General features: G+C 43.6%; 3 protein-coding genes across 3 annotated transcripts; 1 reads left to right on the plus strand and 2 right to left on the minus strand.

Moving 5' to 3' along the window:
- Nucleotides 1-4,658: 4,658 nt before the first annotated feature.
- Nucleotides 4,659-39,952, minus strand: LOC138966529 (protein FAM91A1-like). Its single transcript, XM_070338793.1, has 21 exons — nucleotides 39,774-39,952; nucleotides 39,410-39,494; nucleotides 31,416-31,625; nucleotides 29,002-29,069; nucleotides 28,433-28,549; nucleotides 24,224-24,314; nucleotides 23,644-23,706; nucleotides 23,151-23,257; nucleotides 22,509-22,547; nucleotides 21,792-21,910; nucleotides 20,663-20,802; nucleotides 20,450-20,538; nucleotides 19,820-19,906; nucleotides 18,831-19,036; nucleotides 17,323-17,410; nucleotides 15,446-15,556; nucleotides 7,671-7,784; nucleotides 7,338-7,404; nucleotides 6,326-6,806; nucleotides 5,781-5,850; nucleotides 4,659-4,872 (listed from the first exon to the last, which is right to left on the minus strand). Exons 1-21 carry the CDS (start codon nucleotides 39,843-39,845, stop codon nucleotides 4,744-4,746), a joined length of 2,553 nt encoding a protein of 850 aa, XP_070194894.1. The 5' UTR covers nucleotides 39,846-39,952; the 3' UTR covers nucleotides 4,659-4,743.
- Nucleotides 39,953-40,052: 100 nt separating this feature from the next.
- Nucleotides 40,053-59,802, plus strand: LOC138966530 (trichohyalin-like). The gene is made up of 13 exons (XM_070338794.1): nucleotides 40,053-40,189; nucleotides 40,456-40,652; nucleotides 41,475-41,644; nucleotides 42,331-42,512; nucleotides 43,163-43,260; nucleotides 43,542-43,590; nucleotides 44,644-44,696; nucleotides 46,697-46,789; nucleotides 53,794-53,905; nucleotides 55,585-55,752; nucleotides 56,369-56,649; nucleotides 57,688-57,873; nucleotides 58,389-59,802. The coding sequence occupies exons 2-13, from the start codon at nucleotides 40,506-40,508 to the stop codon at nucleotides 58,452-58,454; spliced, it is 1,605 nt and encodes a 534-aa protein (XP_070194895.1). The 5' UTR covers nucleotides 40,053-40,189; nucleotides 40,456-40,505; the 3' UTR covers nucleotides 58,455-59,802.
- Nucleotides 46,974-51,380, minus strand: LOC138965933 (uncharacterized). The gene is made up of 2 exons (XM_070338014.1): nucleotides 47,594-51,380; nucleotides 46,974-47,325 (listed from the first exon to the last, which is right to left on the minus strand). Exon 1 carries the CDS (start codon nucleotides 51,378-51,380, stop codon nucleotides 48,201-48,203), a length of 3,180 nt encoding a protein of 1,059 aa, XP_070194115.1. The 3' UTR covers nucleotides 46,974-47,325; nucleotides 47,594-48,200.
- Nucleotides 59,803-65,859: the final 6,057 nt, after the last annotated feature.

Consider the following 65,859-nt stretch of genomic DNA (forward strand, 5'->3'; position numbering starts at 1 on the left):
GCAACTATATATAGTAACCTTCTTAAGAAATGAATTCATCAACAAAATCCAACTCTGAACAAGAAGCAGTCAGGAATAATTTGTGTGTGTGTGTGTCTGAGCGAAGGGATGGTCTTATCCCATGTTGAAGCCTGGCCAGACCCGAGAAGGTGAGCTGAACAGCTGTTTTATGGGAATTAGGACTCAGTTCCTTTAAGTTTTTATACAAACATGCGACTATTATAGTCATTGTTTTAATGTAAACATATACATCTTAATTTTCAAGTGATTGAATTTGTACATTTTACTCCAGTTTGAGGGACAGAATGGCAGACTTCCATGACAAGCACCCCCCAATCCACTGATTGGTCTTATTTAGGCTATCCTGAGCCATACAAATTGGTGATTAAGAATCATAACCTTTGTTGAACAAAACTGACGTGAAAGTGGCAAGTATTGGACAACCGGTTTGTATATTTGTATGTTGTATCAGGCATATTTTGGTTGAAACACTAATCTGTATGTACAGTATGTAATCAGAAATGAGGTAATACCATAGAAACGTAATTGTGAACTATGCATTGAACACAAATGTTTCCAATTGTAGGAGCATGAAAAGGGCAGAAAGAGCAACATTCAGTGCATTAGCAATGCCAAAGAATAAAAATTGCAGTTGCTGTTTGCTTGAAAATGCTATACACAGGAATACCCTTATCTTCTCTGGCAGTATATCCCAAACTGGAGCAAAGTGTATAAATCAACCATTTCATCCGAATCAACAATGACGTAAGTATACTCTCCTTGGAGAAACTAATTATGATCACAGGATAATCAACAAACAATCGAGAGAAAAAAATATCAATACAGTGATACCTGTGATGTAACAGCACCTTGGATGAGGAGACAACACTGAATTAATCCATATACAGTCGAACCTGCCCCAGCGACCACCTTTCAATAACAACCACCTTCTCATTACAACCATCGATGAAGATTTTGTTGCTAATTAATTCATCTTTCCATAGCGACCACCTGTCTTTAGCGACCACTTTTGGTTGGTCCTTTGGATGGTCATTTTGGACAGGTTCGACTGTACCATCTGTTTTTTCATGAAAGGACACCTGAACTGATCGAAGGAATACTTTTAGCTAGTCCAAAGCCCATCCTTTGCCAACAGGTACTTGTACCACTGTACTTACATATCATCATTGTACTGATAACAAAGTCAACATGAAAAAAAGATGGAATTCATGACTTTGTTTAACAACACAGAGAACATTATCAATGAGAGAGAAAAATATGGAAATGCTACACTAGCATCTCAGAATCACAAAAACTCTTATAAGTTAATAGGAGAGACCAAGGGATGGAGCAACAAAACAGAGACGAGGAGGGGGGGTGGGGGGGGGGGTGGGGGGGTGAGAGTTGGAATATATAAGATCTCTCTGCTCAAATTTTAAAACAATGTACACAACATATTAACTTCCATGTCAGTTTATACCCTTCCTCATTGCTACATACATTCAAATGGGCTTCACAGCTTTCATGCAGCAAAATTTGTCTTGGAAATTAAATCTTTAAAAAGAAGAAGTTTAGCAAGAAACAAACAAAAAATGGCAACCACCAATTAAAAAGTATCCTCCTAAAAACAATTTCCCAATATTTGTGTTGGACACTTTTGTGATCTGTTGCTGTATGCTCTAGCTGATAGATAATTTCTCTATGTTCCAGGCTCTGCCACATTTCTTCATGCAAATTTTCAGTAAAATATGCTCCATGCAAGTACACTTTAACATACAAATACAGTGAAATTTATTGCACAAAAATATACGAAGGCATCATACAAATAACAATAATATCCATTTTAGTAATTATACACTGAATTACAAACAACTGCAGTGGTTGTGTCAACATTTTTTGTCTAATATTTCACTAAGTATTGGGTTTTTTTAAAACTCTATGGATGAATGTTTATGAGTGTTGCTTGCAAGAAAATCAAAATTGTAGAGCTCAGTGCAAATCATTCATCTCACTGGGGTAATCAAATCTTTTCTGTATGTATTGTTATTGAATTTTAAAATGTTATAAGCCATGGAATGCAGTTAAAAATAATAACAAAGCAATACAAATGGGTGGAAAGTTGTGCAGAACATAAAGCCATGCATTAATTGGTCCACTATAAATTTGACATCACTAAAAGGATGTGTAGTTTCAAACTACTCTCTCTCTCTCTCACTCTCTCCCTCCCTCTCTCTCTCTCTATCTGCACACAAAGATTAACCACAGACTTAATGCACTAACAAACCCCATTCAGATGGTTTTTGTTTGTTTTGTTAATTCATAACATTTAAACAGGGTTTTTTTCTGACATAACAAGGGCAATGAAATTATATTACTAAATCATGTTTATAGTTAAACACTGCCTCATTGAATCCTTCCGAAAAAGAATGAAATATGTGCCACTTTACTGTTTGTCGTCTTCACTCAAACTGCCTGTGTTTTCATTTCCTGTATCTGATTGTTTATTTTATTTTTCAAAATTCTAATGAGTGGTATAGTAAAGTTTGTGCAAAAGAAGAAATAAACTCACACATATTTAATACTATACTTCATTTCAAAGAGGACCAACAATTATGCTCTCTTTCATATGACCAGAGTTTGCTGTATGCTGGTACATGTAAATCATACTTATGCTGACTTTCAATTGTTTTTTTTACTTTACAACTTCTGATATTTTATGCAGTTGTCATAATAGACAATGGTTTCGGAAATAACTCTGTTGAAAAGTTGTGCCATACTTTTTGGGTGCGAACAGGAAACACGGGGTCGACCAGTCAAAACGTACCACGATCGCAGCGAATAACTGACTCTGATATGTCCGCTCGATATGATGGCTTCTTTTTCTCGAAAATCTGCACATCGGAGCCATGATTCACTGGCGATGTCCTGTGTTTATCGCTAAGAAAGCATGTCAATTCTCCCGTAACCTCAATCTCAAGCGAAACTCACGTTACCTCAGGCAAAACACGTTGTCTCTAATACATTCATGTATTTGATACATCCTACAAATAGCAGAGTTTGAGCCAAAATCTAGCACCATCATCTGAGTCACTGAGAGTCATGCTGAGAGGAGAGAAAGTTAAGAGACAAAACCTTCAAGGTTTCCTCTACAGGTTCAGTGGAAGCCGATACTACATGGTATCCCTGGCAATTCAAGAGTCAATGTAACAAAATATAGTGTACCTTACATGTACCTTCCTCTTTGTTTGTCCTGTACTGATCTAACAGTCCATTTAACACAGTGAGGCTGACTGCCTTGACAAGTGATGGACTAAAAACCTACTAAGCATCTTTTCTTTCTTTATTTGGTGTTCAACGTCGTTTTCAACCGTTCAAGGTTATATCGCGATGGAGGGAAGGGGGGTGATGGGATAGAGCCACTTGTCAATTGTTTCTTGTTCACAAAAGCACTAATCAAAAATTTGCTCCAGGGGCTTGCAACGTAGTACAATATATGAACTTACTGGGAGAATGCAAGTTTCCAGTACAAAGGACTTAACATTTCTTACATACTGCTTGACTAAAATCTTTACAAAAATTGACTATATTCTATACAAGAAACACTTAACAAGGGTAAAAGGAGAAACAGAATCCGTTAGTCGCCTCTTATGACATGCTGGGGAGCATCGGGTAAATTCTTCCCCCTAACCCGCGGGGGGTACCTATCTTGACCAGAACGATGATTGTAACATTGTACAGAAAAGTCTGGACATGATCTGCATCAATTTCCAAGAAACTTTGGAACTTGAAGCAGTTAACAAATAAAAGAAATAATAATATGATGTAAAATAATGTGAGAATTTGTTTGTACATTCAGAGCCTGAGTGTATTAATTTGTGTTGAAGATAATTGACCAGAACCAAGTCACAACAATTGAAAAAAATGAATTAACCACGAAAGAAACAAATCACTAAGGGGATGTATAATTTCACCACCACCTCCTCTCTCTCTCTCTCTTGGCTCTCTCTCTCTCACACACACAAACTGAAGGAAAATGCCTTACACAATATTAATCTGATTCATATTGTAATGCACATGCTATCTGCTTTTGTCTCATGGAAGATCATCATTAGGGGTCGGGTCATAACTGATATTCAGGAATATTTGTAAATCATGGTGAATTTTACATTCGGACAACCACAAACAGAATTCCCAAAGAACACAATATTCCAGCCATTTTTCATCTCATTTGGAATTAGCTACAAACATGTGGACTTGCAAAGTAAAAAGGAGGGTGTCATGCAAAGAATGCAATGGTGACTAGGGTTTATACCTATAATATGAACAGAGTAGCTGAACAGGTTTTTGTCTAACAAATGGTGTGAAAGGCAAGATTCCCCCCAAGCAATGATGTCTGCAAATCCCAAACAGCAACAAGTTAAGTCTATGTATTCCCTTTCCAAAATACACATGGGAGAGTATGCATGTACGCATATAGTTAATGCACGACCATAACTTCCCACAAGCACACACACACACACACACACACACACACACACACACACACATGCACACACACACACACACATCCACCTGAACTTTTCTGCTCAACAAAGATTTGGCCAAACCGAGCACATCAATCCTCTTAACCCACCACCCCCCCCCCTCCCCCACCCCACCCCATCCCCCATAACTTGGATTTATGAACAAATGAACAACAGATGAGACCATAAATAAATAAACAAGGTTATGAAATGGGTACAATTAGAGGCCAGTCCACTTTTGCAATTTTCCATTGCTGAAGAGAACGTTGACTGTTGGGTAGAGAGTGCAGTGTTCTTCTTTGCTCTGAGGTAGTCCGTGCGTTTCAACCTCTGTCACCGTGGATGCCACCTAATAAAAGATGTTCATATAAAGAATTTGTTATAAATCAATAGGAATGAATGACGATCTAATAAAAGGTACCGCATTTTCGGGACATTGTTAGCTTTTGAATGTCAGTGAGACTGAGCTATCTGGTGACACATTTCATGGGGGAGCTGTCACAATAGTCTATTTTCTCTCACACATACATTTTGCAAGCAATGACATACACCTACTGTTAAAAAACATTCATAGCAAGACACACACAAAGACACAGACAGACAGACAAACAGACCGACACACACACAAAGAAATATAACGATATCTCTCCAATACATTTTGCAAGCAATGACATACACTTACTGTTGAAAAACATTCATAGCAAGACACACACAAAGACACAGAGAGACAGCCAGAGAGAGACACACACACACACACACACACACACACACACACACACACACACACACACACACACACACACACACACACACACTCCCAAAGTTACACACACACCTGACCACTACTTGTACACTTTAGAATTTCATGACGCCAATCTAACAACAAACAGTCCATCAAAACTGTCAAAACCACTACAGATGATGACATACACCACACTTAATAGATGTTTTCTGGAAATAACTCTGTCAGGATTTACAAACGGAAGGGAGTTGCGCCCCGCTAACAAAACCTCATACAAACAGCCTTAACAGTAAACATGGTCAAACAGGAAACACATGGTCGACCATAACATACACATCGTAGTCAGTTATTTGCTTTAATCGTGGCTTGAACAGGTGGATCGTGGCTTTAACAGGTCGACCGTGTGTTTCCTGTTCAATGTACGAGGTTTTGTTAGCGGGGCGCAACTCTTCTACAACGCTTGCAAATCCTGACAGAATTATTTCCAAAAATCGTCTATTATTCGAATACCATACCTGCCACTCCATGATGAAATCCAGCAGTTTGAGAGACAGGATGCGACTGGAATGGAGTAGTTCTTGCAAGCTGTGGGGAGAAAAAAATACACTGGTTCACAAATGAGACCCCTAAATTCACTTTTCTTATCTATTCTTCTTCATCCACACTCATCCACAAGCCAACATTACCAACCCTACAAGAAAATAACAAACTTTATCAAACCTCTCTATCTCCCAAAAAGCAGCGTATGGCTGCCTAAATTATGGGTTAAAAACGGTCATACAGGTACACATAAAATCCCACTCATGCAAAAACGTGGCAGTTTCAGCCCATGAACGCAGAAGGAGAAGAATCAAAACCTCTTCTTTGGCTTGTTCTCAAATTCCCGCATATTATTAAACATAAAAAATAAATAAGAATTTAATGAAGAAATTTAGGCAAAAGCAATCAATTGTACAGAAACAAGCAATCAACTGTATGGAAACTATTGGCTGATGTTAGCGGTAAATTCAAAACACACAAACTGTCTCAACCTCTCTCACAAAAGGTCTGGCCCTCTCACCTTTCTTCTTTGAAAAGCCCCAAGGAGACTACCTTCTTGCACACATCTTTGTTCAGCTGAGGGTCGAAAAGAGGAATGCCAAAAAACAAGTCCAGCAAAAACCAGTGATCTTCATTCTGAAAATCACCTCCACCCCTGCGCTTGTTTTTCAAATCCAGCGACATTTTCTCAGGCTTCTGGCCCTGTGATTCGCCATCCAGAGCGTCTAGTTCTGACGCCAGCATTTCAGCCGACACCTTATCCGTGATTCCGTTGGCTGGGCTGCCAGACACATCCTCCATGGAGGTGGTCTCGGACACTGTAACTGACACCTGTGTTAACAATGGCTGAGGTGCGGGAGCGAAATCGCTGTCGTCTTCTATGACTGGGGTTTGGTGAGGGTTGAGAAGAGTGACAAAGCCACAGGAGTTCTTCATGTCCACTTCTTCAGCCAAACGCTGGATGGCCTTGTGACACTGCCAGTGACCTTGGCTGAATGAGGCTGAAACAAAAATGAAAGACTGTGTATTGAACAGAACATGAAAATGCAGCGCATTTCCAATAAACTATCACAGGAATTAGATTTGTCTGCCAATCCGGTGATTTCCAGCTTTTTAAATGCTCCAAAATTAATTTGTAAGATCCCCAGATTGCACAATTTTTAATCATTTTTTATTTTATATCTCGGAGGCGGCAGGTGGTGGTGGTGGGTGTTGGGGTGGGGGGCATGCGTTCAGTTTTTTACATGGTCGTGATCTCATGTCTATATCACTTCCAACTCCCTATAACCCTCATAGCTGTTTTGCCCATTGAAAATGCTGTACACAAAGTGTTCAGAATTAAACAAAATCTTCTAAAATTGAAGAAGAACAAACCTGCTAAGAAACTTTGAATGCTTTCTTCACATACAAACTTCTAAAAGTCTCTACCATATAGTATTAGAATGAAAAGAAGAAGAAATACAGCTTGTCAACTGTCCAATATGAGAACTCTGTTTTCCTGTTAGCACAGACTGGAAAAAGACGCTATTTACCATTCTCCACTTTCTCCATGGGAAAGGACACATGAACTGTGGTTCCCTCTGTAAAATGACCATGAGCCTGAAAAAGGTAAAAGTGTGTTTCTTTATTTTACAGATGAATACCAGTTAAACACACACAAGAAAACACACACACACACACACACACACACACACACAAACACACACAGTCACAAACACATGCATTCACATACACATACAGTGACACACACCCTCCCACATACATAAACACACCCACACACACACACACACACACACACACACACACACACACACACACACACACACACACACACACACACACATTATTTACAAAACCTGACTGACCTGGACAAAGACAGCAGAGTGGGCCAATGCATCGTTCAGAGTCAGCAAGATGTTGGATGAAGCAATCACGCCAGGGTCATGACCCCAGGTTGTTACCAACAAACGCTCATACTTCTGTAACAATAGTACACATTTCATGTATCACTACCTGCTTTTTAACACTGGTCTAAGACACGGTAAAACATCAATTATAGAATGTAAATCAGGTTCCCCACAGCGTAAATCGAAAATTTTAAAAGTAAATTTTCATTTGATTAATATACTTACCCGAATCACATAAAGCATTGACGTAGTCTGAGATGCTAAGGTTTGAAAAGGCTACCCGTCTTAAACAATTTTAAAGGGAAGCAACCCCACCACAAAAAAGGTTTAGGTAGCCATGGTAATGAGCACAACCCAGGGGAGTTACCTCCCATTGGTGTGTACTACGTCACTACCGCTCCTAAACACATGGTCAATATCATACGGCTTTTAAGAAAACTAAAAAACCATAAGCGGGGTCGGCGGGAGGACATAAACTATGTGATTCGGGTAAGTATATTAATCAAATGAAAATTTACTTTTAAAATTTTCGATTAAATTACATATTCTTACTCCGAATCACATAAAGCAGATAGCTTCAACAAGGCGGTGGGAAAGAAAATCTAACTCACTCTCAAATCCTTGCCAGGATTTGGCCCCCTGCGACTAAGGCAGGGAGGGCTCTAGAACCGTCCTGCCGGACAGCTGCGATGTCTCTGAGATAATAGTTTATGAAGACATCATCAGAGCGCCAGTACGCTGTGCGCAACACCTCCTCCAGCCTCCTCGACCGTAACACGGCCAAAGAGGAGGCCCAAGCCCTGGTTTCGTGGGCTCGGGCCGAGCCAAGGGGAAAAACAGGCTGCGTTTCCCCCCTTGTCCAAACGGCTCCACTCGTAAGCTTGTCGAATGAGAGCAGACACCCACCAAGCCATAGTCGTCTTAGCAATGTCTTTTTGTCTCACCGTATTAAGGGAGATAAATAAGAGCTTTTGAGATATTGATCTAAGTGGCTGTGAACGAGCAAGGTAAATGCCAAGGGCTCGGACAGGACAATTAACCGAGTCTGGATCTCCGGGAGCCAGGATGTTGGTTAACGGTTTAATATGAACCAGCGGGGATGCTTGTTCCGGAGGCTGATTCTTCGCCAGAAAATCTGGACGAAACCTCAAGGAAACTGAGCCATCAGGCTCATGAGAGATGTCCTCCGGACTTCCGGAGAGGGCATGTATCTCACTACCTCTGCGAGCAGATGCCAACAACAAGAGAAACAGCGCTTTGCGTGTCAAGTTGGGAAAATCTGCCGAACGCAGAAATTCGAGTACCAAGAAGAGGTCCCATTTGGGCATGGGAGTGCAAGACCTAATCTCCTTAAGGGCCATACCCTTAATAACGCCCGAAATGACGCCACTGACATCAATAGAACGTGTCCTATCTGCCGTAAGGTCACGGAGATAGCAGATCGCCTTACCCTCAGAGAGGAAGCAGAAGCTCCCTGAGAAGACAGGTAAGAGAGATGGTTTGCAATGTGCATAGAGCGTGGAGCCAACGCGTTCAAACCATGGGCCTGACACCAGGTTGCCCAGGCCTTCCAATGTGATGCATACACCGACGAAGTGGACGCCCTGTGAGAGCGTTGCACCAAGTCAAGTGTCTGTTCTGACGCTCCAGAACGCCTCAGCGAGGACCGTACAACCTCCACACGTGAAGTTTCAGCAGCTGGGGCTCTTCGTGTGGAACGCCGGTACGAGGCTGCACCAGTTCCCCTCTAACGAGTGAGAGAGGAATGGGAGGGCCGTGAGCTAGTCTCAGCAGGTCCGCAAACCATGCCTGAGAGGGCCAAAGGGGGGCGACCAGCAGCAGTGATGGCCCCTCCAGGTCCGCCTTCCGGATTACTCGGCCGAGTAATTGGAAGGGAGGAAAGGCGTAAGCCTCCAGCCCCGTCCAAGGAATGTCCAATGCGTTCGTCTGCCAAGCCTCCGGATCCGGAAACGGCGAGACGAAGATCGGAAGCCTCTTTGAGAATCTGGTGGCAAAGGGGTCCACCAGAGGCTTCGGGACGAGGGCCCAAAGACGAAGCAGTGCCCCGTGAGTGATCGTCCACTCTGATTGAAGCACTCTGTCGGAGCGACTGAGCGCGTCCGCCAGAGTGTTCAAGCTCCCCGGAAGGTACCTGGCTGTGAGAGTGATCTGATGTTGCCAACACCAAACCAGAATCTCGCAGGTCCTGCTCGAGAGAGACGGGGACCGAGACCCTCCCTGCTTGTTCAAGTAAGCTGCCACAGTCGTGTTGTCTGTAAAAAGACGAACATGCCTGGCCTGAAGGGAGGGCCAAAACTCCGCCAGAGCCACAGCCTCTAGCTCCAGCAAGTTGATGTGCCACAGGCTCTGTTCTGCCGACCACAGACCCGACGCTGTCTGTCGGTCCGTGTGTGCCCCCCCACCCCAGCAAGGACGCATCTGTGTCCGTGTCTGGGGGAGACAAGGCGATTGGCACACCCCTGCAGACCCAATCCGTGCCAACCACGGAAGGGTCGCTGACTGAAACCATCCCTGGAGAGGGACGAGGGCGTTCCAGTCCACACAGGGAGAGTCCACGTACGGTTTCAGCGCAAACTGAAAAGGCCGCTTGTGAACTCTGCCCAGGGGAACCAAGAGAGCCATAGACTCCATCTGCCCCAAGATGGAGGCCAGCATCCGGAGGGAAGCCCGCAGGAGAGGCAAAGTGGAGCGAATAAGAGCTTGAAGCTTGTCCACCCGCCTTCGGGAGGGTTGGAGAGTCCAAAAAACCGTGTTGAAAGACATCCCTAAGTAGGTGAATGTCTGAGACGGAATCAGCTCCGACTTTGATCGGTTGATCGAAAAGCCCAACATGTTGGTTACTCGAAGAACCGACTGGGTATGACGCGAGCAGCCTGTCTGGCTTTGGTTCAGAATGAGCCAATCGTCCAGATACACCCGCAGTCGAATACCCTGCGACCTCACCAGTGCGCATAACTGTCTCACCACCATGGTAAAAACCCACGGTGCTAGAGACAGCCCAAAGGGGAGAGCGCGGAACTGGTAAATCTGATCGCCCCACCAGAAACGGAGCCATTTCCGGTCGGACGGATGCATAAGGATGTGAAAATATGCATCAGATCGATCGAGGTCGCCCAGTCTCCTGGGCGGAGGGAGTCTCTGACCGAGGCTGGCGTCTCCATCTTGAATCGTATCATTCTAAAGAAGGTATTGAGATGCGATAAATCCAGGACGGGACGCCACGCTCCTGAGGCCTTGGGAACGGCGAAAAGCCGCCCGTAGAACCCGAGGGAGCTGTGGTCTAAGACCCTCTCCACCGCGCCCTTCTGCAACAGAGAGGCAATTTCCGCCTGAAGACCGGACCTTGCCTCCTGCAAGGAGGGGGGCTTGAAGACCGGCGACCGCCGGGACAGAGGTGGCTTCTCTCCCTGCCAAAGCAGGCGGAAGCCCGATCTCACAACGCCCACAATCCATTGCAGGGGTCGACACTAACTTATTTGGCCGTGTGGCCCCAGAGATGGAAATTGCTGGGGCGGAAAACAACAATCTGGGGCCCACTCTCAGTATTCACGTGCGGCAATGCATTGTCTGTTTTTCTTCATCCAGGGAAATTCTTTCAACCATTTGACATTGAAATTACGACAGCGCTTCACGCTTTTGGCTGCATCGGTCTCCTTTTTTCGTTTCTCTCCACCCTGTTCTTCATCTTCATTTCCAAGTCTTTTTCAGGGATGTGTCGCCACATTTTGCGTTTGGCATTTGAAAGCGATACTTATCTCTCACGCTAAAAAGCGCAAGCTGGGAGTTATTTCCCTTGCGGCATTGTCCTTCGACGATTTCAGTGGGTTTTTTTCTTCTTGACTGCGGCATTGATCGTAACGCAAATTTCAGTGACGACTTTGACTGGCGATTTTTAGTGATTGGCTCTGGCATTAGAATTTTCGGTTTGTCATTGTTGGAATTTATCCTGGGGCGGAGTGGGCCCCAAGCTTCGGCAATGTTTTGGGGCGGAACACAAAACTTTAGGGCGTTCCGCCCCCCGCCCCCGCTAGTGTCGAACCCTGCATTGGCTGTGTACAGAGACCATCCAATGAGAAAGTGCCCGGGAGGGGCCCCCTGCCATCACCAAAGTGGAGGGCGGAGGGGGGGTGAGATCGGGAGCACTTCATTGGGGGTGGGGCTTGCTGCTAGAGCCGCCTCGCCCCCTGCCCGACGCCGATCTTTTTCTCGAACCACGAGAAAAAGATCGCGACTGCCTCTTGTCTGCCGGCTTGGGTTGGCCAGAGGCCTGAGCTGGCTTTGGCTGAGAGGGCTAGCTCTGCTTCAAGCCCTGTAGAGAAAAGTCAGAGAACTGCTGATCTCTGTTTGACTGGATCTCCGTTCTTCTAACATCAAAGACCAGATGGCCGAACAGAGACCCCTCTACCACGGGCGAAGCTCTCAAAGTGTCTCGCGTAGACTGCTCAGTAAACTGAGAGTGCGCGAGGAACAAGTCCCTCCGACACATGACGGTATGAGCGTATTGCAGGGAGGACAACCGCATCTGCTCCTCATTCACCCTAGCAAGGGCGGAGAGAAGCGTGGAAACGTCATCAGCATCCTGATCTGCACTAAGTGTGAAAGGATCCAGTGACTCAGTGAGAGAACGGGAGAGAGCTCTGATGATCGTCTCGGAGATGGAGGCAAGTTCCAAAAGCTGACGACCAATATCCTCTGAAGCGACCAGGGTGTGGTCTGGCAACACAACACCCGAGTCCTTCTTGAATGGCTTAGCAAGCAGAGGAAGCAGTTCCTGTGTCTCCGGCAACGATGCACGTGGAAGCGCAAAGGAGGCCAACAAGTTCCGGCCAGGCTTCGGCAAGGTAAACTTCTTGTGACAAGAAGGAACGAAGGTCGAAGCCTGTGTAGCCGAAGCCAGCCAAGGCTGGGCCTGTTCCGGAATTGGACCGTGAGGTACGAGTAGCGGAACAAGAACGTTGGGGCAACCACTTCCGGCAGGGGATGGTCGAGCCAACACCTGCGAAAGATGGTACGCCACCGAAGGAGACTCTGCGAAACGGAAGCAGGAATCACCCTCCTTCGCGTAACGAAAATACGACATCGCCGACGGAGCGGCGAAAACAGAAGCGGCCGAAGCCGATGCCCCCTCCGGGAAATACCTGGAAGTCACCTCCGCCGCAGCTTCGAGGGCAACCCGAAACTGTGACGGAAATCCAGAACATGTCTGTTCACTGACTACAGACTGTGTCTCAGAATAGTCAAGTGAAGTACACGGACCGAAGTCACAGATGCTGGTGGCAGGCTGGTGAACTGGATAGCCGGAAACCGGAAACCCATCCGACCGGAACCCGTCCTGACTCATCCCCTGACTGGCAGTTTGTTTGTTTGTTTGCTTAACGCCCAGCCGACCACGAAGGGCCATATCAGGGCGGTGCTGCTTTGACATATAACGTGCGCCACACACAAGACAGAAGTCGCAGCACAGGCTTCATGTCTCACCCAGTCACATTATTCTGACACCGGACCAACCAGTCCTAGCACTAACCCCATAATGCCAGACGCTAGGCGGAGCAGCCACTAGATTGCCAATTTTAAAGTCTTAGGTATGACCCGGCCGGGGTTCGAACCCACGACCTCCCGATCACGGGGCGGACGCCTTACCACTAGGCCAACCGTGCCGGTCCTGACTGGCAGGAAAGAAAGAGTAAGAGGAGGGAACATCCGGAGCCACCGGAACTGAATAGGCTGTCGACACAACACCGGGCGGGTGGAGTGAAGACTGCCCCGGCCGGGGCTGAAAGCCTGAATGCCCATAGGGCGGACGCTGTTCCTCACTCACTGACATCCGAGTAGGCGCGGCAGGAAGAGGAACAGCGTATCCGGGCGGAGCCGGAAAAGCAACAGACGAAGCCGCACAATGCGGAAGCGAAGGTTGCGTTGACTGGGGCCGGAAGCCCGAATGCCCGAAGGCCAGTCCACGGTCAACTCCAGTCAAGACCGCTGCGGGTACATGAGATGGAGGACCTTCGCTTCCGGGAAAACCCGAAACACCCGTGCACGCAATGTGAATTGGGGGAGTCAGAACAGAAGATTGCCGGTTGTGATCCTGCACCAAAGAACTGTGTCCCAAAAGGGAGCGTCCGGTAGCCTCACGAGGGCCGGTGGACCAGTTCAACTTACCGTCCATGCCCCCCAAGGAGGCAGAAGACGAAGCGGAAGGACCCACATCCCGGGAAACCGTCGCCGCCGGAACCGTCAAGGACGCCAAAGAGCGAGCGTCACCCACTGCCGGCGGAAGAACAACACTGGCAGGCGGCGTGGAACGCTTCAATTCTTCCCGCACCATGCTGCGAATTTCTGGAACTAAAGAACTAAGCAGCGTCGATACGAGAGCAGCTTGCTCCGATGCCGACACGGCGGGAGAGCAAGTAGGAGAAGACAAAGAAGTGTTTGACTGCCCCCCAACCGCAAGGTCATTTGGGGCAGAAATAGGTATGGACATGACGGTATTACGTGCTTCGTCCGAAACTACAACCAATACAGGCGGTTTGGAAGATGAAGTCGAAGATTTAGGTTTAATCCTGCCCTTGACATCAGCCTTGCCACGTTTTTTATCTCCGTCAACCATGCTGACCAACAAAAATGGCGGCCAAACAACAACGTTACTGAGAAAATTACAAGTCCAAAAAAGGACGAAAAGTCAGCAACAACAACCAAAATTCCTGTTAAAAATAATGACACAAAAGGAACGAGCTCACCCACTACGAAGCAGAGGGCAAGAAAGACGGGTAGGTGGCCGGTGGGTGTCAAGCAAACACCGAACAGAACAGCCACGCGAGAGCCAAAAATTCAACGACCTCCTCCTCAGAGCTGAAAAAGTCCTATGGTATTGACCATGTGTTGAGGAGCGGTAGTGACGTAGTACACACCAATGGGAGGTAACTCCCCTGGGTTGTGCTCATTACCATGGCTACCTAAACCTTTTTTGTGGTGGGGTTGCTTCCCTTTAAAATTGTTTAAGACGGGTAGCCTTTTCAGACCTTAGCATCTCAGACTACGTCAATGCTTTATGTGATTCGGAGTAAGAATATGTAATTTAATGTGCACTGAGTTTCTACATGTAGTCATAAATATGAAGGGAAGCTGCTGAATACTTAAAAAGGACTCGAGATCCTCACATTTTGCAGAGGGTTTGAACAGATGTCTACATTGTTGTCTCTCTCTCTCACACCGCCCTGATATGGCCCTTCGTGGTCGGCTGCGCGTTAAGCAAACAAACAAACAAACAAAAAAAATCTCTCTCTCACACACACACACATGCTCACAAGCACGCACACTCACATGCATGCATTCACACAAACACACACACACACACTCACATACATGCACACACACATGTACACACACATGTACACACACATGTACACACATGTACACACACATGTACACACATACACACACACACACACACACACACACACACACACACACACACACACACACACTATGCATGAAAACAGTCAATACTAATATTCTGATGGACAGGTGGGGGGATGCAGGTATCTCACATTGCCCTATTGCTACGGAAGTGTGTTTAGAAGTGTGTTCCAAGGGAAATATTCTATCTTCGACTCACCCTCGTTTGGCTTGTCTAGTCAAAATACCAGACCCAATTGTCATGCTAAAAACACAATAGCTGTTCCACATTGCATACGATGTGCATCTCAGGTTACCTGGAATATATCTGGAAGTCTCTTGAGTTTGGTGCCTTTGACCAGCAGGAGGGAGGGGGGTCCACAGCCAGTCAGAGAGTAGACGTACAGCTTGAACCACAGGGAGCTCACCTGTACAGTCACACACACATTTAGCAAAATAAAATCAGAAAGAAGGATCCAAAACAATATTGGTTACGTGCATGCATGACCACAATAATCAATATGACATTGGACACAGATCAAGACAGTCATTCAAGTTCTACCAAACCAATGTCTGCCAGAGTCTTGTCAAATGTCTTCTTCTTTTCTTTTTTTTTTGTTTTTTTTTTGGGGGGGGAGGGGTCTCAAATTCAAATAATATTTATTTATAAATTCATTTTTGGCTCAAGCCAAACTGGATCCTTCAAACTGGAAGATTCTTCAGGTCTCAGCCTTCGCACTTCTGTTGCTTTGTACCACTGTCCCAACAGATGTTACTGCATGCACATGATGCTGTGATCAGAAATCAAAGATGTCTGTTTGCATGGAGACTATATAGGATCTCACACCATCCTGTAATGTGAAGCATATTCATCCCTCAGGACTCAAACTCTTGGTTTAAAGTTTTAAAAATTTTAGTTTTTTGTTTGTTTTCATGTTCTCATGATTGTAGACTCATAACTGCATATGGGACCCACATTGTTTGCTGCTTGTTTTGTTTGTTTTTGTTTGTGAGACTTGTCTTTCTTCACCATGAAACACAGTATCAGAGCAGTAATATGACATGTAGCACTGAACAAAATGTCTAAAAAAAACACATTGCTGACCACCGATGTTCGGAAATAACTCTGTCGGGTTTGTATGGGTTGTGAAAGAGTGAATACTCTTGCTTTTTACATTTAGTCAAGTTTTGACTAAATGTTTTAACATAGAGGGGGAATCGAGACGAGGGTCGTGGTGTATGTGTGTGTGTGTGTGTGTGTGTGTGTGTGTGTGTGTCTGTGCGTGTGTGTGTGTAGAGCGATTCAGACCAAACTACTGGACCGATCTTTATGAAATTTGACATGAGAGTTCCTGGGAATGATATCCCCGGACGTTTTTTTCTTTTTTTCGATAAATACTTTTGATGACGTCATATCCGGCTTTTTGTAAAAGTTGAGGCGGCACTGTCACACCCTCATTTTTCAATCAAATTGATTGAAATTTTTGTAAAGCAATCTTCGACGAAGGCCGGACTTCGGTATTGCATTTCAGCTTGATGGCTTAAAAATTAATTAATGACTTTGGTCATTAAAAATCTGAAAATTGTAATACATTTTTTTTATATATAAAACGATCCAAATTTACGTTCATCTTATTCTACATCATTTCCTGATTCCAAAAACATATAAATATGTTATATTTGGATTAAAAACAAGCTCTGAAAATTAAAAATATAAAAATTATGATCAAAATTAAATTTCCGAAATCAATTTAAAAACAATTTCATCTTATTCCTTGTCGGTTCCTGATTCCAAAAACATATAGATATGATATGTTTGGATTAAAAACACGTTCACAAAGTTAAAACGAAGAGAGGTACAGAAAAGCGTGCTATGCAGCACAGCGAAACCACAACCGCGCTGAACAGGCTCGTCAGTTTCACTCCGTTATGCACAAGCGGCGGACTACGGTCATTGTGAAAAAATGCAGTGCGTTCAGTTTCATTCTGTGAGTTCCACAGCTTGACTAAATGTAGTAATTTCGCCTTACGCGACTTGTTGATATTAAATTCACTCTTGCTCTTGTCCACGTGTTTCAGTCAAACCCCTCGCTAGTGATTGGCCCCTCCAATGTTTGTTCTAGTAAAAGCAAGGGTATTCACTCTTTCCCAAACCAGAGAGAATTCTTTTCGGAATTTGTCTATTACAACTCACCTCAGGAATGGCAGGTCCTATGTGCTGTGGTACACTACTGCTCACTGGTCGTATCTCATTACTGAGGGGGGCCATGGAAACCAGCAAACTGTACAACACAGTCAAAATAGCAAACTGTAGAATACAATCAAAACAGCAAACTGTACAATACAATCAATCAAAATTGGTGCTTTTTTAAACGGGCGCAGTGGCGTGGTGGTAAGACGTCGGCCTCCTAATCGTGAGGTCATGAGTTCGAATCCCGGTCGCTGCCGCCTGGTGGATTAAGAGTGTAGATTTTTCCGATCTCCCAGGTCAACTTATGTGCAGACCTGCTAGTGACTTAACCCCCTTTGTGTGTACACATAAGCACAAGACCAAGTTCGCACGGAAAAGATCCTGTAATCCATGTCAGAGTTCGGTGGGTTATAGAAACACGAAAATACCCAGCATGCCTCCCCCAAAATCGGCGTATGCTGCCTGAATGGCGGGGTAAAAACGGTCATACACGTAAAAATCCACTCGTGCTAAAAACATGAGTGAACGTGGGAGTCTAAAGCCCATGAACAAAGAAAAAGAAGAAGAAGAAGAAGGTGCTTTTTTAAACACAAAAGTGGGTCAGTTTCAACTACAGCTGAAACTGTCCCTACATTGCAGGTGGCCTGTCATGACAGGTGTCTTTTTGTCAAATATAATAGTCAACTGAACTGCAGAAGGTGTTCTTTGGGAGGTGACCTCTCACCAGAGGGCCAGTGGGCATCTAGCAACTAGAAAAAACACAGTTTTAGAGACACTAATACAGTCGAACTTGTCTATAACGACCACCAAAACGACCAATCAAAAATGGTCATTATAGCCAGGTAGTCGCTATGAAAAGGTGAATATTATAGAAAAACAAACACATCAGGGATCCTTTGAGTTGGTTGTAATGGGCAGGTGGTCATTATCAAGAGGCGGTCACCATGGCAGGTTCGACTGTACGTCCATATTTAATGGTTGATGATCAGTACGTGAGTGGGGGTAGTATGGATGTGGGCATACGTGCCTACCTGGAGTACTTTGGGTGTTCTTACTTCGTATGTTTTTATGTTCAGGGTTGTTGTCATATGTTGTTTGGTTGTTTTAAGAGCAGATGAACCACACTTTTCTATGCATTGGGAAATAGCTCAGTCGGTAGCGGCGCTGGTTTCAAAACCAGTTGTCGCTATCGGCGTGGGTTCGATCCCCATGTTCGGCAAGGGATTTATTTCAAAGAGTCAACTTTGTGCAGACTCTCCTTGGTGTCCAAACACCCCCGTGTGCACGCATGTGCACGATATAGAACCCAAGTTCACAGCGAAAGTCTCAGGGCTTGAAAACATGAATACAAGCATGCAGGATAAAAACTAAAAAAAATGGGTAGCGCCGTATACTGTATGGCAGCTCGCTTTCCCCAGGGAGAAAGCAGCCCGAATTTCCATGAGGGTAACCTCACAGGATTATATGAATCTTATCCTTATAAACTATCTTATGTCTTAGGTCTTATGTACCTGTAGTTTTTATTGAGGACTCTGGAGCGAGTCTCTGGGTCGAGACTGAGGAGACTTTCACAGCGCAGCAGGTCGATGCCCTGTCCGTTGTTGTTGTCCGGGTCCTCGCAGAGACTCTTGTTGTGGCGCAGGAAGCGTATGGTGTCCCGCAGCGTCAGGGCGTGGTCGAAATAACGTCTTGCCTCGCCTTCAGCATCTGAGCCAACCTAGAGGCCATGCAGAGAAGATTGAAGTGTTTGCAGTTTATATCACTAAAGCCTTTCATTTGTTGAGCGAAGTCGATTATGCTAAGTATTTTTCGCGATTCTGGCCGCATAGAGCTTTAGCACTGAGTTTTCGGTAAAAAGACTTTGCGTAGTCTACTTCCGACTCAATCAAGGACCGCCTTTAGACTGTATTTTACGAACTGAGGAAAATAGATTGTGGCCACCTCAAAAGGAAACAGTTGTGATTTCAATTGCAAGACAAGTATTTTTATAACAGTATACAGAAACAAACAATCACTGAGACAAAAGTACTCAGCAGTCTATATCCAAACCATTCTAAAATCATCACTGGAAAGGGATGAGCATTTTTTCCTCTCTCTACCACTATAAAATTACAAAGTCTGTTCCTGAAAAAGCCTGCCTGTTTTTCGGTGTTCCACTGATACCACTGAATCTAAGTGATATTCAGCAAATGTTCCCACTGTGACAGGGAGACTACTGCGTCACCCTTCACAGCAGACTCTGCAGAGTTATCTTCAGGTGAAGAGCGCGGGCTATTTATAGTAGCTCGACATTTCTTCTATGTTGCTGACTAGACACCTGTCAATTGTACAATTGTAGAGTTCTGTTTGTGATGAGGTCTGGCTGCTGTCTCCATGTATGCTATTCTGTACCCAAAGCAGTTTTTGTAGGGCTAAGAAATTAGCTGTAAAATCTTAATCCTGTTTGACTGGCTTTGCCTCCAAAGGTAATTCTTGTGGTTCGGGCACTCGGTTACATTACCTTTTCCAGCTCTGAGAGAAAGCTGTCCATGGATTCGTCACTCAGCTTGCCCACTTCAAACATGGTGACAGCATGACTCTTCAGACCCTGTGGATGCAATCAGCACAAGTGTTAAAAATGACTGTAAGGGTGACAGTTAATACAGTGAAACCCCCTTTTTAAGACCTCCGCAAATCTGAGAAAATCAGGTCTTCAAAAGGAGGGAGTTTCAAAATGGAATTACATTTAAAAAGGTAATGAACAGAAAATCTGGCAAAAAATCAAAGTCTTAAAAAGGGGGAAGTCTTAACTTGGGGGTTCCCCTGTAATTGCTAGAAATCAGGGAAATATGTCTGGAGACTATGTAGCTCTGACTTTGATCCACGATTTTGACACCCTAAATGGTTTGAAAATAAGGAAAACCATCCAGGAATCCATTCCTAAATCAACATTTCTACCAGCAGCACAGTTCCTTGATCATCTCAAGAGTTTTCAGAATCTCTAAATAAATAGTAAGCTTGCTAAAGTGCATGAAGATGATGGACATTTCTCACATTTTCTGAAAGACACCCCTTTCCTTGCCCTACACCATCCCATAAAATCAAAAAATTTTAAATTCTCATAAAAAAACCCACAAAACTACAAACTTACAGGGGATAGATTTCCCATCATGAGGAAAGCTGTCAGAGTGGAGTCGAACATGAAGGCAATCCTTTTTCCTGAGTTTTGACTGCTGGTGTCTGCACAAAGACCAACACCACAATGTGTAAATACTCTGATAAATGCTTCAAAGTATCAGAAAAGATAGATGCTGAAAGGAGACTATGCAAGAAATGCATTTCAAGACTTCAAGACTGCATTTACCTATGGTTTGTTCCAGGCCTGTTGAGACGTCAGAACTGTTGTTGGAGTTGTTGGCGGGGGACAGGAGGTCACCAGGGTCACTAGCGGTCAATTCTACATTCATGGCGTTGTTCAGGTCAATCAGCAGGTGCTCTTGTACCCTGTGAGCAAAGATAATAGGTCATGGCATTTTTTTTAAAAGCATATGTAAGGTCAGGAGGTCACCAGGGTCACTAGCGGTCAATTCTACATTCATGGCATTGTTCAAGTTCTCTTGTACCCTGTGAACAAAGTTGATATGATATGTCATTCTGCAAGGAAATGATTAAGTACAGTGAAATGGTTTACAGAGGAATTTATGTTAAGATGAACAAATGTGCAATTCCAAAACATTAAAAAAGTCTGAACCTTCTCATTGTGATCATTCGATGGTATTACTTTCTGAATTCATTCCTTATTAGTTCAGGATAAGTGGATGCCACTGAATGCTATTTTTTTTAGGTCAATCGACCAATACTGATGTATCTTAAGATTGAGGACACATTTTCAATAAGCAACCATTTGCACTTGACCAATCAGAGATACATTTAAAGCATTTTTGCAGAAAAAGAAACAAGTTCCCTTGTGCACATAAGGACACACAAAAGTTCTGCTTAGAGTCACCCATTATATTCAAAATTAGACTTGGCAACTTGTTCTGCAAACGTCAGCCCTCCTTGCCCACCTGCCTGACCAGACCTGGCCAAAGAGCACTTACTCTACAGACAAAACTGTGGGGAACTGTTACTGACCTTGCCAGTTCAGCAGGCCTAAACCTTATGAGAGAGATGAATCTCATATGCTAAAGAAGCATTTAATATATTCACTAAATTCAGAGCTAGGCATAGTCCCGAATGAACCCCAAGGAAGTAACTTCACATACATGTACTGAAAGACGAGCAACCATTGGAGATTTACTCAATGGGACCCACAACCTCCCTCAGGGTTTGGTTTAAACAAAACATTATTCAGTTTATATATTGTTACATAAAATATATAGGGGATCCGAACTCAAGCATAAAGCTTATATTAACGAATCCCTCGAAGTTTAATCTGGTTAATTATTGCCCAAAGCTAAACTGACCCAATGATGGTAAGAAATGCAACTTACCGTGGCTTTGATAGAGTAGGTGACTCCACCACAGACCAAGACGGGTGGTAATCCAGTGCTGCTGGGTCAATGTTCTTCTTTCTTGCAAAGCCAAGACGGCAGTACATGGAGACAGCATTCTGTCAAAAGAAACGATAAAAAAAGGTATCAAATAACCAAAGGGAAGTAATCGCTCTTAATGCTTACTCTATTACACATGTCGTATGCATTAAGAGCGATTACTTCCCTTTGGTTATTTGATATCTTAACATCGCTCTGCCTCATTCTGTTTGAGATGATAAAAAAAGGGTTAAAGATCTATGAAAAAGGTACAAAGAAAGAACAAAAATGTACCACCTAGCCTCAGCCATTATGACAGTAAATTCTATGAAGACTGAAAATATCCTTCTGGACCTTCAAAATGTCTTTACACCTCAGATCTCTTAACACATCCATGTGTACTTGATACAAGTATGAAGAAAAACGTAAACATATCTTATGTTTGTTTCATCATTGCTTCACTGCGACCCAAGACGTCAATTATAAACTTTCGATTTAGATCTATTCCATGCTAACATACGAAGGATATTAAACTAAAGGCTTAGTTACAGGTGTGCATAAACTTTACAGTCTGATAATACTGAAAATTTGACAGATAAAAATCTCAAATATTGTGACATACTCTGACCAAAAGGTCTCGCTTATTTCCATTAAAAGATCTGAATCATAATCACTTACTTTCACCAGGACTAAATCAATCTGAAGCACACTGGCAAGCTGAAACAGAAACACACGAAAATACTGTAACTCAACAATTTGGAAAATATGTACTACATATTAATATTACATAGGATCCAAAGTGTCTAATTTCTTTACTGTCACTCCAACATATTTTGTAAGTTAACACATGACCTTCTGACACGAACACATACTTTCAGCCTTTGTCAGGCTGTCTCCCTCCACCCCTCCCCTTAATATGTTCCACACATGTACTTTACATGCACAACATTTAATTCTTACACAAAAAGCCTTTTACATATGCACAATTACACATGCTTTTTCAAGGAATCAGCTGCACAGTAATTCCAATTCAAAACAAATCTAACTCAGACCTGCCAATGGAACCAAGTTAGAAGTAATATTTTTAGTCACAACAACAATACAGAAAAGAGTCAAAGATAAACATTAGCCATATAATATATATTCTTCTAGTGTCCTCCCACTTATATTTTCCCCCATAATAGACTTTCTAAGAGCAACTACATGAACTTAACGTTTGTTTATGTTTTTTCAGCACAAACAAGTCAGGGAGTATGGACAGTTATATCACACACAATATAAACTGCCAAACTCAGATGATTATGTCCAGAAAAGTGTTACCTCTGCAACAGTGGTGTGTTCATCAATGGACACAAATATTTTGTACAGCAATGTCTCAAAGTAGTCTCCAAGGACTCGATTCATTACAAAACCTTCCAGTGGTGGAACTGAAAGGATCAGAAAATATAACAGCCATGAATTTCTGCATAATGATATATAACTAAAATACACAAAATGCCTCACATGAAATGTTGTTAATCAAACATGACTTTTAAACACTGAGTTTCATGCAGTATCTACCAAAGGCTGCAGAGGCATATGCAATACTTGCTCATTAAGCATATTCATTTATCAAACAATTTTAGCAACAAATAAGTTGCTTTAAAGTTTAATGTGATTAAGGCTGTTTGCTTATTGTCAGCACCTTTGTTCTCAATGAAGCCATCATACTTTAAAGGATAGCTCATACATGTCAATCAAAATTCTCCCTCAAGGAAAGGTTTGATGTGATTGCAGATGACAGGGTTCTACTGCGTGATCAAAACTATCTTACCAATGATGCAATCTTCATCGGCAATAGGCACATCCATGTATACAAGGCCTTTCCTGTACAGAGCTGCAAAGACACACAAGACAGACACACACACACACACACAAATGTAACAATATCTCTTCAATCATAAAAGAAACTATTCAAACTGGACAAAGTAAGAAAGAAATCTGCTTTTTGTCTTTAAAATGCTTGTCTCGTCTGTCATAGTATATTCATATAAACAACAACAGAAAAAACAAACATAATCCAAGATCACCAATGACTAAAAACCTACACTGATAGCAACATGCTTAACCGTCTTTGAATCCGCTGTAGAAAGCACTTAACAAAAAAAAGCATGAAGCCTGAAGAAATTAAGAAAACAGATACAAGCTGCAAATAAGGCAACATAACGAAAGGTCCCAAAACTGAACCGTGCATTCTGATTAATTTACAATGCTGACTTTCAATTGTTTCTTTCACAACTTCTGATATTTTGTGCAAATCCTCCTATAGTTTTAAGTGCCTTATAATCAATTAACAAAAGAGCATTTTAATCGAACTACAAGCAATTAACAAAAGAGCATTTTAATGAACTTACTGTGAAGAACAATCTTGTCCAGCTCACCAGCCACCTGAGGCCCTGTGTCAATGATGATGTCAATCGTCGTTTTCTCTGTTCCATTGCACAGCTAAACACACACATGTATACATTATTATATATTATTATGTCATTGTAGTAGTCATCACCCAATCATTGCGAGACATCATCCATTCCTCCTTTATCGCCCCAAAACTTCGGCATCATGAAAACGTTCATCTTCATTGAAAACTCTTGAGGAGGTTGTTTTTAAATATTTTCTTGTATATATGTGGATATAGCGGCCAGACTGTGGTGCTTCGGCAGAGTAAAACAGACTGTTCAATGAAAACAGGCAAATAAAACTTGACCAGCTGTACACGGTCAAAGGACAGTAATGATAACTGTGCTGAGACAAAATGGGATCATTCATTTCTATCTTTATTGGGTGTGTGAGTTGTATGATATGTGCATATGTGTTCACACATATTAATTGAAGGAATACAGACATTCCTGACAGACAGACAGAAACAACTAACAGATATACTGAAACAAACATAAAGTGACTGAGTGAGAGACACACACTCAGACACACACACACACACACACACACTGACAGACAAAGAATCCAACAGACCTACTGAGACAAACAGAAAGTGAGCAAGATACAGACACAAACACACATCTATCTATCTATATATATATATATATACGACTTGTGTCTGTCTGTCAGTCTGTCTGTCTGTGTGTGTGTGTGTGTGTGTGTGTGTGTGTGTGTGTGTGTGTGTGTGTGTGTGTGTGTGTGTGTGTGTGTGTGTGTGTGTGTGTGTGTGTGTGTGTGTGTGTGTGTGTGTGTGTGTGCGCGCGATGCACGGCCAAAGTTCTCGATGGATCTGCTTCAAATTTGGTGGGCATATTCAGGTACACCCGGGACAGGACACAACCTGGTCGATATTTCAACACGTGCTCTCAGCGCGCAGCGCTGAACCGATTTTGGTTCCACCTCAGCTACCCGGGCCCCCATACCGACACACCAAAGCCGCTAGACCACATCACAACGCCAAAGTTCTCGGTGGATCTTTTTCAAATTTGGACACCGTATTCAGCTACACCCCGGACACAATATCATCGATGAGACATTTCAACACGTGCTCTCAGCGCGCAGCGCTGAACTGATGTTGGTTTTTCTGTTCATTTCACCATTCCCAGTAACTCTTCCTTATCTTCTCCAGTGTTTTGCGTTTATCTCCCTTCCTTCGTGTGGCTTCAATCCATATTCCCGTTTCTACGTTACTATTTTTAGAATGTCACTGCGCTGTCCAGAACGCTTCCCTTGCACCCGTAAGTTGTTCTTACTGTCAAAGTGAAAAGGTCGAATCAATTTATAGCCACGCGAAAAATACACTGTCACCTATCTCTATATATTTATACATCTATATATATATACGACTTGTGTCTGTGTGTTTGTGTGTTTGTGTATTTGTGTATTCGCCATGCACGGCCAAAGTTCTCGATGGATCTGCTTCAAATTTGGTGGGCATATGCAGGTAGACCCGGGACACGACACAACCTGGTCGATATTTCAACACGTGCTCTCAGCGCGCAGCGCGGAACCGATTTTGGTTCCACCTCAGCTATTTTGGTTCCACCTCAGCTACCCGGGCCCCCATACCGACACACCATAGCCGCTACACCACATCACAACGCCAAAGTTCTCGGTGGATCTTTTTCAAATTTGGACACCGTATTCAGCTACACCCCGGACACAATATCATCGATGAGATATTTCAACACGTGCTCTCAGCGCGCAGCGCTGAACTCATTTTCGTTTTTGTGTTCATTTCACCATTATAAGTAACTCTTCCTTATCTTCTCCAGTGTTTGGCGTTTATCTCCCTTCCTTCGTGTGGCTTTCCCGTTCAGTTGTAAGTTACTACACTGCGCTGTCCACTGCGCTGAGCGTCTTCGGATATTCCCGGCGTTCTGTTACTGTTATTATTTTTAGAAGGTCAACGCAGTGTACAGAACGTAAATTGGACCCGTAAATTATCCTCACTGTAAAAGTGCAAAGGTCGAATCAATTTATAGCCACGCGAAAAATACACTGTCATCTATCTCTCTATAGATACGGCTTCTCTGTGTTTTTGTGTGTGTGTGTGTGAGTGTGTGTGTCTCTATGTAAGCAACACCTGTGCATTGTTCAGTTCTGTTTGTGATGTGGTCTGGCGGCTTTTGTGTAATTTTATGTACTGGCCTTCCTTTGAGAAGCCATAACTTGCTCAGTCCTGTTTGAGTGGAGTTCGCCTCCAAAGGTGATTAACACGGTTACATTCGTCGACAAGGATGGGACTCGATATGGTCAGGATTGGCATTATGGCCACTGAATCATTTTCGTGCTGTTCCCATTCCACGAATCTGGGAGGGACCTAAGCTTGGCGGGTCCATTGTTCGGACCCGGCGAAGCCGGCGTACGGCTCTAAGTACTTCTTCCCGGCGAAGCCGGCTACCCGGCGAAGCGGGTATTCATTCTAGTACATATATATATACGGCTTCTCTGTGTGTGTGTGTGTGTGTTTGTGTGTGTGTGTAAGCAACACCTGTGGATTATAGAGTTCTGTTTGTGATGGGGTCTAGCGGCTTTTGTCTGTCTGTATGTTCTGGCATTTGAGAAGCCACAACAGATAATATAGGGCTAAGAAATAAGCTCTAAAATTCTCAATCCCGTTTGACAGGACTTCGCCTTCAAAGGTGATTGTGGTGAACCGCCACGCTGTCTGTCTCTGTCTCGCGATTCACCCCGGCGAAGCCGGGTATTCCTCTAGTATATATATATATATACGACTTGTGTCTGTGTGTGTGTGTGTGTGTGTTCGCGATGCACGGCCAAAGTTCTCGATGGATCTGCTTCAAATTTGGTGGGCATATTCAGGTAGACCCCGGACACAACCTGGTCGATGAGAATTTTCAACACGTGCTCTCAGCGCGCAGCGCTGAACCGATTTTGGTTTTTCTGTTCATCTTCCCAGATCCATTCCCAGTAACTCTTCCTTATCTTCTCCAGTGTTTTGCGTTTATCTCCCTTCCTTCGTGTGACGTCAATCCATATTCCCGTTACTACGTTACTATTTTTAGAATGTCACTGCACTGTCCAGAACGCTTTCCTTGCACCCGTAAGTTGTCCTCACTGTAAAAGTGCAAAGGTCGAATCAATTTATAGCCACGCGAAAAATACACTGTCATCTATCTCTATATATTTATAGATATAGATATACATATATATATACGGCTTCTCTGTGTGTGTGTGTGTGTGTGTGTGTGTGTAGGCAACACCTATGGATTGTAGAGTTCTGTTTGTGATGTGGTCTGGCGGCTTTGGTGTGTCTGTATGTTCGGGCCTTCCTTTGAGAAGCCATAACAGTTATTATAGGGCTTACAAATAAGCTCTAAAATTCTCAATCCCGTTTGAGTGGACTTCGCCTTCAAAGGTGATTGTGGTGTTTCGGCACTCGGTTACATTTGGCATCGTCGACAGGGATGGGACTCGACATGAAATGTTCAGGCCACTGAATCATTTTCGTGCTGTTCCCATTCCACCAACCTGGGAGGGACCTAAGCTTGGCGGGTCCATGGTTCGGAACTTTGGGGACAAAGTTCATTCAAAGGGGGTCGAGTGTGACAGGGAGACTACCGTCGCCCTTCACAGTAGACTCTGCAGAGTTGTTCGCCTTAGAAGTTGTGGGCTTTCCTTGCATGTACCCGTAAGTTTTCCTCACTGTAAAAGTGCAAAGGTCGAATCTATTTATCGAAAAATCCACTGTCATCTATCTCTATATATTTATATATATAGATAGATATATACGGCTTCTGTGTGTGTGTGTGTGTGTGTGTGTGTGTGTGTGTGTGTGTCTGTCTGTGTGTGTGTGTGTGTGTGTGTGTGTGTGTGTGTGTGTGTGTGTGTGTGTGTGTGTGTGTGTGTGTGTGTGTGTGTGTGTGTGTGTGTGTTTGGAGGCAACACCTGTGGATTTTAGAGTTCTGTTTGTGATGGGGTCTGGCGGCTTTTGTCTGTTTGTGTGTTCTGGCCTTTGAGATAGAAATAAGCTCTAAAATTCTCAATCCCGTTTGAGAGGACGTCGCCTTCAAAGGTGATTGTGGTGAACCGCCACGCTGTCTGTCTCTGTCTCGCGATTCTCGTGTATACAATACACACAGATAGAACCACATCACACACACCTTGACGTCATCCTCAGTGACATAGCCAATGGATGCAATCCACCACGGATCAATGGACACTTCCTCCACTGGTTGAGCAGGAAGCAGCTCTCGCACTGGACGCTTTCGGAAGAATTTCTAGGGGAAAAACATTAAAATCAATATTAATAATAATGAGGATATTTATAGGGCGCAAATCCTAAAACAATTCTAAGTGCCTCACAAAAACATACAAAGAGAAAGGAGTCTGAATTTCCACGAGGGTAACCTCACAGGACTATAAGATACCAATAACTTTTTGTTGTTTGTCCCTACATACTCAACTCTTAGGGAAATGACTTACACATTAGACAATTCAGTGGCCTATAGGTCTATTCATTATAAGTAGGTTTCTTTCAGGCGTTTACTAAAATTAAAAGATGTGATTGTGAGGTTAACTACAGTATTTCAAAGGCAATAAATCTGTTTCTTTCAATTACAATGTTTTTGTTTTCTCTGTAATCTCATGCATTTACAATGCTTACCAAGAGAAAAATGTGTTTATGCCAAGAAAATACTATTACAGATTTAAGCCACAATGAAATACTAACCTTTGTGGAGCGGCACTGGTTCATAAGCTCAATATACTGGTTTCGACCAATTCCAAGCAGTCGCAAACCTTGAAAAAAATGTAAACATAGATAAATGTTAATGTCTTTTGTTTTACTGCAATGCAAAGAAAAGTACAAATTTTCAAGACTTGATATACGCAATTTGCTTTCAGTCTGAATATAAGTTACAGCAGTCCCTACAATGTACGGCCCCCGGCGTGAGCGGACACCTGACATGTACGGACACATTTGCTCGGCAGGGAGTGTTTTCCTTCTATATTTGCCCCCCCTTAAACGGACACCTGCAAAACGTGGACGCGGACACTCATTTTCGGTCCCAACAGCAGGTCATACCTCCAATGTACGGACAGACCATCTCAAATTTTCACACAAAATCGATAACAGAGCAGTCCGGCTCTTGGTACAAAGATCACAGCCGCAATGGCGTGATGACAGTCACTGATAACTTGAGTGCACGTGTACCCATCAGGAGGGGGGGTAGTTTTGGTCAGGAGTGGAGTACATGTGAAGATGCCAACATGAAACTGCACTGTGCTCTTTATTCTTGTCTGTTGGACGTAAACAACAGAAACCACAGTCGATGAAGGTCCTGAGCGAAAGAGAGTGAAAAACCGGCCACAGTTCTCAGCATCGTGTGTCTGTGTGTAACCTCTTTCATTGACAAGATACTCTTGTTTCCCCTCAGCCTTGACCAGTGAGTCGGTTGCCTAATCTGTGAACCCTTCAGTGGTTTTGCTCTGAGTGAACAGTGCAGCTGGCCTCTCTGGCCACAGCCCCAAACAGTACATGGCTGGAGGGAGTGAGAGAGGGGGGGTGGGGGAGTAGCTGGCTAAACTCTGTGGGGTGTCCGGTGTCACTGCATGTCAGCAGGAAGAGCATTGGAGAGAAATAGAGAGGTGTACTCTTCCACACAATTTCCAAGCATCAGTTGTCACGGGGTAGGCAGTAGTGAGGGAGAGTGGGAGCTGTGTTATGTATAGTGTGTTTCCGACTGAAGAGTGAAAAGTCACTGCCATGCCACATGATCGGCATGCAGTCAATAAAGCCAGACAAGAAGAAAATAAATTACATGATTATGACATGCAGCTCTATCTGCTGCTATTTATTCAAACTGGTTTTCAAGCTTATTCTTGCAAAGCATCTGCACACGCTCCTCTGTGCTGTGTTTGTGTGGCTGCTTTATTTTATCTCTTCTTTTCAACACTTTTCATACAAATCATTTTTACAGAACGTTTAAAGAAGTATTAGGAGTTTATTGTTATTGTTTAGTAGCCACAAGAAGTGATTAAGATAGACTCAATCCTGTTGTTTGTGTGTCTCTGTGTGAGTGTATGGGGGAGGGGGTGGTGTGGTCACCCCTCCCGTGACCGGACACCTGCAATGTACGGACAGTTTTGCTATGGCCCAAGGGTGTCTGTTCATGAGAGGGACTGCTGTATAACCTCTTCTACTTCACCTCAACATGCAGGACACAGCAACAAAGGTTTTTACTATCACCTTGTTTCTCCGAACAAGTTGCATTAATTAATGACTATCACTATCAGCAGCAGTATTCCTATTCTTTCTTTTTTCTTCTTTTTTTCTCTTTCTCTTTCTCTTCTTCTCTCTCTCCTCTTCTTCTCTTTCTCTTCTTCACTCTCACCTCTTCTCTTCTTTTTTTTTCTCTCTCTTCTTCATGCATTTATTTTTATTTTATTTTGTTTCATCCTCTTTTTGCTTGTCCCGACGCTTGTTCCTTCTCCCAGTATGCTCCCACGCCGCCCCGTCCCAGCACCCACTGCAACATCCACCCCTGAACTTCGTTCCGCCGCCAGACTTTGTCGAATCAATGAGCCCCCAGTGTTGGTCAGACACCTGGGCACCCTCACTAATTTTACAGACACTCCAGGGAAGGATGTCAGGCCGCTGCGGTAGGCTACCCTCGGAAGATGACACTGCACAGCTGCTGAGTCACTTCGCCGGTGTTCAGTATTGGTCCTGTTCCTGGCCAGGAAACACAGGCACCGCTACCTACTAAGCCCTCTACTTACGACACTGACTGTTAAGTCGCGGAGCCAGACTGAGTGAGCGTCTCCTCAGAGAGCAGACCGCCACTGCGTCCCTCCGTCGACCCCCCTGGAGCATCCCAGGCTGGCAGCAGAATATTCAGGGATGGCTGTGAACAGGAACACTGGGACCAAGGTCACCATGAGAGCCCTGAGCAGGAAGGGTCACAAGAATCGAGACAAGTTTTTTTTTTCTCCGCGCTTTCAGAGTCAATCGCATTCGTGAAGTGAATTATTACTATTCTAACATGACAGAACAACAGCATAAATGAACCAAAGATCCTTTCACACTCCTCTTACCCCCCCCCCCCCCCCCCCCCCCCCCTCCCTCTCACCACACATACTTACAATCAGCAGCAGTAAAGTTGGGCAAGGAGTCATAGCTCTTCTCCTGCAGCATGATGTCTTGCATCATGTTGATGTAGTACATGAAGGGCGTGTTGCGCAGACCCTTGACGATGACATCGGACAGGTGGTAGGGGTACAGCATCAGGTGCTCCCGGCTGTACTGCATCAGATCCTCATAGTAGCGACGCTCATCCTTGCGCACTGTCTTGACTGTACACACCAAGTCATCAATGTTGTCAGAGACATAGAAAGATGTATATATCTCTTATGTTGTGAACCATACGGAGTTGTTTATTCGAAAATTTCAAGAGTAAATTTTCATTTGATAAATATACTTGATAAATTACAATTAAATTACATATATCTTACTCCAAATCTCATAAATAGCATTTTACTTCAGTTGAGTGCTAAAACGTTGGACACGCTTCCCTGGTAACACTAAGGGAAGCCACTCCCCCCAAAAAAACATCACGTAACCATGGTCACCAGACCACGTGATCTATGAGGGTAAGCTCCCCTTGAAGCCACGTGACACGCGGCCGCCATATTGCTTCACACTTCTCTTCCAACGCTGAGCAAACTTATAGCGGGATAGGTGGGAGCAGGGATCGCGTTTACCGGTAATTTCCGGTATTTTACCGGTTAAGATTCGCCAATACCGGAAAAAAAAGTGGATGTCGGTCAGACGTACCGATTGTTATTTGGTTTGACCGGTAAAAAAAAAAGTAGTAATTACAAAAATCGTTTGTCAGTTCGAGAGAGAGAGAGAGAGAGAGAGAGAGAGAGAGAGAGAGAGAGAGAGAGAGAGAGAGAGAGAGAGAGAGAGAGAGAGAGAGAGACTCAGAGAGAGAGAGAGAGAGAGAGAGATTTGGATGGCTTGTTGTGACAGCGCTACAATGTTGCGATTATGTCTCCATTGATGACACTTGATGTCAAGGTGTCAAACATGACGTCAAAAATAACAAGGAGGCGAGCTCCGAAATGTCTTTCAGTACGATTGTGCCAGATCTAAAGTATTTGCTAGCAGATTATTTGAGCAATGTAGGTGGTCAGGGAGCGAAGAAATCTTTCTTGTCGCCGAGAAAAAGATATACACACACAGACATCATACTTTTCGCGCCATTTCTTTCGGTTCTCGGTCCATCGTAAAATCTTTATGAGAAACTGAAAGACAATAAGGGACGGCGTCTAACTATAGCCGACATAGCATCATACCGGGAAATCACGTACTCACACCAGCTTAGATCTTTGTCTACATACAGTTGATTATTGTGAGGCGAGTCGATTGCGATGAAGAAGCAACGATCTTTACTGTCTTTTCTACCCCCAAGAGGTGAGAAAAGGCCTTTGAATGAAGGAACTGAAAGTGAAAGTACTTCACGGCTCTCTCTCTCTCTCTCTCTCTCTCTCTCTCTCTCTCTCTCTCTCTCTCTCTCTCTCTCTCTCTCTCTCTCTCTCTCTCTCTCTCTCTCTCTCTCTCTCTCTCTCTCTCTCTCTCTCTCTCTCTCTCTCTCTCTCTCTCTCTCTCTCTCTCTCTCTCTCTCTCTCTCTTACAGCGGCTGCTGATGTGTCACTGTCAAGTTGTGCGACAGTTGCTTTGAGGGGGGGAGAAAAAACGTCCGCATATCACTGACATTGATTTAATGTATTGTAAGTCATTGTTTGTCTTTTACTGGTTGCCTTGGCAAGCTTACCGATTTTCGTGAGAGCCTTGTAGCCAGCTCATGACGTCATACCGGTTTGAAAAATACCTAGCGCGATCACTGTGGGAGGGTATTTGGTATGAGATTTGGGTAAGTATATTTATCAAATGAAAATTTACTCTTGAAATTTTCGATTAAATTACATATATATATATCTTACTCCAAATCTCATAAATAGCAGAATGCTACTAAAGGAGGAGGGATTACTCAACCTAGGATCTAGAAAGAGCTTGCCCGGCAACTACCACTGCTGGTAGAACACTGTAAACATTAGGACGTGAACCCGGCACGTCTAACAGGAAGAAGTTCAGAAAGATGTCGTCTGACTTCCAAAATACAGCTCCAAGGACCTCAGAGAGCCGTCTGGAGTTCAGGACAGCAAGTAAAGAGGCCCATGCACAAGTTTCATGCGTCCTCGTCAAAGAGAGAGGCAGGACAACTAGGTCACCCCCCCCCCACCTTATTTTGCTGCCACCACACATAAGCCTGTTTGATGAGGGTGGAAGCCCATTTAGCCAATGTAGACTTTGCAATATCTTTGTCTCGGGTAGTGTTTGTGGAAATAAACAATAGCTTCTGAGTGCTGGATCTGATGTGGTTCGTGCTAGACAAATTGAAAGCACGGACAGGGCAGTTAACAAGGTCAGGATCCCCAGGGGCTAAAACGTTAGACAGTGGAGAGATCGTAAAAACAGGGGACTGCCGATCAGGTCTTTGATTTAGCCAGGAAGTCTGGTCTAAAAATAAGAGATATGGAACCATCTGATAGAAAAGAAATGTCTTTGTAAGCCGGACAGAGCATGTACTTCACTACCTCTTCTGGCCGTAGCTAGTAAACATAACATGAGTGTTTTGCGAATTAGAATCGGGAGCTTCGCAGAACGCAGAGGTTCAAACTCCGATGATCCAAGAAGCTCAAGGATAAGGAAGAGATCCCATGCAGGGACTGGTATCTAAGACTTAAAGTCTACAATCGAGGAGTCTTTCAGCACCGAGGCTATAGCTCCGCCAAGATTGATGATATTTCTTTCTTTATTTGGTGTTTAACGTCGTTTTCAACCGTTCAAGGTTATATCGCGACGGGATGGATGATATGGCCTAAATGCTTTAAACGTAGACGAGATAGCCGACCTTCTGACCCTAAGCGAAGAAGCCGACCAACTTTGCAATGACAACCATGACAGAAGGTTTGCAACTTGCAATGATCTACGAGCCACTGGATTGACTCCGTTCGAAGCACGCCAACGAGTCCAAGCAATCTAATGAGAGGAGTATTACAGATCTCGTAGAAATTATGTGTGCCTCTTGAACCAAGGAAGCCGTCATGTCCGAAGCGACAGAGTGTTTGAGTGCGTTCCAGATCTGCCTTTCTGAGCACTTTGCAAGGAGGGACGGTGGAGGGAATGCGTAGGCTGACAGGCCTGACCAGACCAACTCCAGGGCGTTGACCGCCCATGCCTCCGGGTCCGGAAACGGTTATATGAACAGAGGGAGTCTCCTTGAAAACCGCCTCGCAAAAAGATCGATCATCAGTTTGTCGATGTGAGCCCAAAGGCGCTGGTGGGCATGATGAGTAATAAGACACGTGAGGACCGGCTCAGTGCATTTGCCAGGACTTTGAGACGGCCTGGGAGATGTTTCGCGGACAATGTGGTTCTATGCTGCCGAAACCAGACCAGAATCTGGCAAATTCTGATCAACAGAGAGGGAGAGCGCACTCCGCCCTGATATGTGGCTACTGTGGAATTCTCCGTGAGAATGCGAACATGTCTGCTCAGCAGATAAGGCAGAAGACCCAGGAGACCCAGGAGACTGCCTCCAGTTCGAGAACATTGATGTGATCTTGTGCCTGAACAGCATTCCAGAGGCCTGAGGCCGTATGCTGTCCCAGGTGTGCACCCCATCCCGATAGGGACGCGACTGTGCAAAGATCTGCACTGGAGGGAGGAGGGACAGTGGTTTCACTGTTAGTCCAGACTCCGAATCGAATCTTAGAGTTTAGTCCTCTCCTGAGAGCAGGCCGAACCGTCCAAGCCACAGTGTCGAATCTCATGCCCAGATAGGTGAATACCTAGTACCTGGGCAGGGGAGTGATCCGACTTGGCCTGATTGATCACAAAGCCCGTGTCTAGAGATAGACGCAGGGCGATGTGAGTATGGGAAAGGCAAAGTTCCCGAGACTAAGTATGAGTCAGCCTTCAAAGTAAAGCTCTTTGCCTGTTCCGAGCACATAGCTGTCTCACAACCACAGAGAAGATCCATGGCATGAGTGACAGACCGAAGGGCAGGGCCCTGAACTGATAAGCTTTGTCTCCCCATCAGAGACGCAGCCACTTTCTGTCCATGCGGTGAAAGAGAATATGAAAGTACGTGTCTGTTAAGACTATAGACGTGACCCAATCACCTGGGCGAAGGGCGTACCTGACCGTCGCTGGTGTTTCCATTATGAAACTGATCTCTCTCAGAAAAGCGTTCAGGGGGGATAGGCCCAGCACTGGAAGCCGCCCCCCTGATGCCTTGTGGACCACGAAGATCCGATCATAAAAGCCCGTGGAGAAATGATTGATCATTTCTTCCACGGCTTGTTTCTGCAATAACGCCAGAATCTCAGTGTTGATAACCGTGACCGATTCTAAGTTGGCAGGAAATGAAAACTGGGGTAGAACTCTGGTAAGAGGCGCTTTGTCCTCTCGCCAGAGCAGCCGGAACCCCGATCTGATTATCCCTACGATCCATTGCTGGGTACATAATGTATCCAGCAACAGAGAACCCGAGATGGGTAGCCCGCCACCGCAGGGATGGAAGCTGTAGGGATAAACTGATCAGAGATGCATCATAGTGGGTTGGGCTTGCGCCCAGACCCCCGAGACTTGCTGAAGGAGGGCTTCTTATTTGGATTCTTCTTCTTCTTCTTCGTCGTTCACTAATTTTGTGATTTGCGTGATGCAGCGCTTTTTGGCACCCAGGGGGTCCCGCATCTCCGACTTCGGCCTTGGACGTTGGTCAGGGGTCCCTCCCCTAGACCAATTGCCTTCCTGGGCTGTTGAGCTTGGTCTGCCCGTGGTTCTATTTCGAAGTTTTCCTTCTCCTAGACTGGTTACCTGCCAGGGTTGACGAGTCCAGTCTACCCATTTGGAGGTTGCTGAGATGACCGCTTGTGTCCTTGGGCCTCTGTGCCGTCACACCGGTACTGTCCAGCACACCTCCGTCTTCACCAGAGCCCTGTTAGCCAGCAACCAACCTGTCCGCCAAGGGAGAGCCCTACCAGTATACTTCTCACAATGAAAAATCACCCCCATGTTTTAGGGACAGTGGGATTTCAGCGATTTTCTTCCGACGGCATAGCTTGGTTCTGATTCACCACCATACCACGATGAGGAGGGGATGGTCTTTATGGTGGCTTATTTGGATAATTAGCACTCCTTCCGCGGTCTCTAGCACAACCAGAAAATAGTTGTTTAGAGCCGCCTGCAGCCAAAAAGGCCATGGGGGCAGATGAACCAGATTGTTTGGTAATAGGTTGACCAGCAGAGCGTTGCGTAAACTTTGCAAACTCCGAGTCTGTCACTTCTTGTGTGTCTTTGTGCGGTGCATCAAGGCACAAAAGACCCAGTAGAGCGTCGCCTGTAAACAGGAGGTGCGTAAAGAGTCAATCGTTCTACGATCGTGCAGTCTAGACTCAGAGGAAATAACTCTCCGGGTAAGGACTGCGTGAGCGTAGAGCTTGGCCAAGGAAGACATTTGTTATGCTGACACTATTGCCAGCGCAGACAAAAGAGAAAGAGAGGCCACATCCTGCTCGCTTGCGTCGTTTTTGAACTCAAAAGGTTCAAGAGAAGAGGTAAGCGAACGAAACAAAGATCGCAACAAAGCCTCAGACAAGAGACGCAAGTTCCAGCGATGACCTTCCTGCTTCCTCCAATCCAAGAACGGATTCAGAGTAAGCAAAGAACTTATCCTTTAAAAAAGAATCAAACCAAAGAGACCCACTCGCCGGAGTCACCGTAAGAGGTGCTCTCGGCAATGCAAAAGTCTGAATAAACCTCAAGAGTTGTCTTAAAACCAATTTCTTGTGAGAAGAGTGGCGAAACACAGAGGCCTGATGTTCCGTGGCAAGCCATGGTTCCACTGAAGAAGGAGATGGCCGTGCGCCACAAACGAAGGAACTGGCCGGAGAAGCATGCTACTACTCTTAGGTGAGTTAGCAGCTAACACCTACGCCATCTCATAGGCTACCGATGGGAATTCGTAAAATCGAAAACCCGAGGAAGCAGGCTGCGATGGAATAAAATCATCGATCGCTGTCTTCGGAGGATAGGTAGCATCAACTGCTGCAACCATTCCTTCCGGAAAAATCTCGAAGTCACCACCGCTGCTAAAGCAAAGGAAAGATGAAACTTCGCCGGTAACCGGAAACTTTACCCTTCGTCTGGAACGGAAGTCGCACTTCCTTAACCGAAGAAGCAGTGTTCCGCAAGCATCACTGTCAACAGTAACCGGAAAAGAGTGAGGGCGTCCACCGGAAGTGTAAGCCTCACAGACATCTGGACAATGCCGTCTTCGTGTTCCGCGAGCGGAAGTGAAGATGCTTGTGCAATCGAAGAAACGTGATACAGTTCACGATCTCGACGCACGCCGGAAAGCGGAAACTTTCCTCTTCGTCCGGAACGGAAGTAGCACTTCCGTAAACCGAAGAAGCATCCTGCGCGGCAGCGCAGTCTTCCAGTAGGAAATCGTGTCCAGTACGCCAAGCGTCACTGTCAACGGTAACCGGAAACAAGTGAGGGCGTCCACCGGAAATGTAAGCCTCTCCTGACATCTGGTCAATGTCTTCTTCTTGTTCCGCAAGCGGAAGTGAAGATGCCTGTGCAGCCGAAGAAAAGTGAGGAATCTCCAATCTAGACACACTCCCTGTGGGATGGCACAAGTAACGCCCTCGAGACGGGAGGAAGTTCCCGCTGTTGGACGCACTTGAGAGTCACGTTCGTCACCCACTGTCACGGAACGGCAGCTGACTACTTGTGCTCAACCAGTCATACCTTGTCGGTTAGGGAAACCGGAAGACAGGTCCTTGCACGGAAACAGCAACTCGTCAAGACTGGAAGTCGAAGCACCATCTAGAACGTCGGCCGACGTAACAGTGGCAGAAGGAAGTCACATACATGACAACAACTCAACACCGACAACTCTAGAGGAAAGTTTGGAAGAAGGGAGCTGGCAGCTCGCCATTCCTCCACAAAATGTCCTTAAACTTACATGCAAAAGTCTGAACATTGTTCTGACACCTGCTCTTTGACTAAAGGAGCGTTGCTGGCAGAAATACTGTTAAGTTCAGGAGGTGGAGAAACCACTGGTAAAACAGTAGCGAATCAAAGACTACGATAAATGTAGCCGAAGTGGCTGGGTCAACAACTTGCACAGAAGGCTAGGTAAAGGTTTCTTCGCCGACCGCTTAGAAGGTGAAACAAGCTCCACGTGCGTAGAGCTGCGCTTCTTTGCATCTTAACAGACATGTTGACCACTGGAAAAGTTCTAGAAATACAAATTCTAAAACCGAAATTTCCCTTGCCTAGAAACGAAAGCAGGAAAGATCTCACCCGTGAGTAAGGACGAAGAGAACCAGGGAAAATTCAACCAACCAAGGTTGAAAAGGGCAACAAAAGCCCGGAGCGTGAGTCCAAGTACGTCTGTTTTCATTGGTGTTTATTGACTAATATATATATAAATTAAACCAGCTGTAATTATTGTAATTGAATTCATCATTATATATATCAAATGTTCTTTTTTTCTTTGCTTGTTCTTTGGGCTACTGCCTAAACTTTCAGTACATCATGCCCAGGGGCGGACGAGGGGGGGGGGGGGTTTCCGGAATTCCCCCCCCCCCCCCAGCCAAAAAATAAAAATTGTGTTTTTTGGGGTTGAGTTTCAATTTTTGGGGTATTAATTAATCAGTGACAAAATCTGCTGCCTGAAACTGGTAATGATCATCCTCAGAATGCACCAGATTGCACCATTTTGCATCCTTTTTTTCAAAATTTTCCGGCCTTCACACCCATATCTTCACAATATACTTTGGGAAACCCCCCCCCCCCCCCCCCCCCCCATAAAATGAACTGATCCGCCCCTGATGCCTGTATATGTATGCATAAGTAAGTTTAATTGTATTACTTGTGTAATTCTGTAAAGCTAAGTTATAAATGAGGCAAGATCATGAATGATTCTTGAATTAAAAAATTTAAAGCAATATATAGTAACGGAGACAGAAACTGTGTGAAATGAAGATCATCTTACCAAGGTTACCCTTGTAACGTAGTTGGTTCTTCACACTGAAAGACACAATGACCTTTTCATACTCCCTCTGAGAATTCCCAAGACTCTGCAACAGATTAAAGCAAACTGTGAGCATATGAAATTAAAAACACTCTAGCTGTGAGTGTGACCTCCGTTTTCTATACGCATTACGTGCAATTATAAGTTACTGCTGTTGCTGTACATCAACTAGTTGTGTCTCTAAATGGGCAATGCATGACTCCCTGTTTATTTGTTTGGTTCGTGTGTGTGTCTGTTTGTGTTTTTGTTTGTCTCTGCGATCACTCCTGACACCAACCAAGGAGGAGGAGGAAGGATACCATTACCACACTCGTTGATAATTTACCTGCTTGACATTTGCAGGCAGCTTCTGCCACGGATGGTTCTGCCTAATGTGATTTTCAACGTCTGTCGTCATTTTAGCACGAAGCAGAGAAATCGCTCAGCAAACTCTACCTAAAATCAGACTAATATACTGCAAAAATCCTCTCTGATTCCGAGTTTCACATCTTTCCTTTTCAAGCAGACAACACCTATCACTTCCGCAGTGTGACAACTTCCGGCTTATTTCATACCGACTGTTTTCATTGGTGTTTATTGACTAATCAGCTGGGTCGTTTCGGAGAAAAGGATGGAAACGCGTTTGTTGAATGCGTCTTCCAAGATAAAGTGAAAATGGATAGAACTGCATTGTTTTGAGTTGTTTGTCAGACAGCTCAGAGGCCTCCAGACGAGATTCTTTGCTGTTTACTCTACGGGCAGGTGAATACAGAATATTATGTCTTGTCATAAGACCCGGCGAGCTTTCTGTGATTATTATTCAAATTATTCTTGGTTTTGTTCAACTTCAAGTTAATGTCGGTTTTGTTGACAATGAATGTTGTACTTGTATGGCGCGTTGATGTATTTCCTGTGATTATTGTTTTTACCAGCATTGCGAGGGTGGCATTTTGTTTAGATCTCACAAAATTATTTAATATGAATTTCTTTGATAGTGAATCACAAAACAACTTTTTTTTTTTCTGCAGGTTCCGTAAACACTTAAACAGTATACTTTCAAAGTCAGGCCTACAATATTATGGGTGAGGTAGGAGTGGCAGAGAGGAAGCAAGTTCTACAGCATGTCTTCCAAAAGTACGATGCTCAGCACAAGGGGGAGCTTACTCCAATCCAGCTGCAGATCCTGCATGGAGACCTTCGCATGGGAGGCATCAGTCTGCCTCAGGTATTCTACGCAAACAATTGTTTTTATTCAGAAGAAGAGTAGTTGTTGCAGTTGACACACACTATAATGTTTGTATTAAAGTTTCCTTTGTTAGTTTGTGTGCATTTTAGCTCATATGTCATGTCTTTGTTAACAGTATCAAGCAATATAGCTGCTCAGCCTGCTGTCTAACTTTATTGTACTGAGTAACTGTAATTAGTGTACTAATTTGCATTGTAATTTAGGGCGAAACCACTTGTGTTTTTTGAAATACAGCAGTCCCTGCAATGTACGGCCCCCGGCGTGAGTGGCCACCTGACATGTACGGACACATTTGCTCGGCACGGAGTGTTTTCCTCCTGTGGACCCTTCAGTTTTCTTCACCAACCCCATCCCCATGTCACGGTCAACTGGTTTTGCTCTGAGTGAACAGTGCAGCTGGCCTCGGGCACCTCTCTGCCCACAGACCCAAACAGTAGGTGGGGGAAGGAGAGAGGGGGGGGGGGGGGGGTAGCTGCCACTCAGTGGGGCCACAAGTAGTGGCTGGCATAGACTCAATCAGTTTGGTTGTGCATCTCTGTGTGAGTGTATGGGGGAGGGGGGTGGCGACTGCTCACCCCTCCCGTGACCGGCCACCTGCATGCCATGTATGGACAGGTTTGCTGTGGCCAAAGGGTGTCCGTTCATGAGAGGGACTGCTGTATGTGTTTCTAAAATCTAGATAACAAGTTTTAGCTTGAAATTAATCCTTTAAGAGCATAAGCAGGTTTGCACTCAAACAGAGAGTTTGAGCTAGGTATGACGGCGTTACAAGTAACAGATAAATGTCCATTCTTTCCCCAGGTCCAGGCGTGCATCAAATACACCTGTGTAGGAGAACACTGCCAGATGTCGGAACTATATGATCTCCTGCAGGAGATGGACCGGCGATATTTCCTGATCCAGGATGTGCGATGGGAGTACTCAATGCTAGACAGAGAGAGCAAGGATACCATCAGTGTGGAACAAGCCAGGTCCATATTGTCATGTTAATGATAAATCCATTACAATGTCAACAGAAGAAAATGCTAAGTTGACATTATTGCAGTTTTCTGTAAGAAAATGATCAAGGGCCTGCTATCAAAGAAGTGTTGTGGATGTAATTGTAAAACTGAAAGATTTATTTATTGTTTTTTGTTTGTAATTATAATTTATATTGATTATCTCAATGTGTGTTCAAAAGATATAACGTAACTTGTAAGACAAATAGAGAGTCTGTCTATCTGTTTTCTGTGCAATTGTTTTCATGGACAGAGCACACGGAAAGTCATCCAGGTATTTGGTTTTCAGGTATTTATATATATACATAATATCAGATTCTGTATTTGTGCTGTTCTCAGGCCTCGGTCTTCGGTCACTGGTGCATACTTTTTGTTATCTAATGTATTGTTGTGATCCCTGGCCTGTCACCTGTCTGTTGGTTTTAACACGTAGGTCTTCTAATAGAGCAATTATTTTGTAGCCAGGACATTTGGCCAATACCTATTTTCCACCCACGTCCAACTGACCTATTAATTGTCCTCTGACTGAGTCTGGGAACACTGCTGTATTCATGTATAATAGTGTTTTCATCATTGTTTGTTTGGTTGGTTATTTGAAAAGTTTCTCTCAAGGCTGATCCATTGCAATGCTGTGTTCTCTTATCTTTGCACTCTTGCAGGTGGTTGGTGCAGGCAGTACATGGAAAGTATTTCTCAAAGCGGAAGTGGGAACGTTTCCTAAAGAGCCGAGCTGTGCCAGGCAGTGGTGTTGGGTTTGCAGAGGTAGAGGTTATGCTGTGTGACATCCCCAGTAAGACTGATGCAGAGGACGAGAGAAGACTTACAGAGCAGGATGAGGATGGTAATCAGTCTGTTCCTTTGTCATTGTCATTTTGGTCATTGGTAAAAAAAACAACTTGTGATTGATTAACTGGGAAAAAAAGGTGATTGCATGACACTGTTTTGTCAATCTAGTTTTTGATTTGATATTCACCTTGAAGGTGTTGCTGCACTTGAGAGGGTGCAAACTGCAATGCCATTTGGCATTTCTATATATATATCATATCAAAATCTCTCCTAAAAGTATGTTTTTGAAGTACGTGTATATATTCATGTATATGGTTAATGGAGAGGAACTGAAAGGATGTTTGGATGGTGTTATTAGAATGGTATTCTGGTTCTTTGTCAGTGTTTGTCGGCTGTAGTTGTTGTTTCATTTGATTTACTGTCTTTTTTGTGAAAGATATTGTTCCTTGTTTTTAACCTCCTTGTATTGCAACTCATGTACTTCTGTCCTCCTGTCTCCTCGTTCTCGCCCTCTCTCTCTCTCTCTCTCTCTCTCTCTCTCTCTCTCTCTCTCTGTCTCTCTCTCTGTCTCTCTCTCTCTGTCTCTGTCTCTCTCTCTCTGTCTCTCTCTCTCTCTCTCTCTCTCTCTCTCTCTCTCTCTTGCTTGTATCATGATTGCTTTATTTAATGTTTTTTAATGTTTACTTATTTTCAATCTCTTTTCAGAGAAACTCAGGAAAAGAAAAGAGTTTGAAGATGCCCTGGCAAAAGAAAAGGAGAAGATGAAACAAGAGAAAGAGGATCAACATAAAAGGAAACAAAATGTAGGTAAAAAACGTACAGGAAAGTGAAAAAGAGAAAGAAGGCAACACACCTGTCTGTCCACCTGTCTATCTATCTGTCTGTCTGAGCGTCTGTCTGTCTTTGCATCTGTCTGTCTGTGATCATCTATTTGTTAAGTGTGTGTTTTGAGCAGTCTGCCTGTCTGTTTGTAAATTTGTATTATTTTCAGCAGTGTGTGTGAGTATTTCAGCAGACTATACTAGTTTGTCATTTCTTCTTCAGATGGTACTTATATCCGTATTGTTTATTCTTTTTGTAACAGGCTAAAGACCAAGAAGAGGAAGACAGACGAAAAAGAAGAGATGACGAAGGTATACCAGGAATCACTGTACAAGTTCCTGTAGTTAATGTACTCACTTTAAATTACATATTCTTACCGCAATTCTCATAAATGCATTGACCTCAATCTCACATGCTAGATGTCGAAACACTACTCAAATTACCTGCCCTTGAAAGGGTGGTAACCAAGCTAAAAACAGACGCCATAGCCGTTGCTATGCCCTGAACCCACTTGGTTACCCATAACCCACCGCGCATCACATGAGCGCCGGCATCCGGAATAATCATTCGAGACTTCTCAAAATCCCGTAGGAAATTAAGTAGCGGGGATGGATGGGAGGGTATTAACTATGAGAATTGGGTAAGTATATTAATCAAATTTTTGATTAAATTACATATTCTTACCGCAATTCTCATAAATGAAGATTGCTCCTAAAGGAGGAGGGACTTAATTATGTCCCTGAAAGAACATGTCCTGCCGAAACTAACGAGGGCAAAGAAAAGGCCTCGACAAGTTAATAGCAGGAGATGTCCAAGAGGTAAAATTTAATGAAAATTTATTATTGAAATTTTCGATTTTTGTTTAGTTTTTAGTTTTCCCTACAGTTGTATACCGATAGTGTATCTGTCAACAGAGATGTAGTGGTCGATTTCATTACACGACAGATGTCAGAGAAGAAAGGGTATTTAAAAGGCCATTAGTATTGCTGAAGTTGCTGCCCTTTGTGAGTTTATGAGATGAGGTAACCCTACGGAAAATGTCTGTTTTTTTTCACTGTTATTCTTTCTCCCTCCTCCCACCCTCCCCCATCTCTCTCTCTCTCTCTCTCTCGCTCTCTCTCTCTCTCTCTCTCTCTCTCTCTCTCTCTCTCTCTCTCTCTCTCTCTCTCTCTCTCTCTCTCTCGCTCACTTCTTATGGGGCAATGACCTTATGAAGAAATCATCCATCCATCCATCCATCCATCCATCCATCCATCCATCTCTCTTGCAGTTTCTGTCCCTCTTGATCCCCCTCCCTCTTTACATGTTCCCGCGCGGTGTATGTGGGTGTTTTTGTAAGATTATTTGCATGACTAAATTTGCAGAGCAAAGGAGAAGATTGGAAGAGGCGGAGCGCTTGCGAAGGGAGCAAGAAGAGGTGAGACTTTTAAAGTTTGTGAATAAAACGGAGTAAAGGTGAAAATGATTTTTGACTCACATGCGAAGCAAAAGTGAGTCTATGTACTCACCCGAGTCGTCCGTCCGTCCGTCCGTCCGTCCGTCCGTCCGGACGTCCGTCCGTCCGGAAAACTTTAACGTTGGATATTTCTTGGACACTATTCAGTCTATCAGTACCAAATTTGGCAAGATGGTGTATGATGACAAGGCCCCAAAAAACATACATAGCATCTTGACCTTGCTTCAAGGTCAAGGACGCAGGGGCCATAAATGTTGCCTAAAAAACAGCTATTTTTCACATTTTTCCCATTTTCTCTGAAGTTTTTGAGATTCAATACCTCACCTACATATGATATATAGGGCAAAGTAAGCCCCATCTTTTGATACCAGTTTGGTTTACTTTGCTTCAAGGTCAAGGTCACAGGAGCTCTTCAAAGTTGGATTGTATACATATTTTGAAGTGACCTTGACCCTGAACTATGGAAGATAACTGTTTCAAACTTAAAAATTATGTGGGGCACATGTTATGCTTTCATCATGAGACACATTTGGTCACATATGATCAAGGTCAAGGTCACTTTGACCCTTATGAAATGTGACCAAAATAAGGTAGTGAACCACTAAAAGTGACCATATCTCATGGTAGAAAGAGCCAATAAGCACCATTGTACTTCCTATGTCTTGAATTAACAGCTTTGTGTTGCATGACCTTGGATGACCTTGACCTTGGGTCAAGGTCACATGTATTTTGGTAGGAAAAATGTGTAAAGCAGTTCTTAGTGTATGATGTCATTGCTAGGTTTAGTTACCCTAAAGGTCGAGGTCAAGCATGTGAGTCGTATGGGCTTTGCCCTTCTTGTTTTTAATTTTGAAAAAACATGTAGTTGCCAATTGGTTATTGTCTCTATATTAGTCTCTATATTACTTACTCTCTCTCTCTCTCTCTCTCTCTCTCTCTCTCTCTCTCTCTCTCTCTCTCTCTCTCTCTCTCTCTCTCTCTCTCTCTCTCTCTCTCTCTCTATACCATGTGAGATAAAGGGGTCAAGCACGATTAAACACTTCAAAGCGCAGCTTCGCAAATATCTGTTGTAACGAACAGTTACATTCTGAAGCTGTTTCTAGCAAGAATGCATTGCTATCGCTAACCTCTATATATTTTGTTGATGATGATAATGATGTCGACGATGATCGTGATGATGATGAGGTGGTTGTTGTGTGCGTGTGTGTGTGTGTATGTGTGTGTGCGTGCGTATATGTCTGTGTGTGTGTGTGCGCATATGTGTGTGTGTGTGTGTGTGTGTGAGTGTGTGTGTTGTATTGAGTGCGAACGTGATTGCAGGCATGTGGCGCGCGTGTGTGTGCGAGTCGACTTTTCTTTTCCTTTGTATTATATTGACATGCATGTACATTTCAATGTTCTATCATGCATTATGTATTCGTATAGGTAATACTGTATGATTGCGATTGACAATTGTCCTTTTATTGTCTTTATTTTTATGTCTTAGATTAGCAGGGACAGATTGTAAGACTAGGCGTGAGCCTAAAATCTCCATCCTTGAGTAATAAAGTTCGTTCGTTCTCTCTATCTCTCTCTCTCTCTCTCTCGCTCTCTGGTTCTTTGTGTTACTTTTTTTGTTTTTTTTGCGTTCTGAACACTTGTATACCCTCAGCTTTTGCGCACCCCTCATCCTGTTCCTTTAGACATAGATACAGTGGGACCCCCCTTTTAAGACCTCCACAAATCTGAGAAAATGACGGTCTTAAAAAAGTGGGAGTCTTAAAATGGGGGTAAATTGAACAGAAAATCTGAAAAAACAAGGTTTTAAAATGGAAGAAGTCTTTAATTGAAGGTCTTGAAAGGGGGTTCCACTGTATAAAGAAGCACATTCGCACATTCACTCATGGATTTCATGAAACATTTTCAGCCATTTAAGTCACTTGAAAATTCTCATTATGACATGAGCTTTTCCTCTGTTGCAGGAGGAAGAAAGACTGAGGAAAGTTGAGGAAGAAGAGAGGAAGAGAAAGGAGGCAGATGAGGAGAAATACAGAGATGCTGAGATGTACAAAGGCGTGAGTAATGACTTGGTTATACATACTATTCTTTCACATCATTAGCTCCTTTTGCGGCCAAGACGAATGTTGCAGTTCCACTTTTTACCTTGTGTTTTAGATACAATATCTAAGAACACACCAAAGTTATATTCAATACTTTACAACAGTCATGCTTCAAATCAATCTCGTAAAACACTGATGATTTAGATTAATGAATAAATTTATTGGTTGGTAATATTTCCGGATTCTTTAACAAACTATTTCTATTTTAGATCTAACGAATTTGCGTTCATAGTTAATTGTTCTTGCATTGACAGCTAGTTTAATGTCGAACTGGACTTATCTTAAATGGGCTGGTTAGTTACAAAGTCCGAATGTCCTGATGGAAGCCTGGATTCATATGATGACCGTAGCAGTGACGAACTTGATGCAGATCACTGGATGATGATGATAATTAGTAGACAAACTCCTTTTGCTCCTCGCTGGTGGATCACACTGGTGGCGTAGCTTGATTAGTTCACCCTTATCCCAGCGGATCCTAGACGCTCGAACCCCTGGATCAAAGGTAATACTTGTTATTAACAACGGTATCCTAGGATCAAGGTTAATTTTGATTTCTTGCCCTATCTTCATGTCGGGCAGTTCGCAGACAAACCAAGCATGGTTACTGAATAAAATACTAGATCTATATGCCGAACTAACTTGCAGCATGTACGTTTATGATTAACTTCATTAAACATTCTAAAAAAATATATGCGACATAGATGTGAGTGTATAATAGCTGTTCCTTGATGGGCGCTCGATATTACAACGACACCTTACCTCTTGATGCTCCTTTCCGGACACTACTCTACGAGTCTGTGCGGCTGCGGGTTACATCTCAGGCCTTGGGATGGTAGGTTAGGTGCCGGCGGCTTTTCATCGGTGGTTACACAGGATTCTTGTTCCCCACTTGTAGCCTCTCAGTACCCGGCAAATAGAGTGACCGTAATGGTTAGCGGTTCACGTTTCCTTCCTCCAAATAACTGTTTTCATCCCACGATGCAACTCCATGAGTTACGTAAATTCGCATATTAATGACGCAGTAATGACGTTGATCCAACATGTAGATTCTCATACTAGTGACGTCATTACTTCGTCTCCAAGGTCTCGTAGACTCTTACCCTAATGGTGCAACAAAATATTTCAGTCTCGGCTAAACAAGAGTTGTTTGGAGTTGAGTCGTAACATAACCCCGGGGGGTGGACAAGCGAAATCTTATTTCGTTTCCGTTAAATACGACTCAATATACAATACAATACAATACAATATACAATATGCATATACAATTGTTTCCACATTTTGGAGTAGATCCGCATGAGCCTGTCGCGGCCAGTTTGGCCTCACTACTCCAACGGGGTGGACAAATTTTCCTTCTGGACTCTGAAACTCAGTTGATGCGACTCAAATAGTCGGCACCTAGGTTGTCCTTTCCTGGCATCTTCACCCATCGAAACTGGCCTCGTGACGTCACAAACGCGGTTTTGTCTCTGTCTTCCTCGACTACTACTGAGACGATCACTTCTTCCTCTTCTTCTTCTACTACTGCAACCGGAATTGTTCCATCGGTGACAGGTTGCTCACGTTCGACGTAAGACTTGAGGAGGTTGACATGGAATACTTTTTCCTTCCTCCTTACTTCGACTTTGTAGTCGAAATCATTCAACTTCTCTAACACTTCAAATGGACCTTGCCAAGTGAGTTCCAGTTTGTTTGTTTTCAATGGCTTGAGAATCAGGACTTTCTCTCCTGGTTTTAGCGACCTTGGTTTGGCTTTACGATCGTAATATTGAGCAGATCGCACTGAGGCTTTTTTCAGGTTCTCTCGAGCGAGCAAACAGGTCTCTTCGATCCTCTCACGAAGGTTCACTACATATTCCGCAGTGGTTTTGACCTCATCTGAGACGCTCTCATCTGTCCAAATCTGTCTCAAGAGTTGCATTGGTCCTCTGACAGTACGCCCGAACAACAGTTCGAATGGCGAGAAACCTAAACTCTCTTGAGGAGTCTCGCGGTATGCGAACAGTAATGCAGAGATGAACGTGTCCCATGCTTTGGGCTGTTCTATGCACATCTTTTTGAGCATGTTCTTTAACGTGCCATTCATTCTCTCGCACAAACCATTTCCAGCTGGATGAAATACCGCAGAGGTTTTCCTTTTGATGCGGAGGAGTTCAGTGACTTCCTGCATCAGAGTGCCTGTGAACTGGCTCCCGTTATCAGTCAGTATTTCACTTGGGATGCCGAGTCTAGTCCAAAAATCCCACAAAGCATCGGCTACTGTCTCGGCGTGAATGTCCTTCAACGCGACAGCTTCAGGGTAGCGGGTGGCAAAGTCAACCATGACGAGGATGTACCGTTTTTTGTTCTCGGACATAGGAAGAATAGGCCCGATGATATCGACTGCTACTCTTCTGAAAGCAGTCTCGAACACTGGCATCTTGCCCAATGGGACCTTCTTCGTAAGGTGTTTTGGCGCGGATCGCTGGCAAGCGTCACATGACAAGCAGTAGCGGCGGATCTCAACACCACAGCATGGCCACCAAAATTCGCGTCTAATCCTTTCGGCGGTACGACGCTGACCTTGGTGTCCTGCCATTGGATGATCATGGCCGAATGCGAGCACCTTACTACGGAACGATTTGGGAAGAATAACCTTCAAAGACTCCTCTCCTTTCCGATTGAACGTCGACTGGTACAAGATACCATTCTTTTCCACGACCCTCATGTGGCCTCTCTCTTCTCCGGTAGCAGCTTGTTTCCTGATGCTGTCTAACGAAGGATCTGTCTTCTGAGCCTCGCGTAAGTCCTTTGGAGTAAACATATCCGATGTTGGCTCCCGGCTACTTGGCTTACTCGCAGATTTGTCTCTATCATTGTCCAATTTGGACTGTGCTCTGGTATCTACGGCGCCAGCGACTGTCTCAGCGCTGTCGTGATACCAGGCAGGTTCTCTGACAGGGAAAATCGGTGTTTTCCTCCTGTCGTTCTGAGTTCCATGAAACTCCCCTATGAGCACCGGCATTATGGGATCCGCCATGACCACGACTTCTGTCTCTCCGCAGAAGAAGGGCGAATCCACATGAATGATCGCGGTCTCACAGTACCGGACTTTACTTTTGTCCGCTAACGTGGTCCTCTTTCTCTGACCAGTCATTTTGTCGGCCGGCACAAGATGTGCGGCCACCACAATCGAGCTACAGCCCGAGTCTCTCAGGGCGTTCACTCGTTTGCCGTTGACTTTGACGTCAACTAGATCCGAAAACTTTTTTGTGGTGCAGTCTTGACACAATTTATCTAACGGGGATTTTCTTCCCTGTGTTTCGCGTCGGACATCTTCAACCGTCACAGCTCCGGCGGTGTTGCCTTTTTTCCGTAAGGGACAATCGCTCGAACGGTGTAGACCCACGCGACAATAGAAGCATAGTCCTGCTTCTCGGAGTTTTTCGCGTTCCGCCGGTGTCAAAGAAGATCTTTTACCTTGTTGAGGTGATGGTTTATGATCCTTCTCAAAACGTTTCGTTCCGTCCTGAGGAGTTCGCGTTGGTGTCGGTCTCAATTTATTTTGGCTTCTGTTCAGCTCATAATCGGACGCGAGTTTTCCCATCTCCTTGGCATTGATCGGGTTCCGGTCTTTGACATGCACGGCGAGATCAGAAGGCATTGACTGCAAGGACTGCTCTCGCAGGATCAAATCGGTTAATCCTTTGACTGTTTTCTCGCACGGATCAAGCTCGATCCACTTGGTTAGGTACCGATCGAGTCTAGTGATGTGTTCTTTGTAAGTTTCCGCGGGATTACGTCTAGTATTGCGGAATTTCATGCGATATTGCTCAGCGGTGAGCTGGAATCCTTCAAATAACGCGCTCTTCACCTTTTCATAGTCGTCAACATCCTCATCGTCCATTTTGGACACGATGGTACGGGCCTTACCTTTCAAGAAGTATATCAGCCGGGAGGCTTTCTTTGATTCGTCCAAATTCATATCTCTGGCATAGTGTTCAAACTGTTTGAGCCAGGATTCAACGTCATCCTTGTCATCAAGGTAAGGGATTTTGGGAATGAAACGGGGATCATGGTCATGTGAGGATTGGGAAGGATGAGCTGCGTTTTCATTCGTGTTCATCTGAACCTCGCTCTGAATGCGCAGCTCTTCTATCCTAAAGAGTCTGTCTCTCTCATTCTCTTCGAATTGGCGCTCATCTTTACGCTCTTGAGCTGCGAGTGCTAGCCTACTGGCTTCTCGCTCATGTTCACGCTCTTGAGCTTCTCGCTCATGTTCACGCTCTTGAGCTGCTCGTTCTTTATCCCTCTCCCCTTGGACGAATGACTGTAGTTCCTTTCCCTCCAAACCCAACTCTTTCCCCATGGTGATCAATTCCTTGATCGAACTGACGCTGGGACTTGATGGAACGGTCTGCTCGACCTGTCCGTTCACAGGCTGAGCGGCGTGGCCGTCATCACCTAAATTGGTGATATCAATCAGATTTGCTCCTTCTGTATATTCTGGGTCTATGCCCACGGTTGACGAGAATCTGGTGTAGTGCTGATGATGTCTGGTATCAGCCATTTAGGTAATCCCTCAAAATACAAAACTTTGGTACATCCACTCTTGGTGGTACTCTAATATGGAAGACTCTTACCCGCAGGTATTGTTCAACCTTTCAACACTGGTACAAACAATGTTACACGCGCACGTGATTTTTCCTACACCTGTCCTTCGTCTCTATCTTGAACCGAAACGACTAACTAGGACTTAGCGGTGTGTCGCTGAGTAAGTTGCCTTACAAAGCCTTATGTGATGACGACCTTCAGTCTGTCAACACACCCACAGAAGTTTTCCCCACTATTAACTATCAACCCGCGGGTTATAGATAACTAATAATGTGAAGCACAACTTAAATAAGCAACACGTTTTAAATGTTACTCCGACTAGAGTTATAATTTAATCTGAACTTAAACTAAGGTCCTAGTACTATCGAGCGTCCATCCTGGTTGGAATTATAACACACTCACCGTTTTGATCAGAACTTGAGAGTATAATTCGAACCGACAGTTAGTTAGTAAACTGCCAATTTCCCGTGAAGTTGTCGAACATCAATTCTATGTCTTACCTTATGACTATGATACTGTTCGACGAACTAGATGGAAATCCTTCCACGAATTAATTTAGCAAAAACGCTGTTCGTGAACAACAGCGATCGCGAAGATTCTTTGGGCAGAATGTACCCAAATCAAACACGGAGTTATTTAAAATTTCTTCTTACAGAAATAATTTAAATATTCTACTTACCAATACCACCGTCTGGTCTGTATATGAGTGAATCCGACATGAAGCAGGAAACGATTTTGAATTTTGAAGAAAGAAATGAAGAAAGATTTTCCAGAAAATATTCTAAATTCCGTCGCTTCACGGATAAATTGACTAACTAATTTATGGGGTAAACCAGTTGTCAATGCAAGTTTTTCTTAGGTACGAACACGAGTTCAGTATAGATCTCCGGACAGAGCCCCCATTGTTGCAGTTCCACTTTTTACCTTGTGTTTTAGATACAATATCTAAGAACACACCAAAGTTATATTCAATACTTTACAACAGTCATGCTTCAAATCAATCTCGTAAAACACTGATGATTTAGATTAATGAATAAATTTATTGGTTGGTAATATTTCCGGATTCTTTAACAAACTATTTCTATTTTAGATCTAACGAATTTGCGTTCATAGTTAATTGTTCTTGCATTGACAGCTAGTTTAATGTCGAACTGGACTTATCTTAAATGGGCTGGTTAGTTACAAAGTCCGAATGTCCTGATGGAAGCCTGGATTCATATGATGACCGTAGCAGTGACGAACTTGATGAAGATCACTTGATGATGATGATAATTAGTAGACAAACTCCTTTTGCTCCTCGCTGGTGGATCACACTGGTGGCGTAGCTTGATTAGTTCACCCTTATCCCAGCGGATCCTAGACGCTCGAACCCCTGGATCAAAGGTAATACTTGTTATTAACAACGGTATCCTAGGATCAAGGTTAATTTTGATTTCTTGCCCTATCTTCATGTCGGGCAGTTCGCAGACAAACCAAGCATGGTTACTGAATAAAATACTAGATCTATATGCCGAACTAACTTGCAGCATGTACGTTTATGATTAACTTCATTAAACATTCTAAAAAAATATATGCGACATAGATGTGAGTGTATAATAGCTGTTCCTTGATGGGCGCTCGATATTACAACGACACCTTACCTCTTGATGCTCCTTTCCGGACACTACTCTACGAGTCTGTGCGGCTGCGGGTTACATCTCAGGCCTTGGGATGGTAGGTTAGGTGCCGGCGGCTTTTCATCGGTGGTTACACAGGATTCTTGTTCCCCACTTGTAGCCTCTCAGTACCCGGCAAATAGAGTGACCGTAATGGTTAGCGGTTCACGTTTCCTTCCTCCAAATAACTGTTTTCATCCCACGATGCAACTCCATGAGTTACGTAAATTCGCATATTAATGACGCAGTAATGACGTTGATCCAACATGTAGATTCTCATACTAGTGACGTCATTACTTCGTCTCCAAGGTCTCGTAGACTCTTACCCTAATGGTGCAACAAAATATTTCAGTCTCGGCTAAACAAGAGTTGTTTGGAGTTGAGTCGTAACAACGACTTGCTTTCCTTATAAGCTTAGACATCTTGAATAGTCGGGCAAAGATTTGTTTGATATTTTGCATCCGGCGAATTGAATAGCTTGAATTACACCAGTGAAATGATATCTACTTTCAGTGTTTGCTTATATTTTACTCATTGTGTGTGTGTGTGTGGGTGTGTGTGCGCGCACGCTTGTGTGTGCGTTTGTGTGTTTCTGTGTGTTTCTGTTATTTTTCATTTTATTTTATTTTTACTCTCATTTTAATAAAAAAGTTTACTACCACTTGGAACCCAGGCATTATGCTCCGCTGATGCTTTCTTAATATTGTGTTGCAGGAGGCAGAGAGAGCAGAAAAGGATGCAGATGAAAAACTGAACCAGTTGAGGCAGAGCGCAGACGGAAAGAACACAGAAGAAGAGGAAAGGATCCTCAGTAACAAGATAAAAGGTGCAGCATCTCATTCATTGTTAGTGTTTTGATGATGAGTGGTGTACTCAGTGGTATTTGATGATGAGTGGTGCACTCAGTGGTATTTGATGATGAGTGGTGCACTCAGTGGTATTTGATGATGAGTGGTGCACTCAGTGGTATTTGATGATGAGTGGTGCACTCAGTGGTATTTGATGATGAGTGGTGCACTCAGTGGTATTTGATGATGAGTGGTGCACTCAGTGGTATTTGGTGAGGGGCAAAAAGGGGCAGTCTTGGAAGAAGGGATTTAAGGTTGAGGGAGCAGGAGACAACAAAGGGGGCCCGGTAGCTCAGTTGGTAGAGCACTGGGCTTGTGATCGGAAGGTCGCAGGTTCGAATTCGGGCCGGGACGGACACGGGTCAACTTTATGTGCAGACCAAAAGACGGAAGCCTTGTCCCACCCCCGTGTCACCACAATGGCACGTAAAAGACCTCGGTCATTCTGCCATAAGTGCAGATGGCTGATACCACCTAAACACGCATACACTTGTGTATTTCGTCAAAAGCCGTGAGGACGTAAAACTCGAATCATATAACCCATATCTTGTCCTTAAGAGGCGAAATATTTAGCCTGTACGTCATAAAGCATTCTCTCTTTCCTTTTTTTTTTTTAGACCACAATGCCATATTCTGATATTCAAAATCACTTTCCCACCTTTTACTTGACAGTCCAGGCCTAGATTCCACAAACTGAAGTGATGGCAAGCTATCTGATCAGAGCATGGGGTTTGACCACTACTAAGCTCTTTAATTACTGTGGAAACCCCTTTTTAAGACCTCCAAAATTCCGAGAAAATCAGGTCTTAAAAAGAATGGGTGTCTTAAAATGGGGGTACCGTATTTGACGGACTACAAGCCGCGACTTTTTTTTTTTTAAATCGCATTGCGGCTTATGAAAAGATGCAGCTAAAACGTTACCTAAACTTGAATAGCATTCACCTAATGGAAGTCGCCGCGGATTTTAATTTCGCTCGATTAGCGATTACTGGTACTTTATTAGCTCTCTACTCAAGACTCGACGCTTTTTTCTTTCTTTCGCGAATCTTTGTTTGTCAACAAGTCATCGTGACAAGATAGCGTACAGAGAAACACCGGATGTATCAGGATCTCGCGCGCGCGAGATTTTGTTTTTTTGTGTCTCGCGATAGTTGGGGGAGCGAGAGCTGCCATGTTGTGTTTTCGTCTGCTCGAAATGTGCGCAAAAGTCGTAAATCATCCCAAAAAAGCTTATTCCGGGCGGGACTACATGTGTGTGTTGGTTACAAATTGTGTGTGTGATATTTTTCTTCAAACTTTTTCACTTTTCTTCTTTGTTTCACTTGTTTATTCTCGGAGCCGATTTCGCCAAATACCGTACTTTTGTTTGCCTGGTTGTTTTGATTGATTGACACGATCTGATTATATTTTTTTCGACGGCGGCTAATATAGTGACGCGGCCTATACGTGGCTCGTCCCAATTTTTTTGTTAAAAGTCGGGGGTGCGGCTTATAAAGCGGTGCGTCTTGTAATCCGTCAAATACGGTACATTTATTGACATTATGAATAGAAGATCTAAAAACTGAAGGTCTTAAAAAAAGGGGGAGTCTTAAATTGGGGGGTCTTAAAAGTTTTTTTGTGCTGTAATACATTATATTTCTGGCTTTTTTTTTTTCAGAACATCGTAACAAGCGCATCCGCTACCAGCTGAAGGTTGCCATCAAATCGCGAGACAAGTTTCAGCTGGAGTATTCAGTCACAGAGTTCAAGAAAGCAGAACTCTCTGATGATGACATGGATATGGAGAAGGCCCAGAAACTCCTCAAACAGATTGGCGCCAAGGACGGTAAGCTTTGCTGAAGGTTATTTGACCTGGCGTTGAGTGGATCTGTTGCAGTTTGTTCGCCTCTGTGATTGTGGAACTCCAAGCTATGTGTGTTGCATGTGTTCAACCACTGTGCAAGTTTTTCTTGAGTGGATATGTTGCTGTTTCTTCGTCTCTGGGTTTGTGGAACTCCAAGCAATGTGTGTTGGATGTGTTCAATCACTGTGCAAGTTTTTCAGTGTTTAGTGTTGGTTTATGTGATGTCTTAATGATGACATGGTTAGGGAGATGCTCTTGTCAACATTTCAGTTGCACTTGAAGCAAATCAAAGTGTGTGTGTGTGTGTGCTGGGGCTGGGCAGGTTATGTGTGTGTTCATATTTGTTGGTTTGCCTGCAGGTATCTCTCTCTGTCCTTCTGTCTGTGCCTGTTAGTGAATGTGTATGTCTGTGTTTTTAGCACAAGCATGTCTGTATTCATTCCCAAGTTCTCAAATAAATGTGATCATGCATGGTTTGTGAATGTTGGATCACAGAATGCTTTGTTCATGAACATCTCAGAAGTTTTATAACTTTGTTTTCCTCTACATGCCTTATCACCTTGATGTTCACACAGTTGTTTGCATGTGTGTCACCCAGGTCTTCACAAGGCAATGAGCAAACGAGAAATCCAGGACCTGGAAAAGGCCATGACCTTTGTGCGCAAGCATGGCTTTGAGGCAGAACTGGCTCGCGAAATGCACAGCGCCGGAATACTGCTGGGACGTCTGCGTCGACTGGAGCGTATCCGCCACGAGATTCTGGAACTGAAGCAGTCAACCGTGGCTGAGATCCGCAGTTACACCAACCCTCCCCCCATTGTTCACACCGTCATGACTGTCGTCTTCTTGCTGCTGGGGCACGCTGAGAAGGAAACCAAGGTGCTCTGGGCTTGCTGTCAAACGTGAAAACAGTTTTGCATGAATCACACTCGCTCTGGTGAAGTGCAGGGTGTTGATGTTTACCAGATTCAGTGGGAATAATCATGATGAAGCATGGGAACAGTTGTTAAGGCTGTAGTTGTATGCATTTGTTTTATTTCGTGTGTTTTATACATGGATGCAGCAAGTTCTTGTTGTTGGGAATTACATCAAAATTGTAGATGTTCAGAGGCTGTCATTTACTGTGTGATTTGTTTGAGGGAGAGGGGGGGGGGGGGGAATGAATGAACGGTTATTACAATCTGTCATTACAATCAAACTAGTTTAAGTTTTTCTTTTTCACCATGTAATCGGTACGTAAGAGTTTGGTCTGGTGGTGAGAAGACAAGCATACTAGCTGCCAGTGAATAAAGTACATTTCTTAAAGATCGCAAACTGGCATTTTAATCTCCCGCATTATGGATGGTGATACAGAAGCATTATGATTTATAGCAGTATGAAGTGAGTCTCTTTTCATAACACATGGTATCCTTCCATGACTTTATGTGGTTTAGTGTTTCACATGGCAGACTTGCCCTGAAAACCTTCTTTATAGATACAGTTGGACCTGGCCGGGCGGCCACCTCTCAAGAACAACCACCTGCCAATAACATCCATCCCAGAGGGTCCCTGCATTTTGTTTAATATATATATAATTCACCTTTTTGTGGCAACCACCTGTATGCAACGACCACCTTTGGTAGGTCCCAGAGTTGAGGTGCACGAGAAAGTTACCTCCCACACTGGAGCCACCCGCAGTGTTGGATTGGTTGTTATAGAGATGTGTTGTGATTTCAACGAATCAGAACCCACGGTTTGTTCTCTCCCGATTTAGGTGGCACCCACTTTCAGTTGGTGGGCCGTGGAGTGGTTGGAAGAGACAGGTTCAACTTTAATATGATCATGCATGGTTTGTGCATGTTGGATCACAGAATGCATTGTTCATGAACAAAGATTTTTGAATTAAAAAATAACTAACTCACCATTTTTGCTGTGTAGATCTGGAAAGCAGTGCAGGCACTGGTGGGCAAGACGGGCAAGGAGAGCTTGAAGCGTCGCTGCCTGGAACTCAAGTCCGACGCCCTGAAGCTGGGGGTGGTGAAGCGGGGAAAGACTCTGCTGGGTAGCTTTGAGCTGGACGATGTCAGGGACATATCTGCTGGAGCTGCCACCTTCTTTGTTTGGGTGAGACTGGAGTCAATGTTTGTGTGTCAATAGCTCAGTTGGTGGCAAATTTGTTCTTGTACTGTTTGGTGTCGGGGATGGGATTTTGGGAGGGGAATGGTGTTGAATCATGATATTGGCAACATTACATATATTAAGGAGGCACAACCAACTTTGTGTGATTTGGTTCAGTTTATGTCAGCATCCTTGGGAAGGATTACCTGTTTAGCTGCTTCAGCTGCAACCTTTTGATCTGAGTGGGACCAACAGTAATGTAGCTAATATACTTGACGCCAGAGAAGTTGCACGGCAAAAGATAAGTAAATGATATATGAAGGGGATTACACAGTTTCACATTCTAGTTTGGTTGAAAGAAATGATGTCGTTATTTGTATACATGTGCTTTTGCTATGTGTGCCTCACAGTCTACTCCTTGTTCTGGTTATATGCAGCATTGTGCTTAGGTTTATGAATGACTTGTTGAGTGTGCAGTCTATATATCAAACTATTCGTTACTTTCCCCGTAATGTTCACAGGCTACAGCAATCATTGAAGACGTTATGGACCAAGAGGAAGAGAAAACCAACGCTGCAGCAAAATAAAAAGGCAACAACTCCACCTTACTTTGTCAGCTCACTCCAAAAGAGATGACGATAAACGATGAAACACAGCATGTCGGGGTCTTCGTACAGGCGCCGCCATTTTGAGTTACACGCCTTGTGAAATATTGTAAAGTAACTGATGAAAACGACTACAGTGAAACTCCCTTTTAAGACCTACGAAAATCTGAGAAAATCAGGTCTTAAAAAGGAGGGAGTCTTAAAATGGGGGTCATTTTGCAGAGGTTATGAACAACAAGTCTGAAAAAACAGGGTCTTAAAAGGGAGGAAGTCTTAAATTGGGGGGGAGGGGGGGGGGGGGGAGGTCTTCGAAGGGAGATACGACTGTATCCCCATTCAAGTAGCGGTTCAAAGGAATCAATTACGTATTTCTTACATTATCTGGGCGCCTGGCAATAGCAAAAGAGCTACGTACATCATATGTATTGTGTCAATCAAGGGTTTGAGGAGTGGTGGAGTACACTATTTTTGTTCAATATGAATTATGATTCACCTTTCCATGGCAACCTCCTGTTCATAATGACCACTTTTGGTTGGTCCCTTGGGGGGTTGTTAAGGACAGGTTCGACTGTAACTGAAGCAATCTGGGCAGCAGAGAGGTGTTTCCCGAAAATAAGGAAGTCATTCTCTCCAGTCTTTGTTGTTGTTTATGTCTGTTACTGTTAGGTTTTTAGCCAGAAGTGAACGTTTGTTGCTAAAATTCTTGTTAAAATAAACTTAACAAATCTGTATATATTTGTACATACTTGTATATGTTTTTAATCTTCACTTTGTACTGGTCACAGAAAGCCCTGTTTTAACAGTATTTCTTGGGTTTACTGAGTTTGTTTGTTGCTTGAAGTTATATGTGAGACGGATCTGACCTAATAATTATTAATGACGACAAAGGAGTGTGTGACTGAGACAGCAATTTTGTTATGTTGGCATTATCTTGCAATGTTGCTGAGCTGTTGCATTTTTTTCATTCCTGTAACAAATAAATCTGTGATATGGTAGTTTGATCCTTTTTAAGTTCCTTTTAGTTAATCATCTCATCTGTTATTCATTCTAATCATGTAACATATTTCACCTGATCTTAAAAGAAGTCATCAGGAGCATAGAACATGTGATATATTTGCAGCAATAACTGTAACTCCTAACACATTTACAGTGACGGGTGGTTGCCTTTTTATGGTTGATTTTTTGTGTAGGTTTGAAATGACATGTAATCAAATTGTGATATAATAAAATGCAGTCTATTTGCGTATTCCGTCCATATTTGATTTGTGAAAGTTTTTTGTTCTTTTTGAGAAATGGCTTAATAAATACTCTCTAATATAAGCAGACAAAAGCTGTATTGCCTTCTTTATTCTTGATGGGGGTGGTGTGTGTGTGTGGATGCGTTCATACAGAATACAGAATCTTTAATTGCCCAAGGTTGGGAATTTGTGATGACATTGCGATTCATGCGTGCATTTGTGTGTGTGTGTTTGTGTTGTTTTTATACTATTCTTCTGTACAAGTAAATCTGTTAAATAATACACACACACCAACTGAGGCACAGATAAAACACACGCACAGACAAAAACTGTACTATACTGACTCAAACACACTGACACACTGATGTGCACGCACTCATATACACATACACACTCTCAGTGTTTCTCTCTCACACACACACACACACATAACCACTCTCACTCTCTCTCTCTCTCTCTCTCTCTCTCTCTCTCTCTCTAAAACGCGAACTCACCCACGCACACACATGAACACACATCAAGATTATCCTTTCTCTGACACACTTGCACACGCATGACATCCCAAACGCTGCACAATACACAGGGCATGTTGGCTAGCTTATGCACTAATCCGTGTAATGCAATCGTACGCTAGTAGCCTGAGGCCGCTCTGTCTAATCGTTTTCTGTTAATTGAACACACTAATGTATGTCAGTCAACCTTGCTATTGTGATTTTTTGATGTTGCCTTTCTGACACTTTTACACACTGTAAGTCGATGGTTTCAGTCTTTAACTGACAAACGAATACAACAAGGTGATTTCAGTTGGTGTTGCTTTCAATGGATTTGAAAGCGTGAAAGTGCCAATGAAGTTCTGTCTTGACGAACAGCAAATGAAGACGGCAGGGGCGGACCTAGGGGGGGGTTCCTGGGTGCCCGGAACCCCCCCCCCCCCACCCCCCATCCGTTTGTTTTTTTACCTTGTTATCTTCCACGAGAGGCCTCCGATTGACCTAAAAAAATAAAATTCCTTCAGCAAAGCCCCCCAGACCCCCCACCAGGGCTTTGCCCATGGACCCCACCGGGGCCTGAGCGGCCCCTGGACCCCTGCTCCAATTTGGAACCCCCCCTTATCCACAACTAGGTCCGCCCCTGAGACGTACACACTGTTGACTCAGTATCAAGTCACTTTTTTCATCGGACAGTGTTGTGTAGTCTTCAGTGAAAGAATCGGTTCGAGCAGTTCACATCTACAATTTTGTTTCAGCTCTGGAACAAAACCAAGACTGTATAACCTTGAACCAGCACTTCAAATGTGAAGTGAAAGCGATATCAACAATGGAGACTTAAAACAATGTGAATTTTAAAAAGACAAGAAAAAGAATCGTACGAAAAAGAGAAACCAGAAATATGGAGCAGAGAATGTTGTAGCATACCGAAAAACATTCTGAGCGTTGATTATCACTGAGTTTCATCTTCGAGGAAAAAAGAACCTCCTAGCTAATGACCTGAAAGGACAATCCGATAATTCTTCTCGGGCTTCTCAGTCGATGCTCAGTCTTCGGTAGCGCTTGTCAAAGAAACTTCAAAGGCTTTCATCATGGCACCATACGACAGAACAGGCAAGTATCGTTACGCTAACGTCTGTTACATAAACAAAAACAATAAGTTTGTGTGTGTGTGTGTGTGTGTGCCAGTGTGTGTTTGTGTGTTGCGTGTGTGCATGTATGAGTGTGTGTGTGTGTGTGCCAGTGTGTGTTTGTGTGTTGCGTGTGTGCATGTATGAGTGTGCGTGTGTGTGTGTTTGTGTGTGTGCCAGTGTGTGTATGTGTGTGTGTGTGTGTGTGTGCCAGTGTGTGTATGTGTGTTGCGTGTGTGCATGTATGAGCGTGCGTGTGTGTGTGTTTGTGTGTGCGCCAGTGTGTGTGTGTGTGTGTTGCGTGTGTGCATGTATGAGTATGTGTGTGTGTGTGTGTGTGTGTGTGTGTGCCCCCGAATGGCAAACAGCATTTTTCATTGTTGAGGATATCTGTGGCCAAGGATCCTGTGGCGTCGTGCCCAAATATTGCTCAAATGTAATGAATCCATTATTGAGCAGAAGAAAAGCAGATCTTCACACATATGTTTTTGACTGAACACTGCTATTTTGCTATAGCCGGCCCCTGAAAGAAATTGTTAACTTCTTGTGCTCAGTGTATCTTTAAAAGCCAGGAAATATTCCTTGTATCCTGCACATGTTTGTAATAAGATTTATGTACTATGTTTACTGAATGTCTTCATAATCCTGTACTAAATGTACGTTTAAAATTGAGGACAAGCAGGTTGCAATGTGTTGAAGAAAATTTTCCATTTTGCCGTATTTATTTTAATTAACAATAAAGTTGTCTTGTTTTTATCGTTATTGTGTGTGTGTGTGTGTGTGTGTGTGTGTGTGTGTGTGTGTGTGTGTGTGTGTGTGTGTGTGTCCGTCCGTTTTGCTATTGTTCCGATCGCAGTGAGCTCTGGCGAGAAGGGGCGATTAGTAAGTGTTCATTACTATTATATTATTATTACTTACGTAGCGTTGCGGCTGGCGGTGAGACAGCGGAACATCGAGAGATTGGAGATCATCCTGGACTCAGTGCAGGAGAACGGGCTGACCTCGGTACTGTCCAGAGAGGTGCATGAGGCGCATGAGGCCAGGAACCTCCTCAACATCCTCCGGCGTATGGTGTCCGTCAGGCTGTCGCTACAGGTAATAGATAAGCCGGATAAGATAAGAAAACTTTAATGTCCATGTTCATTTTACATGAACATGGACATTTTTCTTTTGGGATCACATCGCCAAATAACATAAACACAATAATTAGCATATATGGGGTTTCTTGAATAAATCATTTGAAACCCCCTTTTAAGACCTCCAAAAATCAGAGAAAATCAGGTCTTAAAAAGGAGGGAGTCTTAAAATGGGTGTACTTTTATTGACATCATTTATGAATAGAAAATCTTAAAAAATTGAAGGTCTTAAAAAAGGGGAAGTTTTAAATTGGGGGGTCTTAAAAGGGGGTTCCACTGTATTACACATTGATGTCCAGAGTTATAGCAGCTATTGAGGACATGATTGGGTTATATGCACACATTTGTTTTTAATATTTATTTTTGTGTGTGCAAAGTTGTTTTTATCTGATCATTGTACCTTCTTTTCCACCTCTTTTGCGTGTTCCCTCGGTTACATCTCTCCAGTGTTCTTTCTGATTTATCTGTCTGTCCGGCGTTCCTCCTTTTCCTTCTCTCTAATGATTCTTATTATGGGGGCGAGGACGCCCCCATTCTATACGGATAGTTTCGAGGTTGACCATGGGCAGCGCCATTTTGTTGTGAAATACGTCATCAGTTTGTGTACACAGGAAGTTGTGACATCCGTCACCCTATGGGAGGGGTGGAGGCAACATTGTTCATCTGTAGAAAGTTGTGAAATCCGTCACCCTATGGGAGGAGTAAAGTCAAAATTGGTGAGTCATCACAGAGTTTGTGTAACACAGGAAGTTGTGAAATACGTCACCCTATGGGAGGGGTGACGGCAAAATCGCAAAAACATGATAGGTCGCATTGTGCAGGGTCAACTGCAACAAACTCAAACCGAGCCATTCATACCTACTTGTATTTGAGCGACTTATATACCGACATTTTTATTTCTTATTTTCAGCACAGGTGTAGGAAAAATCATGAACCAAAATGTTATTTATTTTCTAATTTAACATTGTTTTTACAAATATGACCATGGTCTTTTAAACATACAGTGACATTAAACATTGTTATGTTAAAAAAAAAGAAAAAGAAAAAAAGCTTTTGTGCACAAATCAGAAAATACATTGTACATTTTACCTACAGGCCAAACCGTGAGTGTCTGTGGCAAAGCCCGACCCAGGAAATTGCACTGATTTTATATTTAGATCAGAGGGAAATTGTCAAGAACAGGTGCTTGCATTTGGATGTGTCCAATGATAGTAGGTTTGGTTGTGATCAATCAAAATAATGTAGGAATAAAAATGTATGACAGTTTAGTATGATGACATGTAATTCACATATGCTGAAATATGATATTATACATCATGTAATATTATTATGGCTGTTGCCATGACCATGAAACCCAACAAAGGTTTAATGTAATGTAATTCAAAATACCAAAACCGAGCACCTATTAATCTCGTCTTTGCGCGTGAAGATTGAGGCCGTCTGCCAGTAGCGGTTAGGTCATACAGTGGAACCCCTCTCTAGCGACCTTTAAAATGTTGACAAAAATCGGTCCTTATGGAGGGGGGTCCTTACAGAGGGAGGGGGGCGGAGTCAGGGGGCCACAAAGAAAGTCAGATTTTCTTAAAAAAAGAAAACAGAGAAGTTTGAGTTGCTGACGACCGTTCCCTCTGAAAGCAAACTGCTTCGATTTCATGTTTGTCCTTGGTGTCCACCAGTTCTGGTGCATGTACTACCCTGGCCAAGTTTCCTCTCAAGACATCAAAGAGACCGCCTCTGGGCGAACCACCTCTCATAGCTAAAACTGGGTCAATGACCCCTGGGAAGAAGGTCAGTGTCTATAAAATTTTACTCCTAGGCCTGCGGCCAGGGGGGAGGGGGGGGAGTATACCGGTACCATTTGAGAATCAGACCAAATGAGAATTGAACCATTTGAGAACATCCTTTTTTTTCAATCACTACATCGAAGGCCTGCGGCCCGGGGTTCACATGGGTTGGTTTGTTTGTTTGTTTCAAACCCACACCCATATACACACATTTCCCATTTAAACCATTTGTCGGCCCCCTGTCGATATTTATCGACTAAGTTCCTTGTTTTCCATCTCGGCAGTGTTCCATTTTCATTTTTTCCAGTGTTCGTTCTGTTCAATTTCTCTAGTACTTGTTCCCTCGGTTAAATCGCTCAGGTGTTGTGTCTGATTTATTGGTCCTATTCCATCTCTCCAGAATTCCCTTTTCCCCATCTTTTCCGTGCTCCTTCTTTTACATCTCTTCCGTGTTCCCTTTTCCCCATCTTTTCCGTGTTCCCTTTTTCCCCATCTTTTCCGTGTTCTTTCTTTTTCATCTCTCTAGTGTTCCCTTTTCCCCGTCGTTTCAGTGTTCTTTCTTTTCCATATCTTCAGTGTTCCCTTTTCCCCATCGTTTCTGTGTTCTTTCTTTTCCATCCCTCCAGTGTTCCCTTTTCCCCATCGTTTCCGTGTTCCTTCTTTTTCATCTCGTCAGTGTTCCCTTTTCCCCATCGTTTAAGTGTTCTTTCTTTTCCATCTCTCCAGTGTTCCCTTTTCCCCATCGTTTCCGTGTTCCTTCTTTTCCATCTCTCCTGTGGTCCCTTTTCCCCATCTTTTCCGTGTTCCTTCTGTTCCCTCTCTCTAGTACGTATTCCCCCGGTTACAACTCTCCCGTGTTCTTTCTGATTCATCGGTCCTATGTGCCTTCTTTTTACATTTAGTCAAGTTTTGACTAAATATTTTAACGTAGAGGGGGGAATCGAGACGAGGGTGTGGTGTATGTGTATGTGTGTGTGTAGAGCAATTTAGAGAAAACTACTAGACCGATCTTCATGAAATTTTACATGGGAGTTCCTGGGTATGATATCCCCAGATTTTTCTTCTCATTTTTTTGATAAATGTCTTTGACGACGTCATATCCGGCTTTTCGTGAAAGTTGAGGCGGCACTGTCACGCTCTCATTTTTGAACCAAATTGGTTGAAATTTTAGTCAATTAATCTTCGACGAAGCCCGGACTTTGGTATTGAATTTCAGCTTGGAGGCTTAAAAATTAATGAATGAGTTTGCTCATTAAAGTTGTCATTAAAATCGATTTTTCGCAAACAGATTTAAAATTGATTGCAACGTATTCTTCATGACATTCTGAATCTAATAATATATACATATGTCATGTTTACTCTTAAAATGTGATCACAATTAACGAAAATAGATTAATTAGTCTTACGATTAAAATTTAAGAAATCGATCCAAAAAAGATTTCATCTTATTCTTTATCGTTTCCTGATTCCAAAAACATATAGATATGATAGGTTGTATTCAAAACAAGCTCAGAATGTTAACACGAATACTGTACAGAAAAGCGCGCTTTCCTGCTTAGCACAATACGCTACCGCGCTATTCTGGCGTGTCAATATCACTGCGTTTTGCAC

This window comes from Littorina saxatilis, linkage group LG5 (genome assembly GCF_037325665.1).
Source record: "Littorina saxatilis isolate snail1 linkage group LG5, US_GU_Lsax_2.0, whole genome shotgun sequence".
Lineage (NCBI taxonomy): Eukaryota > Metazoa > Mollusca > Gastropoda > Littorinimorpha > Littorinidae > Littorina > Littorina saxatilis.

Excerpts from the sequence above, each read along its gene's own strand:
- LOC138965933 (XM_070338014.1), bottom strand. The coding sequence starts at position 51,380 with ATGGCTGATACCAGACATCATCAGCACTACACCAGATTCTCGTCAACC.
- LOC138966529 (XM_070338793.1), bottom strand. The coding sequence starts at position 39,845 with ATGACGACAGACGTTGAAAATCACATTAGGCAGAACCATCCGTGGCAG. Across the intron at positions 39,495-39,773 it reads TGCCTGCAAATGTCAAGCAG|AGTCTTGGGAATTCTCAGAG; the intron begins GTAAATTATCAA and ends AATCTGTTGCAG. Across the intron at positions 23,707-24,223 it reads GGACAAGATTGTTCTTCACA|CTCTGTACAGGAAAGGCCTT; the intron begins GTAAGTTCATTA and ends GTGTCTTTGCAG.
- LOC138966530 (XM_070338794.1), top strand. The coding sequence starts at position 40,506 with ATGGGTGAGGTAGGAGTGGCAGAGAGGAAGCAAGTTCTACAGCATGTC. Across the intron at positions 43,261-43,541 it reads AACATAAAAGGAAACAAAAT|GCTAAAGACCAAGAAGAGGA; the intron begins GTAGGTAAAAAA and ends TTTTTGTAACAG. Across the intron at positions 53,906-55,584 it reads CCTCAGTAACAAGATAAAAG|AACATCGTAACAAGCGCATC; the intron begins GTGCAGCATCTC and ends TTTTTTTTTCAG.